The sequence below is a fragment of the Uloborus diversus genome, chromosome 7 (assembly GCF_026930045.1).
Source record: "Uloborus diversus isolate 005 chromosome 7, Udiv.v.3.1, whole genome shotgun sequence".
In the NCBI taxonomy this organism is placed as follows: Eukaryota; Metazoa; Arthropoda; class Arachnida; order Araneae; family Uloboridae; genus Uloborus; species Uloborus diversus.
In genome coordinates, this window is record NC_072737.1 from 162,476,237 (window position 1) to 162,548,325 (window position 72,089).

Consider the following 72,089-nt stretch of genomic DNA (forward strand, 5'->3'; position numbering starts at 1 on the left):
CAAACCTTCTCAGGACTTAAAGGAACAAACTGTGAAAATTTCAGCGAAATCGGCCGGGTAGTTCTTGAGTTTTGCGAGTTCAAACACACAGACGCTTTTTGGAGACTTCATTTTATACTATGTAGAAATGTAAATTATTTAAAAAAAAGGGCACGTGTTGAAAGTACATACATTCACATTTGAAATATATATCTTACGTTCATCTCTTTGCCCTAGAATATTGCCGCTTATCTGATAATGAAGATTTAAAGAAATTCAACTGATATTTTGAAAAAGAAAATAAATGTGCACCCCTAAAGAAGCTTTATACGAAAAACATGGTTTAATTAAAAAAGCAAAATATCTTACATAATTATCTATTACTAAAGACTGGCCTAGATCAAAAGAGAAGCATGAAGTTTGCTCAAGCAAATTGATTGTTATCGTAAAATCTTACGGGAAGAGGGATAAAAAGAAAAATTATTCTACATAGAACTTTCTCTCGTATTTTTCCTCTTAAATTTAAATAAGGAAGCACTTTTTCCCCAAAAATAAAGCTTAAGTCACAATAGAAGACGCCTTAATAAGTATTCTTTAGCAAGTAATGAGTTATGTATGACAGCACACATCAAGATATATTTGAGTACACCCAAACTTGTTTTTATACTTTTTTTTTTTTTTTTTTAAGGCCTTTAATGCCTTTTCTTTTTGTGAGGTATATTAAAATTTCAATCAGACTGGGATTCAAATGACGAAATTATTTTTTAAACGAGTGCGAGGTAGTATCTTCAAGCGACGACATGGGCATCCCGATAGGAAGTTACTGTGAATTCCCAAAAAATTCCTTATTCGGAAAATTTTGTCCGACTACTCGGCAAAAATTATCATCACTTGGTTTTCGATTAAATTTTAGGATTACAATTTTGTAAATTTTTTGGCTATTTTCTATGTGAGACTTTTTTTATGCGATCACTCTCCACCGCAAAAAAAAAAAAAAAAAAAAAAAAAAACTGTGTTGCGAAATTTTTTTTTTAAAGCTACTCGTGAAGTTTCGAAGAATTTTTTTACGCGACCGCTATCCAACGCGTAAAAACAGGTTTGGGTGTATTCGAAAAAATAAATTTCTTATCAAAATATTTATTTCTATTGATTAAACTGCTTATTGCGTACTCTGGTTTGAAAACCACTCCGAGGGCTCCGCTATGGCTAAAGCACCTCGGTCCAAGGGCGCCCATATAGGGGGGGGGGGGGGGCAAGTGGGGGTTCAAGCCCCCCCCCCCCCTTTTAAATTAGAACTTCCTTGCTTTTAGTACTTTTTTCTTTGCAGAAATGTAAAAACATTTCTACTACACCAATTAATGAATAAGTTATTAAAAATGTCAAATTTTAATTACTCGAATATGTATTGAAATCGGTTTTTATAAGGAAAATATCATGCTAAACCATGGGGAAAATATCTGATCCCCCCCCCTTAAAATTCTTTCATTTGGGCACCCTCGGATTGAGACAAAGGACCCTCGGAGAGCAATGTCTGGTTTTGAAATGTGTGGTATGTTTCAAGTACCCGGTAACCACTCGAACCAAAGAATTCCTTTTGATACATGAAGGCGAAAACTCTTTGGATAACTTTATTTCATATTTCAGCACTTCGGTGGTAAGTTATGTTGTGATTCAAGTGCTTTGGTTGTATCTAACATCATGTAGAAAGATTTTATATATATAGTTTGAAATTAAACCAAATAGTTGTATAAAATTCTGAAATAGTTCTTGAAATTTTCGAAACATTAATTTTGCTATTTTTAGGAGGATTATACAGTCTGGATTAGAGCACGTGCCTAACTTACATCACGTTGAAACTAAAAACATTATTTACATGGTGTAAGTATCAACTTAAAATAAAAATTTATTCTTTGATAGATTATGTACCTGGAAATATGTTAACAAATATTCTGAAAGAGAAACTCTTTGGAAAGTAAAAAATGTAACTTTACTCTTTCTTTTAATTAACACGCTTTTATTAGCTTCACCTGTATGTATGTATGTATCTTGTAACGGAATCTTGCAGCTCAAATTTCGCCCACTTCCTGCGATCGGATTCTTTTGAAATTTGGCACGCGACCTCAGACCCGATGACAATGCAATATTCTATGATCAAATTAATTAATTAACTCCTTTAATTGTTAGTTTCCTACAATTTTAATCAATATTTTGGCATAAATCCAACAATGTGTAATAGGAAAAATTAAAAAAAAATACATTAAAAAATGCTCGCAAAAATTATTTAAAAATATCTACAAAACCATTAATTTTTCTGCATCAGACAAAATTTGTTCCAATGTTCCAAGGTAATTAGAAAATGAAATATAATTGTTTTTAACTAATTTCATGCCAAAATTTAGGTGAGCCTTCAATTGGAAATGCATTGCTAATGAGACCATTGTTGAACAAAACTTTTATTCAAATGCATCTGAAATTTTCAAAGTAATATAAATATGATTTCCGCAAACATACATCGATGACTCACAGTAGCTTCCCATCGGGGTGCCCTTGTCTTAACTTTAAGATATTACCTCGCGCTCGTTTTATAAATAATTTCGTCAATTAAGTCCCAATCTGATTCAAATTTTCATATACTGCACACACACACACACACACAAAAAAAACTTTGCCTGATAATTCTCCAACATAAGACTAAAAAACGGAAAAATAAAATAATAGTTTAAAAAACTAAAAAAACACGCTTTCGTAGCAAAATGAATTAAAAAGTGAAAAATAATCTTTGGATGATAGTAGTTGACCAATCACTTAATTTTACTGTAATACAAAAAAGCGTGGGGGGCTTCTTATCAGTTGTCTTGAATTTCTTCCATTTGTTGTCCAAGCAAAAATGTAAATAGACAGTATCCCACGCTTTTTTTTTTATTACATTAAAATTAAGTGATTGGTCAACTACTATCATCCAAAGATTATTTTTCACTTTTCAGTTCATTTTGCTACGAAAGCGAGTTTTTTTAGTTTTTTAAACTATTATTTTATTCTTCTACTGTTTAACATTTTGGTATCATTTTCCTAACAGGGTCACTTTTTCTAGCATGTAATATAAGTAAAAAAAAAAACATTAATATGAGTTCACTGAATTCAAGCTTTTTTCGGATATGCTAGCCAAGTAGATAAAGCAGTGGTTCCCCCAACCTTTTTGAGCCCACTGCAGCCCTCTAGAGGCTAACAGACACCAATCACCCCTCCCCCTTTCTTTTTTGAACAAACTTTAATTTTGATGAACATGATATTATTGAAAATATAAATACCTAATTTTAAATTGAAGTAAATAGCATATAATATATAAAGCAACTTTATCCAGTCACTTTTAAACTAAAAACAGTTATAAATAGAAGCTGCCTTTTTTACGTTTTTTTTGAGCAATCACGATTGCTTATTGTTCTCACTTGACTGTTTTTGGCGTTCCTATGATTTTATTTTCCCACCAGCACCCTCCGCAGCACCACCGTCGACCGGCTCCTCACGATGCTGCACCTCTAGCGAAAACCGTCTCCAGGTTGCGTCAATATCCTACACTTACACGCATACACGCACCTACACACACATACATATATACACCTACACACACATACATACACCTACACACACATACATACACCTACACGCATACACAAACACATACACACACAAACACACACACACACACACCTACACACTCACATACACACAACTACCCACACACTCATGCCTGCACAAAGACACAAACACATATGCCTACACACAACGTACATCCCCCCCCCCACACACACACTTACACACAACTACCGACACACTCTTGACTGCACACAGACACAAACACACATGCCTACACACATACACATACCTCCTACACACAAACACACATAACCCCTACACACAAACACACATACCCCCCACACACAAACACACACGCCTACATGTACACACACACTCGTGATTGCGAAAAATATAATTTGAATTCAAGATGACAAAATTCAAATTAATTCTTTTTTTTTTTTTCAATTTTTTAAACAAAATGAACTGATAATTAATTGAAGGGAAATACTGAACTAAAATCATTCACGTACTTTTCAAAACCAAAACTAAATTTTTAATGATATCATTATTCTAAACTAAGATTCTTTATGAACAAACACAAACAGTTGTAAACCAAAAGTCGTCTACTTAATACAAAGGTGCTTTGAGATTTTTTTTTTTTTTTCACTTTGCATGTGACCATGCTTAAGAAGCTGACTGAAAATTTACGATTGGGCGGCATAACCTTGTTTTTCCGAAAAAATCGAGACATGGTTATTATATACGCAAGGTATTTAGAAGTTGCTGGTAGGGGTCTGACGTCAGGCAACTTCTCCATTTTCAAGATATACGCGATTGAATATAACATGTAATGGTATATGTTAATGACGGTAAATCTTTGAGAATCAGACAAAACAAAAAATGCTCGGTTTAAGTATTAGAACTAAATTGGGACTTCGTTTAACAACATACATGGGTACCAGACTTAATACAGGAATGGAAAATCAATATGCTGTTTCTGAGAATGATCAATGACTTCCGGAAAATCACGTAAGCGATACACAGCTAACTACTGATACTTAGCCATTGAAATATACTATTATATATTTAATCGTTTACATCGCGAATATGGGAAAGTTGCAAAATAAATAAATAAATAAATAAATAAACCTCCACCGGTCTCCGCGCTCTCGACATACAGGTTGAGTCTAAACTCTCGGGTGAAACTTCAAGGGGTGTTAGGGGAGAGGAAAAGGAGCAAAAAACATAAGGAACATATGGTCGCAAACGCAATGCTGACGTGCTACATGCACACAAAGCCAGAAATTGATGGATGCAAAACAGGTCACATATTAATTACACAACGACCATTTCACATATCATGTCAGTTTTTAAGAAAGATTTAGAGCAGTTGTTAAAAGTTATGACCGATAGGATCATATCATCACATTTTGAACCGGCGACATTTTGGCCTGGCGACATTTTAGGCCGGCGACATTTTGGGCCGGTGATATTTTCAATCGGTGACATTTTGCATAGGCGACATTTTGGGCGTATATCGACAAGTACTGTCTGACCATCGATTACATGGAAAGGCTAATATCCGGTTTATAGCGGAAAAGGACGTATCTATTAGTTTATAGGGGTGTTAGTTGGTTTGTTACAGATGTGCACTTTTGCCTCTCTATTATTTAGCCTTTGTTTTGTAAAAATGAAAATTTGCTCTCAACAACATTTTTTTAATCTAAAGTATATTTAATCTATATTCTCGCGGCAAAAACTAATTGATTTATTTCTTCACAACAAAATTTTGAGCTTACCATTTTGCTTTTACGTTCCTGGACGAAATGAAAATATTTTGTTTTCATTTTGTTGTTTCCAGGGTAACTATTTTTGTTTTCCCTTATTTTATTTTAGAGAATGCAATAAATGAATATGGCACTAGTGACATTGTAAAGCTCGTGCATCAAAATCCCATCGTTATATTCCTTTCTCTCCTGCTAGATTCTTTCAGATGGAATAGTCTTTACTTGGCAGATTGCCGAATTACATACAATCCGTGGTCAAACAGTAGTAGCTCTAATTTACGCGTAGTAACAATGGCGCAGCGACCGATAAAAATTGACAAAATGGCTCGTTATTGCGACGGTGAGTTCTTTGTCATTGCGACGCAAGTATTACTGCTGCTGATAGCAAATTTCAACAACCTCACTAAACCTTTCCTAAAAACTAAATGTTGTGTAAAATCGTATTTGTGTAATAAATTTGCGACCTTTTTTTGCATCCATCAGTTTCTGACTTTGTGTGCATGAAGCACGTCAGTATTGCATTTGAGACCTTATGTTCCTTGTGATTCTTGATTTTTATCCTTCTCTCAAAAAACCCTTACAGTTTTGCAGACGAATTTAGACTCACCCTGTATAAGATAAACGTTTTATTTATTTATTTTTTTCTGGAGAAAAAAGTTCATACATTCTCCTTGTTAGAAATGTGCATCGGAAAAGTGAAAATTTTCATCTTGTTTAGTTTGAAGATACTGTTTGACTACGGATTGTATGTAATTCGGCAATCTGCCAAGTAAAGACGATTCCATCTAAATGAATCTAGCAGGGGAGAAGGGAAAATAACGATGGGATTTTGATGCACGAGCTTTATAATGTCACTAGTGCCTTATTCATTTATTGCATTCTCAAAAATAAAATAAAGGGAAACAAAAATAGTTACCATGGAAACAACAAAAAGAAAATGCAATATTTTCATTTCGTTCAGGAATGTAAAAGCAAAATGGTAAGCTCAAAACTGTGTTGTGAAATAAATAAATCAATTAATTTTTGCTATGAGAATATAGATCGAATATACTTTAGATTTAAAAAAATGTTGCTGTGAGCCAATTTTCATTTTTACAAAACTAAGGCTAACTAGTAGAGAGGCAAAAGTGCACATCTAAAAGAAACCAACTAACATCCCTATAAACTAATAGATACGTTCATTTCCGCCTATAAACCGGATATTAGATTTTCCATGTAATCGATGGTCAAACAGTATTAGTGTGAGTTTCTTTCTTGGACGAAAATTCTAAAATATTTATCTGGCGATCCCAGGCAGAAAAACAAGTCAACATAAAAGCCAATTAAAATCTCGAAATTGTAAACTATTTCTGAAATACAGTAGAAAGCATGAGTTTTCAACAAAAAACAATATAAAGATTTTTATCACAAAAATTTTTGTTAAAAACGGAAATTATTATTTTATTTAAATATTTAGGTTGTTGTACATACAGGGTGTTCCGTTTTAACCTGCAAAGCCTTTATTTTTGCAACCGTTAGTCCTAGATGTATACTTGCAATTACAAAAATGTTCAAAATCAGATGCAGAGTTAATATATTGAAAGCTTGAAGTAAAAATAAAAATGAGGCAAAAAATACAAAATTTAACTTTTTATACGTGCACCAGGTCCCCTAACTTATGCTTAGGGAAAAAATCTCCATTGAAAAATAATTCCAACGCAAAAAGTTCGAAATTAATACGACCAATATTCACCGGGCTTTGAAACACAGCGATTTGTGACTTACACCACTTTACACTCGCCGTCAATAACACCTTTTGGGGGGAAAATATAGTGGTTAACAAGTGTTTAAAATGATATGTGTGCATAGAGAGTGGTTTTTCAAATTGTTCAAGGTTTTTTTAGTGTGTCTCTTGTGAAAGAAAAAGTTTTTCTTTATTTTTTTATATGTTATAATTTTACTTCGTATTATCATCAAAATGAAAAGAATACCAAAAACAGAGATTTTAATAGAATTTTCTTTCTATGTTTTCAATTTGTTAGATGTTTTTAATCTTTGAGGTCATTGTAATAAAAATATTATCTGTTTTGCTCAATTAAAACAAGAAAAGAAAAAAAGAATAAGCGCAGGGAAACAAACAGCAACTTTTCACCTCTTTTGCAATGAAGTTGTTTACAAAAAGTGAAAAAATTCACTATAAATTTTAAACATTTGCTTTCATTTTTGAAACTCATAATAGCAGTTTTAAAGATCATAAATTGGTTTAGGTAATTCAATAATCACATTTTTACATAAACATTTTAGTGATTGGTTGGACGCATTAATGTTGTTGTAAGCGCTTCACTAATTTTTTCACTAAATTCATACATATATATTTTTTTAAATAGAGTGCCAGTAAATTGCAATATAAGGAATTTTTTTTGCTACACTTTAAGCATTAGACCTTTAGCTGTTAGATTTTAGCTGCGTACCTTGACAGGATTATTATTAAAAAATTGTTATTCAAAATTTTAAAAAAATTAAATAATGTCAATACTTACATTAAATGAATACACACATATAAGAGAAGTTATAAATAAAAGATTGAGGGGAAATAAACTATTATAATAATTCTTTTTACAATGTTAAATGATCAAATCTTAAAAAAATTGAAAATTGTCCAGAAATTAGTCTACTATTGTAAACACATTCCCGAAATTCGAATACAATTATCCTAATTTAGCCTCCAAGAATTGGGATAATACGAGATCAAGTGGAAATGTAATTCCACTGGGTCGTCACTGTGTTCTTCCCTATAGTTGAACTGTTTACAATAGGCTTGATTTCCGGTAAATTACAAACATACGGCTTAGCTCCTTCGGTGTAGTTAGTGTTTCACTCAAATAACATGCAATTTCAGATTAAATACTATTATTGAGCGAATAGTTGTTTAGAGGTATTGTATCCGATTAACGCTGTTGTTTTCGAAATGTGATGTTATTGGGGAATACGTTAACGTAAAATACATTTTGAATAGTTTTGTGGAGTGTGCTGACTACAATACGTCTTATTATTAATGGGAAAGCTGTAACTTCTATATACAAAAAAATTAGCCCGGGTACAAATGAGTACAAGTCATTGCCATCACTTGAAAGTTTTGTAACAGGCAAAAAAATCCGTCGTTCAGCTTTAAAAATTGTTTAATATTGTTTAACTATCAGATAGATTAATTTAATTAGGGAAAAATAAGCACTTAATGGTACAAAAAATATCCATCTTGAACAATAAAATCATATCAAATTAGGAACACTTTAATTTTGTGTGATGAAATGATGTCTGGAACTCAACTGATTTATTCAATTACAAACGGATACGTACGTTTGAACGTTATTACTCACGTGACGGAAGAGAGTTAGACATAAACAAATAACTAAGTATCAAGTTTTGGTTTATTGATTGCATTATCCCAATACCAAAGTTCAGAATTTTGAACATGACTTTTGTCCATTTAGCTTATACTAATCGAAACACTATGTGCCGTCTGATTATGCGGCATCTAGCGTGTCTATTTGGCTTAGGCATTCTCGGCAAAATTAAAACTCCAAGTGCAATTTTGCATCGTGAGAGCATAGTGATTATCCGGGGGGAACCTGAACGTCAAAACTCCCCGTGTCATTAATATTCGCGCTTTAACGGTGCCACAAGAAAGACGGGGTGCTATATCGCGAGTTGCACTATAGTCTATTCAGGATGAAGTGATACCGCATGTAAACATAGAAAGTTGCTGCATGATGCCTACATTTCACGCTTTCTTGAATTACGCATTGCATTGGCGTTCTGTTAGTGCACCATGCAGACACAGCGGTGTTGCCAGGTTTTTGTTGTTGTCTTGTGCCAGCCAGCCTGGAAATTTCGCGTGCGCTGCTTCATTTTTCTAACAGTACCGTAATTCTGTTTGAAGTACGTCATCCACAGTGCACAGATGCCAATAGGACCAGTTTATGGGGTGGACAACTATTTACATCACAACAGTACAGTCACACAAAGAAAGGAAAAGGACAGGATAGGAAAAGTACATCCATGCCCGAATCGGGATTCGAACCCAGGATCTCCCCATCCGTAGTCGGACCGATGCTTTGATTGCTTCCACTGCCACTTCTCACCGAATGCAATATAGGACTGTAATCCAGATCGTTCCGCACGTTTTGCAGAACCACACAGTCAGTGTTTGGCAATACTTCACTATTGCGTCTATCAATAGTTCGCAATGCTTCAGGTGACCAATGACTGTTCATCCAGCTTTGAGCGGGATATATCTGTTTTCAGGTAGCTTATCCCGTTGCCCCCTTACATCGCTGCGCTATGCTGACATGTACAATTCATAGGTAACGAGGTCATTAGTAACTTTTGGTAACGAGAAGGCCGATGACTTCGCAAAGGCATCCCGTAATTCTCCTCAGCCGTCCAACTCCCTAACCCTCGTTGACGCCAACGCTGTTGCTGGCCGAAGACTAATCTGTCAGCAAGCGAAAAGAAACTTGATTACGGATTTGAACTGTGACCAAGTCATATAGACTACTATACTGCCGTGTGCAGGTAAAGGGCAGTAACTACACATTTTTCATTTTTCATTTTTTTGCATTTTTGTCATCTACTGTACGATATCTTTATTGTACAAGTTCGCTTATTTGGTTTCCGCTGAAAAAAAGGCGCGAAAAAGACGTCTGATTCCAACATTTCCCTATTGTTAGTATTGAATCCGAAACGCGTTTCTTCAAAGATCTCGAAAACTCATTTCTGCAGATACTGCCGTTTACCTGCACACGGCAGTATAACCAAACGTAGGACAAATCACTTACAGGGGATCAGGATTTCTGCGGACGGACAGCGTAGTTACACCAACTTTTGTCCTCATTGCCCAGATGACATCCCACTGTCTCGTCAACACATCTTCAGCTATCAGCAATCCAGGCCAAACTTTTTAACATCGGCTTAGAAGACCCAGTAGACCTACTCTATACAGATAAGGCTGTCGAAGCCGCAAACGCTGTCTACGACAGCTTCGGAGTCATATAAATGCACATTATCATTGACACGACATCATCATCATGCTGACATGTCTCGTTTTCCAAAGTGCCACTGGAAAGATTTAGCTAAAAGAAAAAAAAAAGAAAAAATAATTTGAATTTTGACATCTTGAATTCAAATTTTGTTTTTCGCAATCACGAGTGTGTGTATGTAGGCGTGTGTGTTTGTGTGTGGGGAGTATGTGTGTTGTGTGTAGGGGTATGTGTATGTGTGTGTAGGCATGTGCGTTTGTGTCTGTGTTCTGGCAGAAGTGTGTGGGTAGTTGTGTGTATGTTTTGTGTGTATGTGTGGGTGTCTGTATGTATGCGTGTGTGTATGTGTTTGTATGTGTGTAGGTTTATGTGTGTGTATGTATGTATGTGTATGTGTGTGTATCTGTTTGTGTGTGTGTGTGTGTGTGTGTAATTGTGTATGTATGCACGAGTATGTAGGACATGGATGCAACCTGGAGACGGCTTTCGTTATAGGAGCAGCATCTTGAGGAGCCCGATGACGGTGATGGTGCGGAGGGTGGCGGTGGGAAAAATCAAAAGACGCCAAAAACAGTCAAATGAGAACAATAAGCAATCGTGATTGCTCAAAAAAAAAAGTTGGGCGAAACAGTTTGTTTTTGGAAAGGGAGAGGTGTGGGAGGGGGGTGTTTCGCCAAAATGCTTAGAAGCATTTTTATACCAGTTTGATTTCTGTGAATTTTCGCATTTTTATTCAATACATTTTTTGGTTGCCTGAGCAATGGGCATTGGTTGTTGTAATAATGATAACAGTCTGCGTGGCATTAAGGAATATCCGTGTACAATTTTGGATTTCTTGTTTTGCTTATCACGCTAGATTTTCTCAAATATTTCAACAACTTCATATCAGGAAAAATTTAATTCACACACATGTTCTGTTCTCTCATTTTCATAATTAACAAGTATATTACTCTCACAGTGCGCGATAGACGGGTTTGCCTTACCAAGTGTAATAAGTTCAACATTAGAAACGTAACCACCCTATTATGACTGGAAAGGGAGTTTAAAAATAAAAACAGATTTTATCGCAACCATAATTTGAATTCACGACAGTAAGAATTCAAATGAATGCCAGGGGTTGGATGTTATGTGCTGGATACTTTTTTCTCATAAAAAGGATTGTGTACAGTCGAGAAGGTCGTTTATAAATTATTCGAATCCGAGGCACATGAACGGCTGCAATATAAGCATAGAAAAATGAAATCAAAGGATGTGGACGCGGACATTATTCAACGTTCAAGTGAAAGCAATAAGCAATTCGTGATTGCTTTATAAAAAAAATCTGTTTTAAAGGTACAAGTTTTTCAGAAGAAATTGTAATAAGGCATACATTAAAAAGTATTTTTTTCGTTTTTCAGAGATTTAGATAGCAACAAAATTCGACACTTGCATTCTGGATCAGTGAAGATGAAGACTGAAATGCTGTAAGTATTCCCAAATAATTATATTTTTTTATTTACATTTTAGGTTAAAGAAATTTCTTTATTTAAAGAAACAAAATTGAAAATAACTCTTTGGCTGAACTATATACAGCATTTTATCTATTTCCTAATTAGTAATATTAATAAATTAGTTTACTACCAACATGTTTTGTTTTCTAAAGAAGATTTTCTTAGGGATTTTTAGAAAGAACAGCTTTCAAACAAGTAGAAAATTTGACTTATCTTTTCTCCGTTATGCAAATCGTGATTAAACGTTGGCAAAAACTAACAAACTCCTTCAGATTTGCTTTCGTGTCAACTTATCACTGTTAAGTATAGGAAGTTGAAACATTTTCCCCAATACAAAATAATTGCTTGGAAGTTTAAAAAATATCTTTAAAATACATCAAAAGTTGTTAAGTGTGCAAAAGCTCTGGAAAATAACTCTTTTACTGATTAAAAATAGCATTTGAATTAGTTCTAAACTCAAGTCATGGTTCATTTTTCATAAGATCTTCAAATGGATTATGAGAAAGAACAACTCTGAAACAAGTAGAAAGTTTGACGAATCGTCTTTCCGCCACGCGCACCGCGATCAAAGATTGGCAAAAACTAACAAAGTAGCTTTCAGAAATTGCTTCCGTGTTTAATGTCTCTGTCAGTACTTTATCTAAACTTTTAGATCGGGATGAAGCAGTGCATTTTTCAAATGAAACTTTTCTGTCTCCACCGTCTACAAAGTTATTTGTGGGCGGGTCTCCAACAATGGAAATCTTGTTATTACTTTAAAACTATAGTTAAGAAAACTCTCTGCTTTATTAATTAAGTTGTTATCATTGTTTGCCAATATTACAAATGTTACTTTAAGCGAATAAATAACATACATTAATGATTTTTTACTTCCTTTTACAAAAAAGGAAGTATTGTATTCGCGAAAAAATGTTCACCCAAATATCGGCCTTAATTTCCATTTTGCTCACCCCCAAATGAATGTTGAGTTTTTTTTCAACCTGACCACACGTGGATATGTGCCTAGGAACGTACAGATACCCGAAATATCCATTTTGACGATCCCCGAGTTAATTACAACGAGTTTTCTCGTGACGTCTGTATGTACGTATGTATGTGCGTATGTGTGTATGTTTGTGTGTATGTCGCATAACTCAAGAACGGAATGTCCTAGAAAGTTGAAATTTGGTACATGAACTTCTAGTGGGGTTTAGTTGTGCACCTTCCTTTTTGGTTGCATTCGTATGCTTCAAAGAGAGTGTTTTGCCCCTTTTTGGGGGGAAATCATTGCTAATTTCGATGTAAACTCACGTGGTGTTATAATTTGGCGGACACTTGGCGATATATCGCCAGTCTTTTGGTCGCCAAGTTTTGTCGCCAACTTGGTGGCAAATTTGGCGATGTTTTAAATTGTTTTCTTTTTAAATCTGGTTTCAATTTGGCCATTGTTGGTGATATTTAGAGAGTAAACAATTGAATCACATTAAAATTGCCAATAATGGGGAAATGACATTAAACTGGGGTAAAAGGAAGTCATGTGATGCACACATCAGCTCGTTTTTCTTGCCTCCTCTATCGTTTTGCAAATGTTTCAAATGGAGTCAAGTCTTGACTAAATCGAGAGGTGCTTTCCAAGTCCCAGCGTGTAAGTCAAAATTTCGTGTTGAGAAAAAGTATACGTAAAGTAATTTTTGATAAACGTACACTACCTGTAAAGTAAGAAGTAACAACGTCAAGAAGCACAAATTACAGATTACTGCAAGTCTGCAATTTGTGCCTTTTGACATTGTTATTTCTTACTTTAGTTTTCAGCACAATTATATTTATTTATCATACACTACCTGTATTATTTAAGATGTAAACGCCCCTCAATTTGTTTTAAACCATTCGTTAGTTGTGTTTTAACGTTTCTTACATAAAGAATTAAACTTTTATATAGTTCAACAAAAAGTTTTAAAATAATTTTTCATAAACGTACAATACCTGTAAAGTAAGACATAACAACGTCAAAAAGCACAAATTGCAGATTACTGCAAATCTTCAATTTGTGCTTTTTGACGTTGTTATTTCTTAATTTACTTTTCAGCACAAAGATATTTATTTATCATACACTACCTGTATTATTTAAGATGTAAACGCCCCTCAATTTGTTTTAAACCATTCGTTAACTATGTTTTAACTTTTTTTACTTAAATAATAAAACTTTTCTATAGTTCAACAAGAAGTTCCGTCCAGAACTAAGGAACCTTCTTTCCAGTACACCAATATCGAATTTCTAGTATGTGGTCAATAGTCTGAAAAATAAGCTAAAATCGCAAATTATTTCTAGCATTATTTTTTAATATTTTAAGCTGATTTCTGGAAATGAAATGTGTCTCGTTCATCTAAAGAAATAGATGCGAAACAATAATTAAACGAACAAATAAAGGAACAGCACCTTTCAAACAAAGCAGCTAATGCATATTTTTTCCAAAAAAAAAATCTTTAATCGCTTTCAAAAAGAAAAAAAAAAAGAATTAAAATTAATAAGCTTACACATCATATGAAAAATATAAAAATAATCGTTTGATTTTCCCCTGTTGCCGAAAAAAAGTTTAAAAAATATGAATGAATGTACTTTTAAAATAAATAAAAAGCAACAAAATGTCAACTTAAAGAAGTATTTATCATTATCAAAAAAAAAAAAAAAAGGAATCTTCTGCGCATATTATCATGAAGGACTCCAAATTTCTCCGCCAAACACTGAATACACAAATTATGTTCCTAAATGATAGCTTAAAATAGACCTTTTTTTTTGCACGCATTGTTCTTTTAAACGGCGGGAGAGGGGGGGGGGAGATTTGAAATAAAAAATATAGTCAAGAGGCGCATTGTTTTATAGATATTTTTTACGCTTTATCGCAAAAAAAAACCTATGACCATTTTCATGTTTCAAGCATTTTAAAACCTTTTCGCTTAAAACGATCAAATTTTGAAATATATTACTGTTTCATTGTGAATACAAAGCACAATTAAAAATATTCCGTTGGAGGCACGATTGTCGATGGCACTTTGCACAGGCTTGAGAGCAAAAAAGCTCTTCGACATCGCTACGTGTTGCCACAAGGTTTCCTACATGTAGATATCATAATTTAAAAAAAAATGGTTCTACAGTATTACATTGGGTTGTTCTTACTGGATTAAGTATATTGCTTTTCATAATCCAACTCTATTCCTCAGGATTCATGTCGTTGCCAATTCATGTTGGTATGGTACATTATAATAAACACGAAATGAATTAGCCCTGACATAGGGGCGGTAACTTACTATCAAATACGAAATGAGTGTTGTTACACTGCACTTGAAGTAGAGGGTAGTCTACTTAAAGTTACAGCTTTATTTTTAGTAACTGACTAGTAAAACGAAGAATCGAAGATATCGACAGATATCTAATGAAGTGTCTCAATTGGTGCATCGTTAAGTCCTAGAAAGCATTTTATGCCATTTTCTGCTATCTGCGTATACATTGTTTCCATAAAATACTTGCACAGCGTCTTACAAGTTCGGACATTTTCCAAACAATTTCATGACTGCTAATCTATTGCAGCCAGGAAAGGTAAGGTGAATATACGCTATTTGAATTTCAAAGGCGCATAGATTTTTTTTTTCGGTAAAATAAAATTACATTATTGTTATCGCATGCTTAATTTATAAAGAATATTGTCTTTTATTTGGTCCATACAGTCAATTCTCGATAAATGTTTCCTTTTTGCATTAATAAACTGAAAATAGTTAAAAATGTATACTTCCCTCGCTTCCCTTTTTTCAAATTTTTGTACAAGGACGTTCAGCGTTCTTTTTAAAATAATCAGAATTAATGTATTTCACTATAATCATACTCCTGAATAAACATCAAAACACATTTTATCAAAATGCATTCAAAAAATACGTCACATTTTTTACATTACAGAAGATTTGTGTCACCCTCATCTGGCACAGTTAAAAGACTGAAAATCAACATTAAAACTGCTGAAGGATCTCCTTAACCGCACATAATCCGCGTAATACAGACTAAAGTTAAAAGCTAGCTAATTGTTTCGGTAAAATCCAAATAATATTGCATCAATTCTTGTTATAAGTGTCACAAAGCGTGCTTGCTCCAGTCGTTGCAGTATTTCCCCTGGTATGAATACGTTCTTATATTTTATCGTTACATAAATGTAAGTTTTTACAATGAAATATTTATTGCGTACAGACATCATGGATTACGTTGAAGTTCTAGTAAAAAGATGGGGTGATGTTGTTTTGACAGGTTATGTTTGATTTTGTCACTTCTCTGACGTCACTTCTCTGGCGTTTTTTGTGCCAATGGGAATACATATTTTTCTAACGATTATAAAGCTTTATTATTATTATTATTTTTTATTCTAGTTGCTCCTTCCAACTCATATGTCATGACGGACATTAATAAGAATAAATCAGGGATCCGGATAAAAATTCTGAATTAGAAGAGAAAGAAAAGTGAAACTATATCAGATAAATAAGGAAAAGGGGAAAAAAATTAAGAGATTAACATAGATAACTCTGCCAATAGTGTCACTCCCCTGCCAATATTTTGAACCCTGGCAACCCTGGTGCCAATAAAACTGAAAAAAATCAAAAAATCTTTTGGTCTTCATCTTTACAAACTCAAACATAACGGCAACTAGAGAAATAATGAATATTAAATTAAACAGATGACTTTTTCATTGGGGACATAAAAAAATCATTTACCGTATATTCACACATGATGAAATGCAATGGATATTTTCAATGAGCTTCCTAATTTGCTTGATGAGTAAAGTTTCGACTCCATCTTACCTTTTCTTTGCTTGAGAAGACATATCTCCTTCTCGGAAGGAGTTCTAGCAGTTAGAATTACTAGGAAATAATATCCTCATCAACAATAACTATAACGGTAGAGTTAGTTTGTAGTGAGTGCTATTTCAACAATGAAAACATCAGCACTATATTTAGATTGCCTCACAGGTATATTCACTGCTTTAAAACGTTTTGTGAGAAAAAAAGTTAACCTATTTTAATTTTTTGTGTTATTGAGAAGTTTTTCTTGACTCAAGTCCTCATTACATTAAAAATAATATATGTTGAAGCTGCTTTGTAGCATCACCGAAATTGTTCCACGGCTTAAAAATTTTAATACGAGTCAACATAACGATCAAATACGATAACAGTGCTTTGACCAAAGGTTTTTATAACATAGGGGAGCGTGGCCAAAACTGGGTAGGCCTTCGTATGCCCCCCACACCCCCACGATTTGTAAGCGGCAAAGCATATCCATGTCGTGTTTACATGAGTTTTTATCAGTCCCAGCGAAGCAGCAGTGAAGCGTCATAACGCGACCACGTTTAAAATTAAGAAAACAAAAAAAAAAAAAAAAAAATGATACATTTCTTTTTTAAAATAATGAAGTTTTGTAACTTGTGTTTAGTCGAAGACTAGCTTATTTTTTTAATTGTCAATATTATTATGTTATTCTGACACCATCCACCTACGAACTATGATAGTCATTTCGTTTGTTTCTTTTATAAATTTAAGAATATAATTATTGAAAAAAAAAACGTGGCGTTTCGCAAAGCGGATATAGGATTTAATCATATATTTATTTATAATTTAGTGACTCGTGTGCTTACTTAGATTTTCTAATTCAATAGGATAAGCATAACTTTTAAAAAAGTTATTTTTTAGGATGGCAATTAATTTGTCGATTAATTTAATCAGGTATTTCTTTATGTTTTTTAAACAAATGTACTGGCTTTAAATTGGATAATTACAACTGTTTTATATTTTTTTATGTAATGGAAGGTAGCTAGTCAACTATTTTAATCATTTATAACTTCATAGTTGATTGTCAAATGTACCAAACCACAATAAGTTAAGCTTACCCGCTTTGGGTTCCCTGGTAGGGCAAAGCGGGTTTCTCAACTGTTTGAAAAAATTTATAATAAATAAATGTTAGGTTTGAAATAATATAAAAATCATATTTTACTTTGAAGTTCCAGAACCCTGCTAGGAAATAAAATGAAAACTGTTGCGATAAAAATCCAAAAACTACAATTTTCGAGCGTTTTTCGAAAGTTTACCCGCTTTGGGTCACCCTCCCCTATTTTATGTAATTCTCACGTATTAAGAAGAAGAAACCTTCCATCAACAATAGAATGGGCATTTTCAAAATCAGGATGTGTATTCAAGGAGTTAAAACTTCTAAACAAAGGTGATTTCTTTGTTTGTCTCATCGCGATTTCATCAAAAAGAGCCACGGTACATGGAGTTGGCTCAAAATTCTAGCTGTCACGAAGCTCATCCTCAGTTCTTTTCACTGAAATATTTTCTTGAGAGCACATGCAAGCAACGGTTTTCTTGTCTCCTAAAGCCTGGAGAGATACAGTGCCGCCATCTGTCAAAAAAATGGATAATACACATCTTTGGCTAACCAGCACGATCGTCCGATTCCGGCGTTTGTTACATATAATGATCTACGAAGCTAAAATTTGAATGTTGTTCGACCCGCACGATCGTGTAATCTGGGGCTTAAAGGGATACACAAATTCACTGGAACTACAAATATGGATACAAAGGCGCAATAACATCGTAGATTATTATTACGGGGCTATTCACAGCTTGGGGGGAATGAATTCTGCTAGTACGTGAATATTTCAAATCATGAAAATTTCCCCCGGTTTTTTTCTCATCATGGTTGCACCAATTTTTAGAGCAGTTTAATATTTTTGGATCTCCAGTAACTCCAGTTGAAATTTAAAATTTGTTCATATATAGCATTCAAATTTCTACTCTTGGAAAAAGATTGTGAATACCAAACCATTGAGATAATTTCCTTACGTCCACTTAGTCCCTATTCCCAAAGGGGAAGCAATCGAGATCTCTTTCTCTTGCTCTCTCTCTCTCTCTGTCTGTTACTGAAACATTACACCTCCGTATCATTCATTCCTAAAGATGTGTCAACCTTAAGAGAGAGATCATCCTCCACAACTTTTTCAATCGTATTTTGATGCATAAAACTTTAAAGAAAACCTATAAATTTGAGTTTAAGAGTTGGTAAGCAGACAATATAAGGGTTTTCTTTTCTAAAATGCCGCTGGAGAAAAATGTATTCTTTGAAGTTTTATGATGCTGGAAAACAACTCAGAACAGATTTTGGCGTTTCCATGTATGGAAGCAATTATAACTGCTAAAATACGTATCTTAAGAATTTAATTTTTATTATTCTACTCAGCATAAAAAAAACACCCACTTTTCTAGGAAAGCAAAGTTGAAATTTTTTCCCTTCTCTCCCACTCTAAGGAAGATGGGGGGGGGGGCATACAGAAGAAAATTGGGGACTGTTCGGGTATCATTTGGGAAGACATAACAAAGCTTCCTGTGAAAATAAACCTTGCGTCTTAGTTTTTCCCAAGTAACACCCCCCCCCCCCCCATCATAAAGGACTTTTCAAACGTGTTATTTCACTGCAGAACACGTTAAACGCATCCTTCGCTTTTTAAATCTTACTTTCCTTCAACAATTATGGTTTTGAAAAGCATCACTAGATGTCATTCAGAATTTTCTGGACGATGTCAATGTGCATGCATGCATATTATGCGTGCATGTACAATGCAAATTTGTATCTTGATTTTCGGCCAAATATTTTTTAAGGATTCCTGAGCGTCCACTTCGAGGATTCGTGAAGTGAAAAAGTAAATTTAAATTTTATCGTTTTTTGAAATTTTTCAGCACATTCTGTTAATTTTTAATTATAGAAGAATGGTGTGTCTTAGGGCTAACTTTTCCAATAAATAGGGTGAGAGACAATTTTCATTACCCCCTTCATCTGAACAGTCCATTTTTACTAGTTCAAATCTTGTTTTCCACAATATAGCACCATCATTTCCTCATTGTAACATTGACAAAATATACCCGAGATACATGCACTGTAAAAAATTTTGTCTAACCCTACTCCATAAAATCGGTGGCAACAAGCTGCCTCAACTGCCCTAGAGAAACTTAATGGTGTCAAGTTACTTGTGGAAGGTCACATCATAGTAATTTAAATATAACGTAACGTTTTACTAATTTCTATGTAAGGTTACACCAGAACTTTCAGAATGCTTTCAGAGAATCTGCCTGAAAGGTTTCACATTTGCAAAAATTAAGCTTTCATATCTTCTCTTTCGAACGGATACTCATTTTTAATGGCAAGTAGACTTATACTTCTTCATAACTATTCGATGGTTTAAATTATCCAGTGATATTAAATGAGCAAGAACGAATTTCTTTCGATACGTTTTAAATTGAAAGCACAAAAATAAATTAGCAGGTTACAATACTTGAAATTTGATCATAACAGTATAAAAACGAGCTGATGTGTGCATCACATGACTTCCTTTTACTCCAATTTAATGTCATTTCCCCATTACTGGCAATTTTAATGTGATTCAATAGTTTACTCTCTAAATATCACCAACAGTGGCCAAATTGAAACATATTTTTAAAAAAAGCCAAATTTTTCGCTAAGTTGGCGACAAAACTTGGCGACCAAAACACTGGCGATATATCGCCAAGTGCCCGCCCAATAATAACACCACTTTTTACATCGAAATTGACAATGATTTCCCCCTAAAAAGGGGAAAAAGACCCCTTTAGAAACACCCGGATGCAACCAAAGGGGGAGGTGCACAACTAGACCCACTAGGAGTCTACATACCAAATTTCAATTTTCTAGGACTAACCGTTCTTGAGTTATGCGACATACATACGCACATACGCACATACATACATACGTACATAAAGACGTCATGAGAAATTTCGCTGTAATTAAGTTGGGAATCGTAATTACGGATATTTCGCGAGTCCATACGTTCTTAGGCACTTATTCACGTGTGGTCGAGTCGAAAAAAAAACCTCAATATTCATTCGGGGGTGAGTAAAATGGAAATTAAGGTCGATTTTTGAGTGAAAACCTTTTCTCCAATTCAATACTTCCTTTTTTGTAAAAGAAAGTAAAAATCATCCTAGAAACCCCTTGTTTTTTGTCTTTACAGTTTTTGCTTTCAATCATTCATTTATTCAATATTTATCAAGTTTATGCTTTTCACAACCAATATACACTAACTATTAATAAATTTTAATAAAATCAAGACATTTTTTTGCACCGAGCGAGGAGAAACACCCTGGGTACCTGAGTGGTATCCGAACCCACAGCGCGAGTCTCACAGACAGGTCGCAAAGCAAGAGTTAAAGCAGGTGGGACTTAACACAAATCCTGAAAGGTTTCTCCAACAATTTCTGTCAAACTCCAGAAATCACTCCCATTAATACTGGTACCTTACACAAATTTGAATACGTTTAGACAAATGTGTCTTGATGATATCAGTATTTTGTAAAAATAAAAATGGAAAAATGTCACAAAAAGAAAATTCAGAGTTTTACTTGAAATGAAGTTGCTAGAACTTGAAGTGAATGAATTGTTAAAGCCTGATAATTACATAAAAAAAACATTGCGAAAAATAATAAACGCAATCAAATATATCTTTTGTATGTTGAGACATCGAGTGAGATGTAAATGGACAGTATAAAAGTTGTTTTTTCATAAGTGATTTAGAAAAACTTCCAATTTCAACTTTATATTAGTCATGTCGCTCTGCTTGCAGTATTTAGAGTTGGAGATAACATTCATTAGTATAAGAAATAAATATGTGCACTTCAGCTTTTTTGAAATAGAATTTTCATTGCAGAACCTTGAAGTCGTCAGAGTCAAAAACAAATTTAATAGGGGTTTTCAATCATGTTTTTGTTGGTTTTTACGTTTATTTTATTTATTTATTTATTATTTTTTTCTTTTTTGTTTATTTATTTATTTTATTTTTTTTGCGCCGATTACTCATTGTTTTCACCAGAAAATGCACGATCTTTTCATTAAATATTTAAAAATTGCTTCACACCTCCACAAAGCACAGCCTTATAGAACTTATCGGTCTTTTCATAAACACTCAATATCCTGACATTGGATCGCAAATTAAGCTGATGTAAATTTAAAGGAAACACAAGTTCTGAAGAAGAAAATTAGGTTATAAGAAGATTCATTTTTCTGAAGAATATTTTAAAAACATGGAAAAGAGATTGTTACGTTATACATAATCTTGTGGGAGGTTCATAAAAAGAGATTACAGCAGATCTTGCGTAAAGGAAACATAAACATGAATTTTAGCTAAATTTATGAAGTGTAACAAAAAACAAGGTAATTGATGACGGATTCAGGAAAAAATTGTGCAAAATTGAAGAGTTTAATAATAAAACCAGCTCAATTTATGTTCATAAATTTTACAGCAGAGAAAAAAAAAAAAAAAAAAACCGTTCCGCGCAGAGTGTTTTTCCGTAGAAAAAGCATTCAGTTTAGGACTTCATTTTTATTTTTGTTTTTAAATTAATACTATTATTCAATTATTTACGAGAAAGTGATTAGGATTAAGAGGAGTTGTAGTGTGAGTTGACCTTTCTTTCAGGGTTTTTGAGCAACCACGATTGTTTATTGCTTTCATTTGACTGTTTTGATGTGCTATCATTTTATTTTCCCGCCAGCACCGTCGACGGGCTCCTCACAATGCTACTCCTATAGGGAAAAACATCTAGAGGTTGCATCCACATATCCTGCACACACGTGCATATATACACAACTACACACACATAGACGCACGCAGACACACACACATACAATGTACACACACATACAATGTACACGCAGACACACACACATACATGTAAGCAAGAACTTGGGTTATTGAGAATGGCAACGATGGGGATTGGAATTACGATTTTTGTAAGACGTTGGATGTTTTTCGGAATTACCGGGTTTGAGAAAGAGATTTACGTTTGATGATTAAGTGATGTAACGTTTTTGATGTTTACGTTGTTATTGAATAAAAGCTTTTAAGTTTTACACTTCAGAAGTGGGATTCACACTAGTTACGGATTGTTCTGCAGTAGCTTATTTGAACAGTCAAAGAAATATAAAACCACAAATTGCCAGGTGGGCTGAGCAATTGAGCGAATTTGACTACGAAGTAAAACAAAGACCTGGATCTCAAATGCTGCATGTGGATGCCCTAAGTCGTGCTCCAATTGAAAACGCTGATGATGAAAATCAGTGTAGGCAAGACAAGGGAAACGATAATCAGTCGGAGCCTAAAGTGTTATACATTGCTACGGAAGAGGACAAAGTAGCCCTGATACAGTCACAAGATGAGGAACTGCAAGCTATTATTGAAATGTTGAAAAACCCTAAACTGAATAAGCAGAAGAATCTTGATGCCAAATTTGAACTAATCAACGGCATTTTATACCATGTGCCAGTTATAGATGGGAAGAAAAGAAAACAATTCGTAATGCCCAAGTCAATGCGAAAGTATCTTGCTGTACGATTTCATGATTTTACTGGACATTTTGGAGTAGATAAAGTTGTCTCTTTAATATCTCAAAAGTTTTGGTTTCCCCGGATGATCAGCTACATTAGACAACATATACGACAATGCGTAACATGTGCCTTTGCGAAAATTCCATCAGGAAAAGTTCAAGGAAAACTAAACCCTATCCCACCAGGAAAACGACCATTTGACATAATTCATTTAGATTTTCTGGGTCCTTTTGTTCTAAGTTCAAATCGCAATAACGAACTCTTGGTATTTGTTGATAACTTGACAAAATTTGTACGTTTACGTCCTTGTTCCAGCTGCTCATCTAAATGTGTTTTAAAACACTTTGAAGAATTTATAAATGATTTTGGAAGTCCTAATCGTGTGGTAACAGATCGTGCACAATGTTTCAAGTCAGATAGTTTTGAAGAGTTTTGTTCAAAGTATGGTATAAAACATACATTGAATTGCAGTCAAAGACCACAAGCAAACGGTCAAGTCGAGAGAATAAATCGTGTTCTTATCCCAATGATATCGTCAGCTGTTCGAAAGGATTCTCACAAAGATTGGGATAAAACGCTATCTGATGTTCAACGGTGTATAAATTGGACCCCAAGCAAATCGACAGGTAAACCACCCTTTGAACTGTTATACGGTTTTAAACCAGTGAAGCTTGGAGATTTTCCAAAAGAATTGTTGCCTGATTCCGATGAATACTCACGACCTGAATCACTCCGAGAAGAAGCCCGGGAAAACATTTTGAAAGCTCAGAAGAAAATGAAACATGGTTTTGACAAACGTCATTGCGAAGCTTATAAGTATTCAGTTGGCGATGTGGTTGTGATCAAACGAGCGCCAGAATGTACTGGAAGTAGCACTAAAACTCAAGTCAAGTACCGAGGTCCTTTTGCAATAATTAAAGTCCTACCATCAGATGTGTATCAAGTTGCGGACTTCCGAACACAAGGGCAAGGGCGCAAAAGGCGGCCACATACAACTACTGCACACGCTTCACAAATCAAACTATTTCACATTGTGAACGAAGAAGATAGCACACTAGACAATGTGACGTGCAGCTATTCAGATGATGAATTACAAGCTAGCGAACCGTTACAGTCGAGCGAACTCATCTCCCCGTTTCCCGAGACTGATGAGACTACACAGCATATGAACGACGAAGTATATACATTCCGTAAGCAAAGAGCCAAGAAGTTGCCTATTCACTTGCAAGACTATATACTCTAGGTCGTGGGCGACTAGATTGTAGGATGGCCGATTGTAAGCAAGAACTTGGGTTATTGAGAATGGCAACGATGGGGATTGGAATTACGATTTTTGTAAGACGTTGGATGTTTTTCGGAATTACCGGGTTTGAGAAAGAGATTTACGTTTGATGATTAAGTGATGTAACGTTTTTGATGTTTACGTTGTTATTGAATAAAAGCTTTTAAGTTTTACACATACACCTATACACACATACACGTATACACACATACACATACACCTATACACACATACACATACACACACACACGCATACATACAGACACCTACACATACACACACGCATACATACAGACACCTACACATACACACACACCTACACACAACTACCCACACACTCATGCCTGCACACAGACAAACACATATGCCTACACACACATACACATTCCCCCCCCCCCTACCACAAACACTCATACACACAACTACCCACACACTCATACCTGCACACAGACACAAATACACACGCCTACATACACACACACACTCGTGATGCGAAAAACATTTGAATTCCAGATGTCAAAATTCAAATTATTTTTTTTTTTTTCAAATCTAAGTTGAATTCAGGTAGTGGTATAATCCGACCGCGAACAAATGATCCTTGTTAATCATTTGAAACTAGTATGTTGTGGCCATCACGAAACTTTCTTCTATATTTTTCCTTTTTCTGATCCCTCCCCATGCTAGACGAGGAAGCAATATTCCTAACAGAAACAAAATTACACATGCAAAAACTTGACGACCATCCCAATGTCTGAATTATTGTAAAAACAAAACAAGGAGCGAAAATTGAAAGTTACTTTAAAAGCCTTACTTGAATTAATTACAAATATTTTATTTATTAACAAACATTAGTGGCAGCAGTTAAAAATTTTAAATCATTGAGATAATATTTCCGATCATTTCCATACAATTAAAATCACGAGAAATACGCAGACGACAATCTATTACGATTTATCTTTCTTATTGTTGTATTAATAAAACTATTTTTATTCGCCAAAAAAAAAAAAAAAAAATCAACACCTCTTGGAGCGATTGGAGTCAAAATTGAACCAAAGCCTGTTTACGTATGGATTCACATATATTCCAAATTTCAACCAGAACGTAGCATTACTTCTTGAGATAGGGCACTCACAATGGAAAAAAAGAACGGACGATTGCGCTACCCCCTTTTTAGCTGTTGACACCAAAATAAAATCAGCTCTTATACCCACTAAGGGCTACTTGTCAAAAAATTTTTGTTTGATTCCGTTCGTTATTTCTTGAGATACAGCAGTCACAATTAACGACAAAAAACGTTCTATAGCTCAACCCCCCTTTGAGTTATTGACACCAAAATTAAATCAGCACCTGCTCCTGTTAATGGCAACATATGGACCAAATTTTGTTTGATTCCGCCAGTTACTTCCTGAGGAATAGCAAGCACGCGTAACTCAAAAAACGTCTCATTGCTCCACCCCCCTTGGAGGAATTCGCGCCAAAAACTAATGGGCACAAGTTCACATACGGGCACATATGTGTACCAAATTTCGTTCGATTTCATGCGGTAGTTTTTGCTGTAGAGCGGCCACAAAAAACTGGTCACACACAGACGTGACACACATACATACACACACACATACATACACACACACATACATACATACACACACACACACAGACAGACAGATATTTTCCAAAAATAGTCGAAATGAACTCAGCACACCTCAAAACGTTCGAATCCGTCAAAATTCGAAATTCGAAAATTTGCACGAATCCAATACTTTCTTCTATATATTAGATATAGAAGAAAGTAAAAACGAGTCCATTCGTTAAAATATGTAGAGAATGACGAAAGGACACGTTCTCTATATTTTCGACTTTAGCAACATTTTGGCGATATGAAAAAAGAAATGTACTCCTAGTATATTTCCGTTATGTGATTATTTAGACGTGAAATGTTTAATTTGCTGCAATAACTGCATTGAGATGGAAAAAATTAAAAATGACAAGCTTTGCATTCCTTATTGCAACCCTACTCTCGCCATTTTTCAATTGAGATTAATTACAGGACGCGTTGTTGTTTTGATGTTTGCTGAAAGAAGTAAGACCAAGACCCACCCACTTACGTAAGATGCGACTTGTCCAATGAGACATCTGCCTTGGCTGCACAAAATTAAAATATTTTACCTCTTTGGCTAATGTCTGAACTTCAAACTTGACGTATTCAAGATCTAGAACCAATGATACACTTGAAAATCTGTTGTTCCACTTCTTCTCCATATTGCTCCTTTACGAAAATGGACGCTTCTAGAACAGAGCGGGACCAAGGGCCAACTCATCGCTGTCAGACTTTTCATAGAATCGTGTTTGCTGTGGTATTCGGTGAAAGCATGGATTAAACTGGTTTCGAAGTAAACCGGGATTTTGGCGCCGGTTTTCGACCGGATTAAGGTAGATTTCCTCAAAGTCGCGTTGAGGTTGCATAGTATCGATAGAGATATATCAAATTAAGGAATGGGGGGAAAGAAAAAAATTAATGATAAAAATCATTTGAAACTTGACGTGTTGAATTCAAATGATGTTTTCCACAATCACGAGTTGCGATAGGAAACTATAGTCGTTGTGTTTCTTGTTTCTACAAATGGAATGGAATGGAAATTGAGAACAAATTCGCACCAGTCATGTTATGAGTGGTGATTCCTTATATTAGAGATGAAATGACGCGCGTCCATTAAAAGAAAAAAAAAAGACGAGAATTGGGATGCGGTAATTATGATGTGATTATTCTGGGCAATTTACACTCGCGCACTTATCCTAAAGATTATATTTGCAGCGTACACCGGTATGATATTTTATTTCTTACGAGTTTTAAATGATAGGAATTAATAATCGGGAAATATTGTATTTAGACGAAGTTATTCATTTAACTTAATTGTTATAGGTGTTTTTTCCAGAAAAACATGATTTTGTGCAAAAAGCCCCCCTTTCCTCTCCCGTTTTATGTAAAATGTGCTTGAGTTAAGCCTTGGGGAGAAATGAATGAACGAAGAAACGAATGATTTGTAACCATAGCGACGAAATTGAGCCCTCTTAATGAACATCAAGAGCAATGAGATAGACTTATTTTCGTCGTCATGGTAAATTGAAAAATCAGACCAAAGTCAATTGCGATCAAGCGAGAGTAATAAGCAATTTGAGATTGCTGAAAAATAAAATAAATGAATAAAGCAATTTCGGAAAATTGTGAACTGGGCTAGTCTTTATCTTTACTAATAATAAAGCTGAAAGGCTCTCTGTCCGGATCTCTGTCTGTCAGGATCTCTGTGACGCGCATAGCGCCTAGACCGTTCGGCCGATTTTCATGAAATTTGGCACAAAGTTAGTTTGTAGCATGGTGGTGTGCACCTCGAAGCGATTTTTTGAAAATTCGATGTGGTTCTTTTTCTATTCAAATTTTAAGATCAAAATTATCATAAGATGGACGAGTAAATTACGAAATTATCATAACGTGGAACCGTAACATGGGCACAAGCCAATTGGCGAGAAAATTCACCATACATTATTTGTAAACATTCAGGCGAACCAAACCTTTTAATTTTATGTAATTTATTTAAAATAAAGCGCCCCCAACTTCTTATTTACAATGAAAACTTTTTGTATTTTGAAATACGTATGTCAAGTTAAAAGTATTTTCTTTAAAAAGGACAGCTTATCCAAAGATAAATAATTCTTGCAATATTTTTGCAACGAAAACTCTTTCTTATTAGAAACGATAAAGTAAGATTATAATATGTTTTAAGAGTAAAATGGATTTTTTAATTTAAATGTTTCTAAATTGTGAGTCGCTGTGCGGATTATATTATTCATACTTAATTCCACCATTCTAGTGAACTTGGTATACATATTAATACTGAATAAAGATTATTTTTAATTAATGAATTTAAAAAATTTAGTTAGTACTTATGTACTTATCTCTCGAGCTTGAAATTTTTTGCTTACGGGATAAATCTTTAATACTAATAGAGATTTTTCTTTTGACAAGCTGTGCAAAAATGTTCTTAAAAAATACAATGGAGAATGGATTTTTTAATTATCTTAATTATCTTAATTGAATTCTTAGCATCATTACTGATTAAATTCTAAGATTTTATTTAAAAAACACGGATTTCAAGATGAGTGCAAGTATTTATGTATAAAGCAAACATAACAGTAAAAACAAAAATAAAACCGACTGAACCTTAAATTGTAGAAATTCTGAACTCTTATTTTGATAATTATTTTTTTTTAACTCAGAAACAAGAACATTTTCTAATTTAAGAAATTATAAAAATTAAGGTGGTACCATAAAGGTATTTGGAGTAATTTGACTATCAGACACATAAAATAAAAAGTCTCTTTATGTTTTTCAATGTTTATGCATTCAAGCGTAAAGTCATACTATTTCTAATTAATTTTTTCCCAAATTATCAGATGAAAATGTTTTCTCCTATATTTAAAATGATAAAAAATAAGGAAACAAAGCAATTTAAGAAAGAGAAAAGAAGAAATTCAATTTAAATTTGTTAAAATAAAGTTTCAAATTTTCATTTTTAAATTACCAAATTCATCATGGTGGTAAACTCTAGTATGAGAAAAATATGAGGTAAATTCTGGGATTTCGGTGTATTTTTATTTCCTCCAGTGTTGGCTAAATAATTTATGTTTGAAATTTTTTTACGTCGTGAAATTTTGGTTCGTAGTGCAAAGTATTAGTATTAACTCAAAATTTTGAAGTAATTTCTATTTTTTAATGCTTTTATTACGCTTGCTCTGTCTTACGGTTGGTTGGTGGCCATCACGAAACACTCCTCTATGTATTTCTTACGAACTCTTGGCTCTTACGTATAAAATTGAGGCTGTAACTAAGTTTTGATGTTTACATAGACAAAATCAAGAGCAGAAATTAAAAACCATTGAAAGTCCGGTGTCATTTAATTACAAGCATGGAATCTGTACGTTCTGAAGTCTAAATATAGCAGTCACACATAACGGAGAAATAGGAGCACCAACTTTTATGAGGGTTTATATGTGTACTGAATTTTGTTCGATTTCAGGCAGTAGTTTTTGGGTTACAGCTGTCACTAAAACCGGTAAACTTACAAACACACAACAGACAAACCGAGATTCTCCGAAAAGTTGATAATGGAATCAACTCTTTCCAAACCGTGTAAATCTTCCGAAGTTCGGAACTTTTCAAGAGTCCAATCCTTTTTTGCTTTCTCCTATATCTAATATATAGAAGAAAGTATTGGATTCGTGCAAATTTTCAAATTTCGAATTTTGACGGATTCGAACGTTTTGAGGTGTGCTGAGTCCATTTCGACCATTTTTGGAAAATGTATATGCGTGTGTGTGTGTCACACCAGTTTTTTGTGGCCACTCTACAGCAAAATCTACCGCATGAAATCGAACGAAATTTGGTATATATATATATATATATATATATATATATATATATATATATATATATATATATATATATATATATATATGTGCCCCTATGTGAACTTGTGCCCATTGGTTTTTAGCGCGAATTCCTTCAAGGGAGGTGGAGCAATGGGACGTTTTTTGAGTTATGCGTGCCTGCTATTCCTCAGGAAGTAACCGGAGGAATCAAACAATTTTTGGTCCATACGTTACCCTTGACAGGTACAGGTGCTGATTCAATTTTGGTGTCAATAGCTCAAACGGGGATGGAGCAATAGAACGTTTTTTGTCGTCAATTGTGACTGCTATATCTCAAGAAATAATAAACGTAATCAAACAAAAATTTATCGACAAGTAGCCCTTAGAAGGTATACGAAATGATTGTATTTTGATGTCAGCAGCTGAATAAGGGGTGCCGCAATCGAACGTTCTTTTTTTTTTCATTGTGTGTGCTATATCTCCAGAATTAATGCTACGTTCTGGATGAAATTTGGAAAAAATATGAAACCATATGTAAACAGGCCTTGGTTCAATTTTGGCGCCAATCGCTCCATGAAGGACTGATTTTTTTTATTTGTGTGAATAGCAATAGCTTTATTGCAACAATAAGAAAGAAAAATCGTAATAGGCTGTCGTCTTCGTATATATCGTGATTTTAATTGCATGGAAATGATCGGAAACATTATCTCAAGTATTTAAATTTTTTAACTGTTGCCATATTGTGTTTGTTAACAAATAAATATGTTTAATTATATCAAGCAAGGTTTTTAAAATAATTTTCAGTTTTCATTCTTTGCTTTGGAGATAAATCAGGAATTGGGATGGTCGTCAAGTTTTGGCATGTGTAATTTTGTTTTTGTTGGGAATATTGCTTCTTCGTTAAGCATGGGGAGGGATCAGAATTATAAGAAAGATATAGAAGAAAGTTTCGTGATAGCTAAAACATACTAATTTTTATCTATATTAGATGTAGAAGAAAGAAAGCCGCCCACACACCTTTCTAGTGGTCAGAGTCGTGTGACTGTGATAGGGAGGTCCCGGGTTCGATCCGCGGCTCGGGCATGGATGTATTTTCTCACTCCTGTCCTTGTCCTTTCTTTGTGTGAATGTGGTGTTATGCTGTGAACGGTTGTCTACCGTGTAAACGGGTCCTTATGGCATGTGTGTACTGTGGAAGACGGTACAGTTGGAAAAGTAAAACAGCGCACCCCCCCCCGCCCCCCCAAATTGCCAACCTGAGTGGCACATGACAACAACAACAACAGAAGAAAGAAAAAATGAATGAAAGCAATAGTAAAGTTTGTTGCTTTTAAAGTTACAAAATTAATTTCCTGGTTGATATAAAGTAAGCATTGAATTGTTGATAATGGACTTTTCAAATTTGATACACTTTGAAAATAATCCAGAGTTTCGAAGATTTCCCAGATTTAAGTAATCGGTTTTAAAACCTGTCTTCCAAATTTACACTATTTTCATATATGCGTAAAAAAAATGTTGCGGATTTTGTATGCATATGCAAACCTGCTGAATTCAAACGTTTTTTTTTTTTTTTGGCAACCTAAGATTCGCTAGTTTTTATGGAAGTATTGCAAGCTCTTGACATTTTCTTCATCTATGAAAGTAAATCAATGTGAAATGTTGTATTTCCTCTTTATTTTGAATTTATTTTAAACAGTTTAGAAGCATTGACCAATGTAACCCTGCAGTCAATGTTAACGTTATCCTGTACAAGTTCTGTAAAATTTTAAGTCCTTACTAAATGCTTTCGTTACTTAATTATATTAAAACCATTAATGAAAAATTTGCAGCAAAATATTTCTCATTAAATATTATTGCGAAATTTAAATGTTATAAAAATTATGTCGGTAGTTTAAAAACCAAATTTTTTTTTTACAGAAATTTGGACTTTAATCTTATCAGAACCATTGAAGGAAGAGCGTTTGAAGGGTCAGAGATTGCAAAATTGTAAGTATTACATTTTCCTGTAAAACTGTTGAAAATATTATGCCTGTTATTTCAAAACCGAAGTCGTATAATTGTTGGTGTATCTACTACAGTATGTTCAAATGGCATTTGAATACAATAACTACTTTTCGGGTTCATGGGCAGTAGTTAAATCAAATTGTTTCATAAATTCGTCGAAAACCAACTTTCATGTTTTGAAAGACAAAAAAAAAATATCTGAGAAATACTCTACGTTCTCTTTCATGTTTACATTAAATTAAGAATACTTGGAAGATTTGACTCGGTTTCATTTAATACTCACTTACATCAAACAAGTGCAGGTTTTCCCCTATATTAGGGTAGCCTGATCAGTGAATGAACATCAACTACTGAATTAATAGTTTTCTTTTAGCAAAACTTGGTTTCGAAATTCTTTTTATCGATGACGTGGCAACAGTAGTTTCCTTCTACTTGATTCCAAAAGGAAAATGTTGCATTCGTTTAACGTTTATGGGAAGGGTTCATTTTCTGGTTTGGTGCACTTTGTTTCATTCCCCCCTCCTCTCCCCCGGTTCAAAATAAATAAATAAATGAATAAAAAAGTTTACAAATAGTCCCACGATTTTTTAAAAAATATCTATGGGTCTTCGTTATTTTTTTTAAATGTATACAGTGCCGGCAAAAAAATCTTTACATTTGGTTGGCAATTTAAATTTCACATGCAACTTCTTTTTATGATTTTACTTGCATGTTCCCTAGTGATGTGGCCGAATACCGAGTAATCGGCCAGATTGTGGCCGAAAATTCGGTAATCGGCAATTCACACGGGAGCATGCCTAGTAAAATCATGATAAGAAAAAGTTATATAAAATTTTTAATTGCCAACCAAATGTAAAGATTTTTTTACCGGCCCTGTACAACTTATGTAGAATTTATTTTTATATTTTCGGGAAAGTATCTCTTATACCCACGGAAATATAAGCATTTCTTCCAAAAATACGATTTTTTTTAAAGGTTTTTGGCTCATAACACGCGGTGTTTTCCGACAAACGTTACTAAACTTTCAGAATATTTGACAGCATACAAGAGAAACATAATAATAATAATATTTGAAGTAAAAATATTGAAAATTTGATGAAATATGAACGTTCAAAGCAATTTAATTTTCACTGCGCATGCGCGAAAGATAGCAATTTATATCCTTTATATCCAAAGCCCAGATACATTCTACACCTCGTGATAAAATTCCATCTCGATATCTTAAAAATTCAAAAAGTTATAAGCGATCTAATGAGCCGAATTTCAATAATTTTTTCGTAGGTGACGTCTCGTGAGGGATCGTTCGCAAATAATCTGTTTTTATCATGAATAACTCTGCAACGATAGCAGGAAAGTGTTGCCAGTTTGTGAACAACCCCTTACAACTCGTCGCCTATTCAAGAATTATTGAAATTCGGCTCATTAGATCGCTGATAACTTTTTGGATTTTTAAGATATCGAGCTGGAATTTCATCACGAGGTGTAGGATCTATATGGACTTTGGATTATAAAGGTTATAAATTGATATTTTTCACGCACGCGCAGTAAAGTTTCAACTGCTTTAAACGTTCATATTTCAACAAAATTTTAAAATTTTAATTTCAAATTTTAATACTACGTTTTCTTGTATGCTGTCAAATATTCTGAAAGTTTAGTAACAGTTGGCGGAAAACTGCGCGCCATGAGCCGAAAACCTTAAAATAATGTTTTCATTTTCGTAAGAAATGCTTATATCTCCGTGGGTATAAGAGATACTTTCACAAAAATATAATATTAAATTCTAGATAATTTGTACAGAGCTGGAAAAAAAAACACGTTTGCTTAGCAATTAAAAACTTTACATAACTCTTTCTTGTCATGATTTTACTTGGCATGCTCCCTTGTGAATTGGCCGAATACCAAATATTCGGCCACAATCTGGCCGAATATTCGGTATTTGGCTAAATAACTAGAGAGCATGCCAAATAAAATCATGACAAGAAATTTGCATGTGAAGTTTTTAATTGCCTTCTAAATGTAAAGACTTTTTTTGCCGGCACTGTAGAAATTACACCTATCTCAATGCCGGCTACCCTACCTCTTGATTTTATTGAAACTAAAATAAAGTAAATAATGGAGTTTTAAAAACTCGGAGATTTAACCTTCAATATTTTTTTCCGTTTTTCAAAAACGGTTGTGGTAAATTAGGACTTATCAACAACATCAGTCGTTAGATTAAACCGTTCAATGATCCAGAAGCTAGTAGTAACAATTTAATACTGTTTATAGACTATCTTTTTTTTTTTTCGGAAAGTAACAAATTTAGTTTTCATGGGCTACGTATTTTTTCTGGAAACCGGATCTAAGTCAGTTTCTGCCATAAATAAGTTTATTTAGCTTTCGGAATTTTTCAGATCGTCGTGAGGCCATATGATTTTTTTTTTAATATGCTGTCAGCTGAAGATTTAAAAAAAAAAAAAAGAAAAAAAAAAAGAAAAGAAAAAGAAACATTAATTTGAAATTTGACATCTTGAATTCAAATTATGCTTTTCGCAATCACGAGTGTGTGTATGTAGGCGTGTGTGTTTGTGTGTGGGGGTATGTGTGTTTGTGTGTACGGGGTATGTGCATGTGTGTGTAGGCATGTGTGTTTGTCTCTGTGCTGGCATAAGTGTGTGGGTAGTTGTGTGTATGAATGTGTGTGTGGGGGGTATGTGTATGTGTGTGTAGGCATATGTGTTCTGTGTGCAGGCATGAATGTGTGGGTAGTTGTGTATATGTGTGTGTGTATGTTTTGTGTGTGTGTGTGTGCGTGCGTGTGTGTGCGTGCGTGTGTATGTCGTTGTGTATGTATGCGCGTGTGTGTAGGACATGGACGCAACCTGGAGACGGCTTTCGCTATAGGAGCAGCATCGTGAGGACCCGGTCGACGGTGATGGTGCGGAGGGTGGCGGTGGGAAAATAAAATGATAGGACGCCAAAAACAGTCAAATGAAAGCAACAAGCAATCGTGATTGCTCAAAAATACTGAACTTAGGATTGAAGAATTGAAAGTTTCAACAATATCATTTCTCTTTACAGATTTTATTGCAATATAATTTCTGAAATGTTCTTTTTAGTCTTTGTTGGAAAGCAAGATTTTGATAGTATTTTCTTAGTCCTTTGGAATATCATATAATATTCTTCCAAATGGCACTTGCAGAATAGTTTAGTAAGAATGTCTAGGGCTTCATTTCTTTCTTTCTTTAAAATATCCACAGTCATCTTTTTCTAATGCTTTTCTATTTTTGATTACTTTTATTGCCGTGGTAGCTATTGCAATATTTTCTGTTCAATATCACTGGTATAACGTTATTTGTATTCAATTCGCTAGGTAAATCATTTTTTTTTCGAAGATCTATAGAACTTTGACGAAAAATTTTCTGTTTCCTTTAGAACTTTACATTTGTTCGGATTGATTTTTTCCACTTTTCGTCTTGAAAACTGATTTTTCTGTCTACCTAGCATCAAATTTCCTTCTTCAAAATTTTACTTTATTCTACGACTTGCTGGATCCTATTGCAATCAAATTTCCTGGCGTCTACAACAATTTTTAATCTTTAGAGTGTTGCATAGCTCAAAAACCTTTTCAAGAATATTTTCCTTGTTACATTCCCCCGCTCCATTTCTCTAAAGGCTGTCGAGTTTGTTCTGAAATTTTCTTGATAGGTTAATTCTTAAGCAATATGCTCTGCAAGTCATACTCTAGGATAAAAGTGTCGCATATAAGGCACCTTTTGTTTTTTAACCCCCGACAAACAATGGAAGAGGGTTATAAGTTTGACGTGTCTGTGTATCTGTGAATCTGTGTGTCTGTCTGTGGCACTCTAGCACCTAAACGGATGGACTGATTTTGAAAAAAAAAATTGTTCGAAAGGAGACTTCATCGAGAGTGTTCTTAGCTAGGTTGCATCTTTGGATGACATTAATTAATAAAGATATTAATTAAAAACCTTTAAAAGGTTTTTCGCGATTTTTGCAGTGAAAACATAGTTGAAAATTAAAAAATTTAATACCAAAATAAAGAAAAAAAAAATTCCACGTCTGATAGAATCTGTTTGGATTTTTTATGTTTCACAGAATTCGAATTAGTATAACAATTTTTTAAGCAGATTTTAATAACGGCTTAGCCTTTTTTTTTTACGCGATTGAGAACTGGATTCATTGTTGGACGACAAGGAAATTAAAAGCAATGACTTAAAATTTTTATCTCTTGCCAGTTTGTATTTAACAGCAAATAAAGTACTTGACATTGATTTTCAATATTATAAGGCTTTTAAAATTATTTTCAACTTTCCCTCTTGATTTTACAGTTACGACTCAGTTGGGAGTTTTTAAAATTTTTAATTTTATCGTTATATTACTTGAAACTTATGTGAAAAGGAAAATACAATTGAATGCGGCGAGTAATAATATTCAGGGTTCTAGGGGAAGAATCATATTAGTAGTTTGAACACACGGAAAACAAATATTTGGACTATAATTTTAATTTTGAATAAAAATCCACAAAAGTTTTTTTTCAACCGCACTTCATAGAGTACCACAAAAGTAACATTATAAAACGAGTGTTTGGGTTTCACTAGTTAACTACTTGTAGTTCAAACAAATAATATTATTTTTTCGATTAGCAACAGCGAACCTATACGAGCCTAATTGAGACAATTTTGACTGCAAACCTACTGACCACTGCCGGATTGTTTGAAGGTTAGCTTGCGAAATGAACACACACAGTGTCGTTTCCATCGTCACTTAAAATTATACATTCTTCCTTATCCAAAAAAAGAAAAAATAAATAAATAATTTGTATCGCACCGTATTAGGTATTTTGATCGATGTTGTGGCCTACTACATTTTACGCACTTTTCCAATCTAATTATACTTTTAAACGATTAAACATCCAGTACCTCCACAACTCAGACCATTTTTTCTGGTCACAGTACAAAACGTGATCTCAAATCAGGTATGCCAAATTAGGAAGAAGCAGGAACCTGGTGACGTGATCGGTAAGGAGTGGGATTCGTAAACGTAGGATCCTGGGTGCGATTCCAGCCGGTCGAAGATCCCCCGTGTTCATTAATGATTAAGGTGACTGGATCATGCTAAATATGTCCTGGTCACAAAGTCCTCGAAGAGAATCAATACCTCTGGGGGTGCTAGACCAAGGATTGCTCTGTTTCTGATCTGGATTTAAAAAATCAGGTCTGCCTTCAAGGCCCTATCCAACCGGTAAAAGCACAAACAGTGATAGATACGGAGAGCCTTGGAGTGTGATATGGTATATCTGTACCTCAGAGCCACACTGACGTAAGTCCAAAAATTGCGATTTTCAGTTTATTAGTGCAGTGTATGTGGAATCCAATTCCCAATCAAGCCATGTAAAAGTAATTCTAAAAAAAAAAATATTTGAATTTTGACATCTGGAATTCAAACTATGTTTTTCGCAATCACGAGTGTGTGTGTGTGTGTGTGTGTATGCGCGTGTGTGTTTGTGTAGACGCATGTGTGTGGGTGCGTGTGTATGTGAATGTATGTATGCATGTGTGTGCGTGTTGTGTATGCAGTGCTGCTCGTGTACGCGCGTGTGCGTGTAAGCGTTCGTGTGTGTGTGTAGGCGTTCGTGTGTGTGTGTATGTAGGCATGTGTGTTTGTGTCTGTGTGCAGTCATGAGTGTGTGTATGTGTGTAAGAGTGTGTGTAGGTGTGTGTGTGTGTGTGTGTAGGTGTGTGAGTTTGTAGGTGTGTGTATGTATGCGTGTGTGTGTGTAGGATATGGACGCAACCTGGAGACGGTTTTCGCAAGAGGAGCAGCATCGTGAGGAGCCGGTCGACGGCGATGCTGCAGAGGGTGCTGACGAGAAAATAAAATCAGCGTAACGCCAAAAACAGTCAAATGAGAACAATAAGCAATCGTGATTGCTCAAAAAAAAAAAAAAAATCGATTGAAATGGGGGGGTTTCCTTCAGTCAAAAGTACTACTTTTAGTCATGGGAAAACGTTTAGAAACTATGTATTGCTCCATGCAAACTAGACGTAATCAATTTTTATCATCTTTAGAGATATCCGAATATTTCTTCTTCAATTTTTTAAATAACGTTGGAGTAATTTTTGTGCACTTTTCGACATTTCCGAACAGTTTAAATTTTGCTCTTTCATTTCAATTTGTTTCTTGCGTTCTCTTCCTTTTATTTTGCTCGAATTTTCTCTTTAAGTGCGATTGCTAGAATGACAGGTTTTAAACTATTTAGGAGCGGAGTGCTTGCACTTTCGATTTCCGGCTTTAGATGGCCGTCTTTTTTCTAAAAAACGTACCCCTTTTACAATGTCAATTGTCTTAGACTCATCTAATTCAATGAGATTTCTCACGTTTGAAGACTGCTGTGCATTCTCACTATCACAGACTAAATTTATTGTTGAAGTGCTGGGTTTGGTAACAGTTTCATATTTATTGTTTTTACTATCATTTTGGTCATTAATGCACTCATCTCTAACGGATAAAAGACCGGGGCAAAAAGTGATACTGTCACAACGTGCCTCTTTGACTTTGTCACAACTAAGGCCTCTATATATACGAGTCGACGCATCAGCTTAAGATTAGCCGTTTTGGATCGAAGCGCGTGTTTGAGTGGTTGTCTTTCCTGGTGAGTTATCGCGTTTGGTGATTGTTCACTGTGAACAATTATTAGCGGCACGTGAGTTGTTTATTAAATAAATTATTATTTTCGGCAAATTTGGTGAAATCCGAAACTTTTCTGTGGTAACCCTAGCATTGCAACAATGAAAAATCCGATCCCAAATGGCTAAACTTAAACTGATGCGTCGGCCTATCTATATAGCGGCTCTAGTCACAACTAGCCCCGTGTTACGCCATTTTGAACTTTACCCTAAAGAGTTTCCGAAATATTATCATGATCAGCAAATGATATGCCTAGAACAACAGCTCGAAACTAGGTATTTAAATAATGTTAGGAAAGTTTTCACACCTCAGTATCCTTAGTGGCAATGAAAATTCCAACGCAGGTCACAAAATTTACTTTTGCTGTTAAAAACACAATACATATTTTTTTCCTTGAAAACAGTCCAGCGCTTTACTTCTAAACTTACGCAAGGCACTGAGACCATCAATTTGTTTACTCACATGATGCGACAGGCGTTGAAACCATAGACTAATAATAAGAGTAGACCGAGCTATGGCAACCCTTTTGCTGCTCATAAACCAAACCATGTGACTGGTGGATATCCTAGCAACAGCGGGCGTTAATCGTAGCAGACGATCAACGCCAGTGCGAAATAAAATAAATAGAATTGATGGAACACGGAAGAATGATCTTTTATGGAGTCCGATTTGTAAATTTGTTATTCTAAGTTGTAAATATTTTGTTAATATAGTGAGTTTTTCGTTTAGATAGTATTGTGCATTTTCTTTAGTCAATTTCAATAACTTTCTAAGCAATAAAAGATGCAAGCTACCAAGAAGAATCAGCAAACGGTAAGATTTTTACCTACAGTTTCAATTTAAGATACCGATTAGTACATTTTTGCGTTAACGCAAAACGTTTACGCCATTTCGTTCACGCCAACGCTGACAGCTCCAAATGAACTAAAACTTACCGAAAACTGATCAAAAACTATTACTAATGTCAAAATAATGCATAACTAAAAGAAAAACAGTTCAATCTCTGCACCTGGAAGTTTTTTTTAATGAAAACACATTGTCTTAAAATACATGTCGAGTGCCAAACTATAGATAATGCTGCCATCTAGCAACCATGCTGCCAAAGTCTTCGCCAAGCCCTTCCACTAGTCACATGATACATCTATGAACCAATTTTCTTTATCAGCAAGAATGAGAAAGCTCGGTCTACTCTTATTATTAGTCTATGGTTGAAACTTATTGGTTCAGCCGGGAGGCTCGATGGCACTTCTTGCCCCTGGCACAGCTAATCCCAGTCATCCCTAGATACATAAGAACAACGTATTTGGTGATAAAACTTGCATTAAAGTAATATTCTTTTATTTTTGGCAGTACATTTACATGCATACCTTCAAAATAATGGTGGATTTTTTTTCCCCGTCGGGCTAAATGAAAAATAAAATATTTTTCTAATGGGATATTTTCTATGTGTCAATTAAAAATGTGTTTGTTCAAATGAATGAGTAAATTAAAAAAAAAAAGAAAAGAAATTAATTTGAATTTTGACATCTTGAATTCAAATTATGTTTTTCGCAATCACGAGTGTGTGTATGTAGGCGTGTGTGTTTGTGTGTGGGGGTATGTGTTTGTGTGTAGGGGTTATGTGTATGTGTATGTAGGCATGTGTGTTTGTGTCTGTGTGCTGGCATAAGTGTGTGGGTAGTTGTGTGTATGAGTATGTGTGTGGGGGGGTATGTGTTTGTGTCTGTATGCAGGCATGAATGTGTGGGTAGTTGCGTGTGTGTAGGACATGGATGCAACATGGAGACGGCTTTCTCTATAGGAGCAGCATCGTGAGGACCCGATCGACGGTGATAGTGCGGAGGGTGGCGGTGGGAAAATAAAATGATAGGACATCAAAACAGTCAAGTGAGAACACTAAGCAATCGTGATTGCTCAATAAATGAATATTTGATAATGAAATAATGAACGAATAAACTAAATAATAGCTAAGAAAGAAATATGAGTGAATAAAATATTGAATGGATAAGAAAATAAGTGAATGAATGAATAAAAACAAGTGGATTAATTAATAAATGAATATGTAAGTGGTTTAATAAATGGTTGAAAAATTTAACGAAGTGAACTATTTCATTTTGCCCCATCTACTTGCCCTGCATATGCATGACTAATTGTACAAAACATTTCAAATGTGATTAAACTCAATATTAAATAAATACTAAATACTGCATCAAATATTAGTATGTCTCAATTAGTGTTTCAAATGCTATTTGACAAGAACTTTATCATTTAATAATAACAAAAAAAGATTTTTGACTTAATATTACAATGCGAATATCAAATTTTGAAAATGTTCTGTATTATAACATGTTTTGATCCTCAGACGTAGTCCTTTCCTGACTAGAATAAACAAACGTGTGTTACTACATAGTCAAAATATTACCAGATATAAGGAGCTAAAAACTGAGTACAGTCGAGTCCCGACTTACGCGAGAGATGCGTTCCAAGACCCTTCGCGTAAGTTGAAATTTCGCGTTATGGAAAAGGTTATGTGTAAAAACTTTTATAAACATACCCATACGATTAAAGACTTGTAAACACCTCCTCAAACTGTTAAAACCCATTTCTTATAACTATACATTACTGTTTCTTAAATAAAAAAATGAATTTTTATTTATTGTAATTTTTTTTAAAAAACGTTTAATTTAACATAAAAAACTGCTACGATGCACAAAATCAATGATCAATTGGGAGAGAAAGACGTAAAAAAAACCACTACGGGGGTAAGTACATTATGTAGTAAGAAAAACAAATGCACTATAGTTGTGCCAAAGAACATATACTGTACAGTAGGTCCAGTAATGATATTTGTAACTTAAAAAATTACAGATGGTGATGATTTATGCTGCGTGATCAAACCGTTATTCTTATATAATTTTAAGTACACAATACAGTTGCTTCACTAGTTCTTTTGTAACGTTTCCATCTATGGTAACACCCCTCTTCCTGATTTCTTAAGCAATGGAAGAGCAGCTTCCATTTTCACAATTTTTGCATTTTGCTAAGAAACTATTCGGTGAACTTTTACGGATTTCCTTTTCTTGCTTTTTAATCCTAGAAATGGAAAATTCACTCATACCTAATTGTCGTGCTACCTTTCACGCATTTTATACTTGTTCAAGCACATAATCTTTAGCTTTTCTTTAATTATCAGAAACTTTCTCTTTTTCCTTATATCTTCACAAACTTTAAATGAAACAGCGCTTTTAGGTGTCATTATATTTCATCAACTTTTTCCCATATAGAATGAAAAAAATAAATCGAAAATGACGATTAGTTATTTGTATAAGTGGTGTTTAAACTAGTACGCGGTGTGGGAACTTCCACTCTCAGTAATGCCAAAGGGATGAAGGTCCATTCACGAAAAAACCGCGATTCCCTTCGGAAAATTTTCGTGTTGCGGTTGAAGAATTCGCGTTAGGAATAAAATTCTTTACCGGGGAAAAAAATCGCGTTATAGCCATTTCGCGTAAGTCGGATCGCGTTGTAGCGGGAGTCGACTGTAAATATTTTACCTCTTCACTTTGCCCTACATTCCCGTACCGCCTACATGTTTTTAGCGAAACCTAACTTTCAAATAAAAGTATTTTATCTGATAGTCGAGATAAAAATAGAGTTGTTTCTTTATGCTTTTTATATGATCCCGAAGAGCTTTTACTTACGCTATTCACAGACGAAGCACTTTTCTTGATGTTTCAACTCGATTACTGGGTGTGTTTCTTTTCTTGAGTAAATGTAGCTATATTGAAGTAACGTGCAGAAGAATCGCAGTCAATATTTTATATTTCTTGAAAATATTATTTTTTAAATAAAAAAGAGGTGATAAATTTTTACAACAGAAATGTAATGATCAGAAATTACCCGGGTCACTCTTACACAAGGACTAACATTTTAAAAAATGGTGAGGAAAAAAAATCATATTAGTTTTTGATATATGCATGAATAAGGGAATGTGAGGCAAAGTGAAATAGTTAAGATGATGAGTTTTTTCAAAGTCAAAAAAATTGGAAATTTGTTTTGAAAATTACAGTTAATAAAGAAAGAACATTGTTTTTTTTTCTTTTTTTTTTTTTTTATAAAACTTGCATTGAAATAGCATTTTTTATTTTTGGCAGTAAATTTTCACTTGGAAAAAAAAGGGAAAAATTATCCCCCTTTTTTTATGGGGCAAAGTGAAAAATAAAATATCTTTGTAATGAAATATTTTCTGTTCGATTATTGTTACTTAGACTCGATAAATAGAAGGTTGAAGGAATAAATGAAAAGATACTGAAAAACATAAAGCCACTAATTTAATAAATTAATTAATGCATGTCGACAAATAAATGCGTGAGTAAAAGAGTGAATAAATGAGAAAGTAAATAAACAACTAATTTAAGGTATGTTAATAAATTAATAAATAATGCACAGGATATTTAATAAATGATTGAATAATTAAACAAAATTAACTGATTCACTTCGTGTCATCCACTTTGATCGCATGTACTTGTGTAACTGTGCGAAATATTTAAAATGCAAATAATCTTAATATTAATTTATTAAATGCTGCACCGAATATTAGAAGGTCTCACTTAATATTTCAAATGTTAATTTAAAGAACTTTATCATTAAATTATACCGAAAATAATGTTCGACTTGCAACAAAATATTACAATATAAGTATCAATTTTTGAAAATTGCTTGTCAATTATTATTGCTTGTCAATATCATATTTTATAATTTTCTGAGACAATTTTTTCTTGTCTGGAATCGACTACATGTATTACTACATAGTTAAAAAATTATTAGATAGGTGGCCCTAAAAGCAGAGCAAATACTTCGCCATTTCATTTTGCCCCACATTCCCCTACTTAAATATTCCCATTTTTATGCAAATACCTAAAACTTATCAACTGTGAAACTCACGTTTGTATTTGAGAAACATATATTTCTATGTTTTCTGCAAAACCTAACTCGCTGATAAAAGTATTTTCTCCGATGCTGAAGATAAAAACAGAGTTGTTTCTTTATTCCCTTTATGTGAATTCGGAGAGCTTTTGCTACGAAATTCAAAGAGGAAGTACTTTTCTTGATGTTTCAATTCAATTAATGTATGTGTTCCTTTTCTTGCAGGAGCTTAAAAGGGAACACGCAGCTCCATTCAATTCATGAGGATGCTTTCTCAGGGCTAAAGAATGTGAGGACTCTGTTAGTAAATTTTGTTATTTTACACCTATAAGTCATGCATGCAAATGTTTGATCAAAAGGCAATTGCATTTGAATGTAATTATTATTTAAGTGGCTCTACATTTTTTATTATCGCTGATCTATAAGGTCAGCGATCTTAAAGGGATTAAAAAATGCATGTTTTCAGTTTAAATTCATAATGCATAGTAAAAATATATTTATTTTTTATGATTATTATTTATGTGTTTAGTCATTTATTTGTTTTAAAGTTTGTTTCACTTCTTATATGTTTTGTTCTGTATTACTTCCTTTTACAGAAAAAGGAAGTATTGTATTCGCGGAAAAATTTTCACCCAAAAATCGGCCTTAATTTCCATTTTGCTCACCCCCGAATGAATGTTGAGTTTTTTTTTCAACCCGACCACACGTGGATATGTGTCTAGGAGCATACAGACACCCGAAATATCCATTTTAACGATCCCCGAGTTAATTCCAACGAGTTTTCTCGTTACGTCTGTATGTACGTATGTATGTACGTATGTGCGTATGTATGTCGCATAACTCAATAACGGAATGTCCTAGAAAGTTGAAATTTGGTACGTAGACTCCTAGTGGGGTCTAGTTATGCACCTTTTTTTTGGTTGCATTCGGATGCTCCAAAGGGGGTCTTTTGCCCCTTTTTGGGGGGAAACCATTGTTAATTTCGATGTAAACTCAAGTGGTGTTATGATTTGGTGGACACTTAGCGATATATCGCCAGTCTTTTGGTCGCCAAGTTTTGTCGCCAACTTGGCGACAAATTTGGCGATTTTATTTATTTATTTATTTATTTATTTTAATCTGGTTTAAATTTAGCCACTGTTGGCGATATTTAGAGAGTAAATTATTGAATCATATTAAAACTGCCAATAATGAGAAAATGACATTAAATTGGAATAAAAGGAAGTCATGTGATGCACTTATCAGCTCGTTACTTTCTTCTATATCTAATATATAGAAGAAAGTATTGGATTCGTGCAAATTTTCGAATTTCGAATTTTGACGGATTCGTACGTTTTGAGGTGCGCTGAGTCCATTTCGACCATTTTTGGAAAATGTCTGTCTGTCTGTGTGTGTGTGTGTGTGTGTGTGTGTATGTGTGTGTGTGTATGTATGTATGTGTGTGTGTGTGTATGTATGTGTGTCACGTCTGTGTGTGACCAGTTTTTTGTGGCCGCTCTACAGCAAAAACTACCGCATGAAATCGAACGAAATTTGGTACACATATGTGCCCCTATGTGAACTTGTGCCCATTGGTTTTTGGCGCGAATTCCTCCAAGGGGGGTGGAGCAATGGGACGTTTTTTGAGTTACGCGTGCTTGCTATTCCTCAGGAAGTAACTGGCGGAATCAAACAAAATTTGGTCCATATGTTGCCATTAACAGGAACAGGTGCTGATTCAATTTTGGTGTCAATAACTCAAACGGGGGTTGAGCTATAGAACGTTTTTTGTCGTCAATTGTGACTGCTGTATCTCAAGAAATAATGAACGGAATGAAAGAAAAATTTATCGGCAAGTAGCCCTTAGTGGGTATAAGAACTGATTTTATTTTTGTGTCAACAGCTAAAAAGGGGGTAGCGCAATCGCCCGGTCTTTTTTTCCATTGTGAGTGCCCTATCTCAAGAAGTAATGATACGTTCTGGTTGAAATTTGGAATATATGTGAATCCATATGTAAACAGGCTCTGGTTTAATTTTGACGCCGATCGCTCCAAGAGGTGTTGATTTTTTTTTTTTTTTGCGAATAAAAATATTTTTATTAATGCAACAATAAGAAAGATAAATCGTAATAGATTGTCGTCTGCGTTTTTCTCGTGATTTTAATTGTATGGAAATGATCGGAAATATTATCTCAATGATTTAAAATCTTTAACTGTTGCCATCTTATGTTTGTTAACAAATAAAATATTTGTAATTAATTTAAGCAAGGCTTTTAAAATAACTTTCAATTTTCGCTCTTTTCTTTGCTTTTGCAATAATTCAGACATTGGGATGGTCGTCAAGTTTTTGCATGTGTAATTTTGTTTTTGTTAGGAATATTGCTTCCTCGTCAAGCAAGGGGAGGGATCAGGAAAAGGAAAAATAAAGAAGAAAGTTTCGTGATGGCCACAACATACTAGTTTTTGTATTAGCATCTCAACTATGTATCGATTAATGTATCGCAATTTTTTTTAATCGCATTTATCGCTGTTGATTTGTTTCTAAAACATACAAGCAATACTCTACTTAATGAGAAATAAGTCCAATAAACGAATTTCGTTATTTATTTATTTTTGAAGTGTTTAATATTACTTCGTACAAAACAATTCAATAAACAGTGTAACTTCGATTAAATGGTACCCGATTTCACGATTTTTTCAATTTAATGATACCTTTCAGTTGCCCGGATTTGACGGCATTGAATGTCTGTGTTACTCGATTTAATGACGATAAATTTTTGTAGTCCCTATACAATCGTTATATCGGGGTTTATTAATTTGCACTGCCTTCGACAGAAACTAGTTGTTACGTTTGAATTCTTTTGAACTGTTTGTAAATTTTATGATTGAAACTTTGAACTAATTTTGGGAAGCTTTTGGATTTTGGAGAAAACTTTTAATAAATTGAAAAGCAGTCAATTTTAATATTTATTTCAATAATATTCAAATGTGATAACTAAATTGGGAAAAAAGTTTGGATTTATAATTGCGGCGACTGCTTTGGGATGGAGGGTGTATTATTATACAGAATAATGTATTGTGATTGACGTTTAACTTGAAATATTTCTTTTGTCGCTAAAACGCATAGTTAAAAGCTGGAGTGGGCAGGTAAAGAGCAGTAACTGCAACTTTTTGCTTTTAAATTTTTTGTGGTTTTATCATCTACTGTACATTAGTTTTATTGTACAAGCTTGCTTAGTTGGTTTACGCTGAAAAAAACTTCTAATTCCAACATTTCTCTATTGTTAGCATTGAATCCAAAACGTGTTTCTTAAAGAATCTCGAAAACTCATTTCGGCAGATACTGTCCCTTACCTGCCCACGAAGGAATCACGGGACGCGGGAGCGTTCCGGCCGCCAGGAAAACCAAACGTCAGCAGCCAGCAAAAGCAAAAAGCAAGCGGGAAGCTTTTTGCTCATCAAGCAACCACTTCACTTTGAAAAGCTTCCCGCCAAACAGGATAAACAATTTAAAGGGTCTATCCAAATTTATGAGGAGTTGAAGGTAGGAGGAGGTTCTAATGGAAGTAGGTGTGATGAAAGAGGAGAAGAGGGAGGATGATAGTTTGACAGATACTTGGTAGGCAAACTAGATATCATAACTTTTTAAGGTTGAGGGTTTTTGGATTTAGGATGCATGCGTTCTTTTTTGTGCGGAAAAGTTAAAGGTTTTCTTGGCGGGAAAATGTTTACAACAGGGTTGTTTTTGACGAGATACAGATTTACATCTTAAAGTTTAGTTTTTGTTTTCTTTTATAATGCAAGATAAATAAGATAACTTCATTTTACAGAGACCTGTCTGAAACGAGCATCAACTACCTGCCAGTGAAAGGTTTAGAAGAACTTGATGTGCTGAAGCTCACCGAGGTATATCCTCTGAAAGTGTTCCCTTCGGTATACCACTTCAAGTACATCAAAGAAGCCTATCTGACGTATCCCTACCACTGTTGTGCATTCAAGTTCCCAGCGACTCATGATCCGGAGGAATTTTCAAAGTACATCGACTTCAAGAAAAACATGGAGAATCTGTACTGCAGGCAAAATCCGAGCACAACGCCCACAACTTGGTTGGCTTTGGATGCAGAAAAAAACGTCAGGCGAAAAAGACGGCTCCATCAAATATTGGAGAATTCCTTTGAGCCACCTATTGATAAAATCAGGAAGTATGCTCCATTAGTGAATTCCAGAGCTTATTATTCGACGAAGGGAGAGAACCACGTGGGGACAGTTCAGTTTCCAAGACGAGGGGCTCGAGGCAGCCTGAGCTTTGTGAAAGAGCGTCATAAGAAACATAAAGGTCATGTCAAACTTTTAAGAGGCGCAAGAATGGTAAAGAGGAATGATTTTCATTTTCGTGAACGAGGAGTTCCTGTAAGCAGAGACAGCCAATCTATTGCGGAAGATAGGCAAGACTGGGTTCGCAGAACGGCGGAGTGGGGAAGCATTCCCAAGTCAGAAATTAACATTCACCAGGTAATTTATTTATATATTTGATTACTGAAATACTTACTGATCCGACGTTGGCCCGTTATCTAAATCACTACCACATTTCTCACTGACACTTGAACAATTAAATTCTTTATATAGGAAGTAAAAGAAAACATAGCATCACCCCCACTTCAAAATTTAAAAAATAAAATAATAATTTGAATTTTGACCTCTTGAATTCAAATTATGTTTTTCGTAATCACGAGTGTGTGTGTGTATGTAGGCATGTGTATTTATGTGTGTGTGGGGGGAGGTATGTGTGTTTGTGTGTAGGGGTATGTGTATGTGTGTGAAGGCATGTGTGTTTATGTCTGTGTGCAGGCATGAATGTGTGGGTAGTTGTGCGTATGTTTTTGTATGTGTATGTGTAGGTGTCTGTATGTATGCGTGTGTGTATGTGTTTGTGTGTATGTATGCGTGTGTGTATATGTTTTTGTGTATGAATGCGTGTGTGTATGTGTTTGTGTGTATGTATGTGTGTGTATGTGTTTGTGTGTGTGTATGTGTGTGTGTATGTGTGCGTTTGTGTGTGTAGTTATGTATGTATGCGCGTGTGTGTACGACATGGACGCAACCTGGAGACGGCTTTCGCAATATTAGCAGCATTGTGAGGAGCCGATCGACGGTGATGGTGCGGAGGGTGGCGGTGTGAAAATAAAATGATAGGACTCCAAAAACAGTCAACTGAGAACAATAAGCAATCGTGATTGCTCAACCCCCCCCCCTCATTGATTTCATGAAGCAGTGAGAAGCAAAGGGATTTAAGTGCCAAAACTAAAAGTTTAGAGGTAAGCAGTAAAAATGGCAGGATGACCTCTCCTTTGTTTTAGGGCAAAAGATGAAACTAGTAGCCCTGGTAGGTGTTGCTGTACAGCACGACTTAGAAGAAATTTTCAATGGTAGCTTGCCTACGACTTAAATTTTATACGCTTTTTATGTTCTCAAAACTTAGAAACGTTCACTTTATGCCTTTGCTTGCACTGTCTCTCATCATAAATAATTTTCCTTATTAGTAGTGTGACATTAGCACTACTGATAGTCAACTTGATCAGAGCTTTTGAAAATGAATTAGCTAGAAACAAATATTTCAAGTATTCTAAATCCTCAAAGTTTCGATAAAAATCTCATCTTGCATAGCTTTTTACGAGTTTCAACGTTGCATAAATTTCAAATCGGTAAGGAATATCCTTCGTCTAGAAAATAACATTTTTTAAAACAATTTTATGATTCTAAATTTATATTTAGAGAGCTTTAGAAAATTTTTAACATTAGAATATTCAATGCATAATTTCCTGGACTTCGAATTGCCTTTTTACTGAATTAAGAAAAGATCCGACACAAACTCTGAATTTGTATGCAGAATCTTCAAACAAACAAATTCACGTAGTCTAATATAGATAACATATTAGCTTTCCCCGTAACAATTAAAATGGTTAAACGAAATAAAGAACATCATAAAGAAAAGCAAATTTCTGAAAATTTAAGTGGTTACGTTTTTTTGTTGAAATAGAAAAGATAAAAATGTGCAAAATATAAAAAATAAAAAAACAACTATGTATATAAGCTTGAAATTTTATTTATAGAAATAAAGAGAAATGTGATTACATTTCATTTATTTTATGCTGTGTGAAAATCTATAAAAATACCATGTGATAAAAAATAGATATGCTTTTTGAGGATACAGAATGATTTAAAGCAAATATTTATCTGCCTTGATTGTAAAAGCTTATGTAGTTATGGTCCTATAAGAACCTGTGTATTAATGTTGCAAATCATTTCTTACTCCTCTAGAAAATAGTCTTACTCCTCTAGAGTCAATAATATCGCTTAATATTTGCCTTCGGCGACCGACTTTCTTCCATCTTTATATCTTCGGTTGCAATTTTATCAGTTTTTGTGCACTTAAGCTTCACATAAGTATTTAAAAAAGCTAATAGTCATTAAATAAATGAAATAATGTACTGACATTATAGGTTTATGACCTTGTGGTGCCGCACTAAGTTGATATGGAATATGTCATTAAAACCATTTAATATTTAAAAAAAAGGAAAAAAACAGCTGTTTGCAAGTAGTACATTTATTTCATGAAAGTACATTATCTTATCCAGTGTGTAGAGGAAAATACATACATACATATATATATATATATTGGTGACATTATTTTGTGTTTGTAATTTTAAAAACTGGTTGTGTATTAAATATTAGCTAATTTTTATGCAGGATCATTATTGTTAGCAATTTTCGTTGATTTCTTTTACACTAAGAACACTTTTTTTACAACATAAATTTTATTACGTGTCTCGGAGTAACCTTATAAGAGCTTTTTGACGTTGTTATTTCTTATTTTAATTTTTCAGCACAAGGTATTTATTTAACTTATAAGTTGTTTTGAATGCATAAGAAATGATGACAAAGGTAGAAGATATTTTCTTTCTTTTAATTAGTGTTTTTACTACTTATTGAACTATAAAAAAAAAAGTAGTCCCAAATAAGTAGTATCAAAGTTCGTAAATATTTTACAGTTTTTGTAAATCGCAAGACATGGTAAACTTAACAAAAAAGAAAAAAAAAATTAATTTGAATTTCGACATCTTGAATTCAAATTATGTTTTTCGCAATCACGAGTGTGTGTGCGTGTGTGTATCTAGGCGTGTGTGTTTGTGTGTGTGTATGTGCAGGCATGAGTGTGTGGGTAGTTGTGTGTGTATTGTGTAGGTGTGTGTATGTGTTTGTGTGTGAGTAGATGCGTGTATGTGTGTGTGTGTAGGTGCGTGTATGTATGCGTGTAAGTGTAGGATATTGACGCAACCTGGACACGGTTTTCGCTAGAGGAGCAGCATCGGGAGGAGTCGGCCGACGGTGGTGCTGCTGACGGAGGCGGGGGGGGGGGAATAAAATTATAGGACATAAAACATTCAAGTGAGAACAATAAGCAATCGTGGTTTCTCAAAAAAAAAAAAAAAAAAAAAGACAGCTGCTTTGAGTACTTTTAGGCAGTTGTATTAAGAAACTTTGAATTTATATTGATTTCCATAAACTTTCATTGATTTCCCACCATATTTAAGTCTATTTGAGCAAAATTGATACATCTTACAAATTGCATTATCAGCAAAGAAAATGATAAATTCTTGATTTATAGCATTGTATGTTATAAACCATGGAAATTATCACCTTTTTATATCGCGATTTTATTTTTGCACATTAATGAAACATGTGCTTTAAAGTAAAACAAATGAAATTCATAAAACGACGTGAAATTCTTGTCAAACTAGAAGTCATCCCTGTCGCAGACAAAAGGGTTTTCATCCTAAAAACAAACAATAAATAAATAAATAAATAAATAAATAATAAAATAAAATGAATAAATAAATAAATAAAATAAAATAAAATACTATCTTTCAAACTTTTGAGAAAGTTATACTAATTTTTACAATTGTATAGAAACCATTATTTAAGTTATCTGTGAAATATCAAATTATAGAAAGATGGCCTATTTTGCAAGGTAATGTGCAAGACAATATTTCGGATGACATCGATACCCTAAATTTTTTTTTAGAAATTAAAAAAAAAACATAACGTTTTCAACTACCGTTACAGATACTTTTTCAGTAGCGTTGAAAACGTAATATATGACAAAGCTGTATCCAGACTAGAAATCTTCATGGAAGCCCAGTTCCCTAGAAATTTTCTAGTAAACGAGCAGTTTTTCCTTTTTTTTTTTATTTTTTTTTTACACAGTAAACCTTGGTCTACAAGCTGTGATTTCAGGTGGGCCAAAAAAATTGCAACAATTTGCATAACTGATAACAAATTGAATTTAGTGAGTTAAGAACGAAACTTTCTTTAAATATTTTATTTTATTTTTATTTATCTTTTTATTTATTTATTTTTTTCAAATTTTCTTAAACTTTTTGCTTAAAAACTATTACTTAGCTAGTAATTTATTCTAACATGTAACTTTTTTCAGGATATTTTACTCAATAGCTCAGACGCAGAAGAATTCTTTGGTAACCAAATAACAACGAAGAAAAGAAAACCCAAAGTGCAAAAGAATTTTCCAGAAAATCCCTTCATGGAAGGCGTGTTCCACGGAACAACTGTTGCAGTCATATCGGAATTCGAGTTACAAGCTTTTTGTGGCCAGCTTGCTAAGAATTATCGCGATGTCGAGTGCTACCCCACCCCAGATGCATTCAATCCTTGTGAAGACGTTATGGGCAACATGATGCTCAGGGCTTTCGTGTGGGTGGTTGTCGGGACCTCTATTTTGGGCAATGTGGCCGTTATGGTGGTCCTCATGAGTACTGGTGCTTGCAAAAGTGTGTCTAAGTTCCTGATGTGCAACTTGGCTTTTGCTGACTTTTGCATGGGAGTTTACTTGCTGTTGATTGCTGCGATGGATTTGCACAGCATGGGGACCTATTTCAACTACGCAATAGACTGGCAGCATGGTAAGTATCAAAGAGTGTTTTAAGTGCATGTTTTGAAAGAAGTAACCTTTGTAAAACACTGCAGTGGAACCCCGATTTTACGTTCCCCGAATCTGCGTTTTTTTATTTTTTTAGCATGTAACGTTTTTTTTTTTTTCATTGGGTCCCATAATCAGATTTGCTGCTACAGTGCTGGTAACCAAAATTGCATTATCCTCGCATTTTCACAACAATGGGATTATGTGAGAAGTTTTGGTCGATCGATTAACGATGAATGTATGTGAAATTCTGCAAAACTTATGAAATAAACATTTAACAGCAGGAATCCGATAACTGTTTACGTAGATCAGGGCTGTTTTCTGGCCAAGGCAAACTGCTGAACCCATGCTCATTTTTCCATTTCTGAATCTGCGTGAGTTAAGAGAAAAATAATTACTCAACCCCATGTCAATTTAAGTATAATGGCAGGATAAAGGTTTTTAAAATGTTACTCACCAGTTTTGCCCTATGGCACGGAGCAGAATCAGTCTGGAAAATGACGTTTGGAACTGAAGTAAAATGATCCCGGATAGTAGGAAGCAATTTGTCCTCCAAAATGCCAATATACACCTGAGCGTTTACTGCTCCTTGCACAAAGTGAAGCCCACCAACTCCTTGATCAGAAATCTATCCCCAAATCATCTGGGGTACTTGATGCTTGACTATGTGTTGAATGCAGTTGGGATGATATTCCTCTCCTTTGCAGCGAGGGTGATGCAATTTTTTTTACCACCACTGTATGTACTTCCTGCATTTTACGTTTTCACTGTATTTTACGTTTTTAAAACCTAGTCCCTTGAGAAACGTAAAGTGAGGATTTCACTACATTTTAATTAGAAACAACCCTGCTAGTACAACATGCCACGGCAAAGTTACAGGGACACCATAATGCTCACAGTCCCTAAGTTGGAGAAGTGTGACGTCTCACATGAGTCATGCTATGAAACAAAGTGCAATACATTTGTGACTGGTCAATTTGAAACGTTGTGGAGACGTCACTGCTACATTATTTTGTGAAGTCGCCATAAACTGAACGCAACGATACCGGAATAGACTTGCTAAGTGCTACACCTAGAGTTGTAGTTCAGGAGAGGGGAATGAGAGGGGTAACTGTAAAAATAACGTAAATGTAATGTAAATTGGTTTTAAACCACCTTTCTTTTTTGTACGTTTCCTCAAACCCCAAGGTGAGTTACTGAGCACATTATTTTCCAGCTACATAACTGGATAAACCTGTCGTGAGAATTCAACTTTGATTGAAGAAAAACCTAGTACTAACTAGGGAAATTCCTAGTTGTACGGACACAAAGAGGCCGAAAACTTGATACTCCATAACCCGATCGAATAAAAAAAATAAATAAATAAATAAAAAAACACGATAAAAACCTGTTGTGCACATTTGTGATATTACTATTAGTATACGAGATGCTAAACAGTTTTACATACACAAGAGAACTGCGAACAAATCACCTCACCTCCAGACGCACACAAGAAAGATTAACGTCACAAAGAAAGGAAAATGTCACCCAAATCATCGGTGGGAATCGAGCCCACTACCTCCTTTTCTGCACTCAGATACGTTTTAGAGTAAGCGCTTTCCTCCGTTTGGTTACGGAGACTTTCGCATTTCCAAAAACCCGATTTTTTAGCGTCACATCGGGTCAAGCTTTTGTGACTCAACTGCACAACTCGTCTCGGTAAAAATTACAATTCAAAGTTTTGTTTGAATGTGTTGTAGTTTATGTTTACATTTGTATGAAAAAATTTTGTGTTAACTTTTCAAATTGCTTTTTGAAATCGATAGAGATTATTTTAAAAACCATCGTTTTCCTAGAAAATAAACCATTTCTAAAATGCTGCATACAAAGTTTAAACAAAAAGTGGACACTAAAAACAAAAATCACTTATTGAAAAAAAAAAAAAAAGAATTGCTGTCATATGCAACATACAATTTGCTTTAAGTAGTTTATATTAGTATTGGTTTCAAAGAAACTCGTAAGAATTTGGTTTCATTCATTTAGTTATGTATTTCCACTAAAGCATTTTCTTTTTATGTCAAAATTCCCATACTATTGTAAAACCTTCAATATCTATAAAATGTTTTCGATTTCTTGTAAAAGGTCGCTTGCATATTGAACGCGGAACACTTGAATCAATAGATTGAGCTTTTCCATTCCCTCAAGTTTCGATACAGTCTTTTTTGAAATACGAAATATATATCACTGAAATTTTAAATAATCTAATATTGGAATATGTAGTGTGCACAGGAATTGCATAACTAATGCGTATTTCTTTCATCTTACTAGTTTAATGTATTCTCTCTGAGAGTACTATAATAAGATACTAGTAAACTGTAATCGAAAAAAGAATAATTATGGGAAGTTTGAAATATTTTACAAATGAGAATAGAAAAAGAAAGAAAACAGATTGTTTTCTGTCCAACGTTTTATTTTAGTTACACACGAAACCATCAATACTTTTTTGTGGATTAAAAATATTCTTTTTAGTTACAATTTACATATTTATGAGCTATATTGAGAACAAGAGATTAAAACAAAATGGTACTCCTTCCGTTAAAAAAGAGTTGTTACATTTGACTACTTTTGTACTGATTTTTGATATTGATGATTTTTTTTTGAGGGTTTTTTTTTTTTTTGATGCTTCAGAGTTAAGCTTTCAATGGGAAATATGTACTTACCCAGCATTCTCACCTTAAATCAGTACTAAAGCAGTTTAAACATTTCAGAACTCTTACATTCATAAGCGACGCCCCTATTTTTGTTAGGATTCGAACACCAGTATACCAGAACAATCAGTTTATTTTGTAATGAATTCACGGTTCATCAATTTAACAGATAGTTCTGTGCGATCACAAGTGGATAGACCTTTAAAAACGGGGCGTGGCTTAGTGGTTATTGAAATTGATTTGGTTCTGATTTTAGGAACGAATTCTGGATAGGTAAATAGTGTTAACTAATATTATAGCTCGTTGAAATATCTGAAAAATGTATAAATAAAATCCTAAAATCGTCAACTTCTACATTTGGTACAAAATGGCTCAAATTCAACTAATTTGGGACGAAATTTTCGAAGTACTGTAAACTCAAGATTTTTTGTGGAATTGGGTGGCACAAGTACCGTGGATAAACCGAACAAAGGCTAAAATGAGGGACAAATAAGGTAAAAGTTGTCTTAGCTGTATAAATGCATAATACAGTCAATTCGTCAATTCGCGATAGCGATAACTCGATAACTCAAACATATAACCCGAAGTTTTTCAACGATGACTTTAAACTTATTTTGAAAGAACGAATATATATATATATATATATATATATATATATATATATATATATATATATATATATATATATATATATATATATATATATACATATATATATATATATATATATATATATATATATATACTTATTTAAGTGACAATGAGAGAAAAATTAATTCACCTTCACATGTAATATCCTGAACATTACACCTCTAAAGCGAGGAGAACACCTGTTCAGCCAATGCGCGATAAAGGAGTTACACATGCGGAAATTAGTATAAAACTTGTTTTCTTTTATTGTACCGTACTGTTTATACTTAGACATTGGACTACGATTTTGCTTTTAAGCTGTCAAGTTGCCAAGTCAAGTTATTGTACCTTTATTCAAAGGCTGACCGTTCCCGTTCATTTTTTAGTTCAATCATTTGCTGATAAGTTCCCGGGAAAGAGAGAGATCGAGTTTTCTTTAGATGCCTAAGCAAAAGCTAAAAACCTTGGATTTAGAAAGTAAAGTAAATCTCATTTATAACATTGAAAGGAATCCAACAATCAAAAAGAAAGATAATTCATTGAAATATGGCTCCAAATACAATGTCAACGATATTAAAAGGGAAACTTCGAAGGCGGTACAAAAATATGAATCCGAATTTGAAACAAATGAAGATGTGCACCTTTCCTGAAGTAGAATCAGCTCTATTCAAGTGGTTCCAGCAGTATTGAATTCAAGACCATGTATGGAGAAAGCAACGAATTTTGCTATATTGTTGAACATAGAAAATTTCCACGCCAGTGGTGGATGGCTGAAGAAGTTCAAGACCAGACACAACTTTGTCTTCAGAACTCGTCACGGAAAAATGTAATTTTGGTCTGTAATTTTGGTTGTACATATAAGTACATATTAATTAAAATATTCGATGGTTTTAAATATCAAAATGTCGAAAACCAAAACTAGCAATAAGTCGATTCTCCGATAAGTCGATATTTTTCATCGGTCCCTTTAGATTCGAGTTATCGAGAATTGACCGTACTTTTTTCAAACAGTGACAACAAATATAGTGTAGTGCAAAAGTGTTTGAATTTTTGCACAACAGAACTTAACATCAATAAAAAAGTGTATATACGATAAAGAAAGAAAAAAAAAGAATAAAACAAAAACAACTGAGTTTAAATTTACAAATATTTGACGAAAAACAGCGATTGGTAACAGCATTTTACTGTGAAAATACATGATCCTGATTGTTGATTGACTCGCGCGCGGATAATTGGGAAATTATAGGACGGAGGGAGCAATAAATATTGCTGAAAATTTTTATATCATGTGTACAGTAATATTTTCTCTGCCAATAATAGACCTTATTGAACATCAGCAACATTTCCTTTGCAAATATTACAGTTTTTTACACAGATGCAATAGAAAGTCAAAATTTATCTACTTTTCTTATGAAGTATTCCATATGTTTATGTGAAGGATTGCCACTTTCCTGTATTAAATTTCTTTGATTTTCATGATCGTTTTTACATACTCTTACGAAAAAGGAACTTCTTTACTGTTCTTCAAGGAGTAAATTTCTATCATAATATTTCTGTATCTTGTGGAAAATAGTTTAAACTGCGTAGCAATAAGATTGTTATTTATATATTTTTTGAGTAGGAGTTTTTGAAAAAATTTTGTTACCAAAAGAACTTTAATCATTGATTGTGACATGCTATCATATGTGAGAAAGTAAATTTAAACAGGCTTTATCGAAGCATCAAAACAACAATGATTCATCACAACATGGAAAAATATCTCGAAATTCAACTACAAAATTTTAACAGAAAAAAAAATAAATTTTTATTCTGTAGGATATTTTACTGCTAAAATTACAACTTCACAGATAAAACCCCTTCTTTTCTGATACAAGTATTTCATTCTTACATAATACCTTCATTTCAGCTCTACGCTTCCAATTACACTTGTAAATTGAATATTTAAATTGTTGAATTTCTTGCAATGCCTCTCTTTTTCTAACTTCTCTTTGACAAGTTTGTTTGGAAAAACATTTTTTTTTTCACATTCTGGTTGATTTGATTGAGAATAACATCAAGTGAATGTTGTTTTTGTATCAAATATTGCATCAAACTTGTTATGTACCGTTTGATGCAATAGTTCATATAATGTGTTTTCTTGTCCGAATTTCGTTTCTTCATCGAATTTTTTTCACCCCTGGGAAGAGAAACGTCTTATTTGCTTCAGTGTATAAGTCATTGATGTTTTAAAGTTGAAGAGTGTCGAGACGTGCATTTGTGAATCATAATGAGGTCGAGAAAAATCGTGACGTTACAGGTTATTTCCTGAAACTAAAAACGTTCTACTATTTTAGAATTCATCCAAAAAAAAGTCCTTCCAAAATTATCTTTCTTTTTATGATAAATCTTTATTTCTGAATGAATGTCAGCATTTTTACCTGCCAAAATATAACTCTTATTTATCAGCATTTAGTTACGTTTATTTGTAGGACGTGGTGGCCTGATCAGTAAGGCATCGGAATTGTAGTCGGAGGGTCCCGGGTTCGATCTTACCTGGATCGTAGATCCACCATTTTCATTAATGGTGACTGGGGGACGGTAAATATGCTCGTGACTACTCGATGCCTCTGGGGGCGCTTAGCCAGAAGGTGGTTTCACTCTAAATTATCGAAATGTTGACAAAAGGTGCTGCCATCTATCGTGGGCTGTCTGAGTCAAATCAGACTTACACCTAAATTGGTGCCCAATAAACGGAAACCTTAAATCGGGCTAGGGTATCCGAGTGGTATAAGTAACAACAACAACATACTTATTTACATAAGTTTATGCTAAATGAATTTTGGAATTCAACTTGTATCTGATGCAGTATTGATTAAACAATAGTTTCCAGTTTTTTGATAATAACATGGAGTTCTTTTTCAGGTATAGGCTGCAAAATTGCGGGATTTTTGACAGTGTTAGCAACTGAGCTTTCCATCTATACACTAACCGTAATCTCGATTGAACGCTGGTACGCCATAACCTACGCAATCAACCTCAGCAAGCGCCTGAAGCTAAGGCGTGCTGCTAAAATAATGTCAGCAGGCTGGCTATTTGCACTAACAATGGCTTCTTTACCTCTCATCAACGTGAACGGGTACTCTAGAACAAGCATATGTTTGCCCATGAAAAGCGAAACTACAAGCGACATAATTTACCTGTTGATTCTCTTGGGCACCAATTCTCTGACATTTATCTTCATTTTCTTCTGCTATGGTAACATGTACATATCAGTCATACGACACCAAAGTCGTGCTACGGCCAATGACATGGCCGTTGCCAAGCGAATGGCCATGTTGGTCATCACCGATTTTCTTTGTTGGGCACCAGTTGCTTTTTTCGCCACGACAGCTGTTGCCGGATATCCGCTCATTGACGTCACAAAGTCGAAGATTCTGTTGGTGTTCTTTTATCCTCTCAACTCGTGCGCCAACCCTTTCCTCTACGCCATTTTCACCACCCAATATCGCCGTGATTTTTTAATCTTGCTCAAGCGCTGCGAGGGTTTCCTTGAACGGACGTCTAAAAACGATAAAAATTCCTCGTGCAATGTCCCTCCTCTACAGTTCTCAAGCGACATAAAATATTGGAAGAACTCCTGTTCGTCTCATCTGTCCACCGATAATTCGATGAAGGTGCTGAGGCCCAGCGACCTGAGCAGTCAACAGGATGTCTTCTCTACTTCAGGTTGGGAGGACCCGGAAGCTGAAGACGTCATCCAGCTTTGGTCCTGCATGAAAGATTCCTCGTCCAGTGATGACAGTGGACAGTGCTGCAAAAACTACAGCAGTAGTTCTCACAGCACAACAACGCATAGAGGCTCGCCGCACCCAGTGAAAAATAGGTTTGTGCATGTGGATAGGACAAATATTCTTGATGTTTGTGATATTCGTTCCACTTCGATGTAAATGTGTATGAAGTGATGTGTGGCAAAATTTGTGCCAAATCCTTCAAAACTGCTACAGAGCTTTTCATATGACGTACATCTAAAAAACTTGCTTCCGAAAATTCGGAGCTGTATTGCTCACTATGGTTTTCTTTCTTTTTTTTTATCATTGTCAATTAAGTATTAAGTGGTTACACTAGATCCTCATTGTAGTGTGATTTTAATGTGCAAAATAAATAGATTAGCTAAGTAAACGAGGTTCCGCCGTCAAAAGAGCAATATCTTTTAAAACTTAGATAACACGTAGTCTTATAAATAGCCACTTTAAATTATTTATTATTGAAAAAACCACTATAGCAGCTAGGGGTGATGAATTTAACATTATTGCCAATACAAATAGTACAGTTTACATACATTATTTTTTGGTTAATCTGCACTCCCTTGGAATGTTTTTATCAGCGGGGTCGAAAAACTTTAAAACTGTTTGAGGGGGAGAAGAGATTATAACCGAGAACTTGCCGAAGTGAGGAAAGATAACTTTTTTTTTTTTTTTGCACACTTTTTTTTTTCCTTTTTCATTTTTGTCAATTTTTCAAAGTGTGATTTACAAAAGAATACTACTTGCGCCATCTTTTGAATAAGGCTTTATAAAATAACAAAAGGTACGTTATATACTTTCATTTTTTAAATTATGATCTCAATATAAGGATGCTATTTTTTCTTTAAATAGTAATGTAACTGTAAACGTAGGATATGTGGAATACCCCAGAGGGATATGGCGAACCCCTTTAAATGTTGCGGCGTCCCCCAAAAAGAGAATCCTCCAAATGAGATCAAAATACCTGTAAAATTACTCCCTTAAATTTGCATTACGCTACCTGCGCCATGAATCCCCTCCCCCCAGACCCGTAAAAAACGTACTTAATTATTTTGCCTTCATTTTTTCCTTTTTAAAAATAGTACAAATTGAGAATTATTTGAGTATGAGCTTTAGCAACTGGAAAACTAGTAAACTTTTTTAGTGCAGCATTGGAAAAAAAAAATTTCCAAACTTTTCCTTAAAAGGATTTAAAAACCCAATTTTTGTTCTTCAGTTGCTAGTAATTTGTGTTCTCTGTAATAAATACTTATTGATTATTACTATGACCTTGCATAAGTAAAATCTGTATCAATATTATTTTACGAAATTCTTTTTACACTTTCAGATTTACAGAAGAATGTTTCCTTCTGGAGACTTAGTTAAAACTAACTCAGTTTTTTAAATCAATACTTAATCTTGAAGTCTGCCCTTTTCTCTTTACGATTATATTGAATTTATTCTCTCCGTGTTTTATTCTGCTAGTAAATCCCGTTAATTAATCGTATTAATAAATTTTCATTTAATAAAAAAGAGGAACATAATATTTTTAATCTTTTTTCTAGTCATGACGAGAGAAAATCTTTAATCGTAACGATATGGTTTATTAGTTCATTAAAGTATATTCATGTTTCTTTTCCTGCTAATCTTAGTATATAAAAGCACTCAAAAACCGCTTAAGGATTTTCTCATTACTAAAAAAACTCATTCATAGTACAAAATATTAAGCTACTATTTTTAATTTACAACTTTTTAGGTAGTTTGTGTAGGTCTAGGATAATATGTAGTGAATCAAGTTTTAAAACTATTTTTTTTTTCGACGTACACACAATTTATCTTTCCTGAATAAATTAATGCAGTTTACTCTTCCTGATTTTTTTTTTAATTTTTAAATTTATTTTCTTCTTCTTTCTGTCCATTTACCTATAATTTTCAGTTCATTTGAAGGTAAATGATGAACTACCTTCAAGTAGAAATAAAAATAGTTTCGTTCCCAGCATTCTTTTTCTGTTAAGTGGTATGATATGTTCAAACAGGAATAAGTATGTGAGCATTGGAAAACTAAATTCGTTGAAATCTTCTCTGAAATAGATGATTACTTTGAAGTACAAATTGAAAATTTTGGTGAAATAAGTGACACAGTTCAGAAGAAGAAATAAATATGTTGCAATGTCATAGCGTCGTTATCTGCAATTTCTGTTATTCAGAGACATATACCATTATATTTGACATTTTAACTTATATATCTTGGTATTTTCGCGTAGCTATTGCAAAAAAAAAAAAAAGAAAAAGAAAGAAAGAAAAACTATATTATAAGTAAACTACAAATAATAATAGCTTTGAAAATTTTTTTGAAAAAGTTGATGCATAAGACTTCTTTTTAGTGTTGGTTTTAGATTTTTTTGTTAGCTTGTTCTTTTCTGTGCACTATGAAGCTTATCTTGCACGGAGTATTAAATATCTTTAAAGTTGGATATATTTTGTGAATGTTTTTTGCGTAAAAAATACATGTTAGTTGTATTTTGAGAAATATGAGCTTAAGCACGTCTATGGTATAGTCATGTAGTAGTCATGTGTCCAATATACTTGAAAGAAAACTTACAGAATTAATAAATATTTAGCAACGTTATACATAGAATTGAATGAAAATAATCTTTTAAATTAGAACACTTTACGAAAAATATGCTAAAGTAGTGGAAACAGTGCAATGTCAATAAGGTTGACCAGTTTCAAGAGCGATTGCTTTCTTTCTCAGTGCTTAGATGAAAAGAGAAAAACTATAGTTTATATAGTGTATTGCTTATACTTAAGGCTGCTCTTCAGTGAGGGAAAACTTTGAAGTTAGGGTGTAAATGACTTTCTTCCTTGAACGATGGGCGTGAACCTGAATCAAGTGATTGACACTTCAACAGCCAATGGAGTGGACGGTAATCGATGTAAGGCAGGAACACGTGACCTGTCACAGCTGTCATTGTTCTGGAGGGAAAGAAACCCCTAAATGACCCCCGTCGTGAAGAGCAATCAAGGAAATTAGCTGGCGGCCGAAACCCCACTTGAACAGTACCGATGCGAAGGTTGAACAGAACAGAAAATAAAGTCAGTACCAAAGGGTCTGCCGTAATTTTTGAAACAAAGTTTTTTTTTTTTTGGATATGCGTTCCCAGATTTTATATTCATGAAAAATTTATGAATGAAAAGAAAATTTATCATAAATTGAACAGGAAAAACGATTGTCTTATTTTTTTTTTTTTAAACGATGTTTTCAATTGCCACGTCCGAATCTTATTTCGTTCATAAAGCTAATTAGTTTCTTGTCTGATGTTTAATTAAAGAATGCAATTTTTTGCGTTAGGATATGATATATATATATATATATATATATATATATATATATATATATATATATATATATATATATATATATATATATATATATATATATATATATATATATATATATATATATAACAAGAGGTATAAGCTTAGTGTAAACCTGTGGTGTAGTCCCGGAAAAAAAGGGTGAGGGGTGAGGAGGGAAGATTACATATCGGTTATCGGATATTTACAGTCAAGAGGTGGAACGATGCTGATTTTATTTTTAATTATTGTGAGAACGGCAGAAATGTCGTAATCAGAAAACAATTTCATATTAGGATATGGTTACATTTCAAAGAGGGGGGGGGGGATCCCGCTATTTTTAGTATATATGTATATATATATATGGTCGAAAAAGGAATACTTCTGCAATTCGATGGAGGATATGCAACGCTGAACTGACATTTTTGTTAATTAATCAATTACTGTTTTAGATATTTATTTATATTTTTCTGGTGATTCATCATGCGCAGGGCTGCATTTGTTTACTATCAGTAAACAAATCATCCCGCAAAAACATAGATAATCAGCATGGTGACTAGAGCAGCATACACAAGACTAAATGATTAATATACTTCTTAAAATTGAAATTCTTTTTCAAAAATAATAATAATAATAATAATAATAATAATAATAATAATAATATTTTACGCATTAGACGAAAAGTGCAACAGGCTATAATAATAAGTAGTTGGTAAGTCTTTTATTGAAGTGTATTTTCGAAGCAGCAGTTATATGATGTTTGAGAACATTTGAAAATACATTTCGTGGGTGGAATTACACGAGCAACAGGGAATTACTTGCAATAATGTACTTAAATTAAAAATACAAGCTGCAGTTTACTTGCAGTACACTTGGAACAATGTACTTCGACTTATTCAAATGCAAAATGTTAGGAGGAATAGAATAACTTTTTAAAACTTTTGATTTTTTTTTCTTCTCAGGTCTTTTTTTTTCCTAACGGTTTTCAATTTTTGGTTACATTAGTTATGCATTGCTTTCTGCGATTCAAAATAGTAATAATAACAATAAACATAATCAGAAATGCTTTCCTTTCTGCGGATACTATGGTGAGAAAAGCAACGGCTAAAAGCATAATTTTCAGAAAATTCATTCATGCTCGCATTTCGAAATTAAATGAAACCTCTTTATTACCACACAATGTTGACAGCTTCGTGCAAACGAAGTCCTAAACTTGATAGCTGCACTCAATCAAGCTTTCATTGATGCAAACTATTGCAATCAATCAAACAATCGTAACAATTACGTGGAATATTCCCTATTTACGTCAATTGTTTGCTTGTAAGAATGTGAACAATGTCTTACATACGTAATTTATATTCAGAAAAAAATATCAGAATTGAAAATATAATTCCACATTTGCAAATCACACACATTAGTATACTATCCTTTAAATTTTAAAAATATTTCAATTTAATTTTTCTCTTTTTGTATAAAAGTATTCATGAAGCATAATTTATAAATTGTTGAGTGTACTAACATTTATTGCTCTAATTTTTCTAATTTTTCTTTTTTTTTTTTTTGATCTCTTCTCGACTTCCCGGAGAAATTTTAAACTGTTAGCAAAATTAGGGTAACTCAAATAACTCCAGAACGTGGAAGAGAAATCTGTCAGGCCCAATAAAAACTTTTTGAATGATGTAAAAGGCAGAAACACATGTATCTATCTCTATTGATAAAGATGTTCTTAATAACCCCGAAACAAGTGTAATTTAATTTGCACGTTTTTACATTAAAATAGTGTAATTTCTATGTCAATAAATGTTAACATTTAAAATCAACAAAAGTTGAGAGATGTGCGCAAAGTTGCGTGAGACTAATACCAATCATTCGCCCTCGAATACCTTATTGCTTGACCAAGACCAAAATATATTCTTTTTTTGAGCGACCACAGTTGGTTATTGTTTTCACTTGTCCGTAGTTGATGTTCTTTCGACTTTAATTTTCTATTCTTTTAATGCAAACTCGTCTGTTCCACGTGTCTTCGCGAGCATGTCCCTCCTCCTGGGCGGTGAAGTTCATGTCCCCGCCATCAATTTTACTTATTCCCGACCCTCTCGATTTTGCACAATACTTTTCAGACAAAAACAGCATTCAGTCAACAACGTCCAGCATCCAGCCCCTGGAATTCATTTGAATGTAGACGTCTTGTATTCAAATCATGACTTTTACAAATATAATTCTGATAGGAACCATTTGTAGAAATAAGAAACCCAACGAGTAGGGTTCTACCACAATTCGTGATTGTGAAAAACATAATTTAAATTCAAGACGTCAAAATTCAAATGAAAGCTATGGGCTGGATGCTAAATGTTTCTTTCTTTTCTGTTTGGTATTAATTTTTTTTTTTTTGAATTTTTTCCCCCCATTTATGAATAATATTAAATAATGATAATGTTTCAATGAAGCTTTAACACCATTTTAAATCGGGTGTTCCAAAATAGCTTCAATTTTTAAATGTGTAAATTGTAAATAAAATATGCACTTCAAAAAGCATGAGCTTTGTGCAAGAAATAGATAAAAGTCAAAAACAACGTCTTAAAAGCACAAGTAAAAGATGTAAATTATAAGTGTAGAAAATGCATTGCTTGATTGAAAACTTGTGGCTATGTATTTGTTTTTTTATCCAGGATATTAAAAAACTTTGACCTTTGACACTTTGAATTAAAATTCAACTAGAAATTTGGTTTTTCGTACTAATATTCAAGCCGTATATATCGTATTTATGGTTCAGTTCCCTTCTTGTTGTTTACCTTTTTATAGCGAAATTGAGGCTATATACGAAATTGTTATTCGGTTCCTTAGACTTCACTATGAACAGACGCGACTGCACAGTGCATACACACAAATATATATTGATAAAGATCGGCTAAAATTGAAAAACCTTAGGTTTCGGGGAAATGTTTTAGACGTCAGACAAATTATTTGTCTGAGCTTATGAAAATTTCAGTGTAACACGACTACCGAAAGATTCTTAGAACATGGTGTATTCATCCAGTTAAAAACAAAATGGTCAGTGTTCTCCCCCTTCCCCCATCAGTTCTCTAATTATCTGTAAATTTAAACCAGTGGTTCCCAATCTTTTGCACGTTGCGACCCTTTTTTGACTAAGTAAAGGACCTGTGATCACGTAGCCTACATGTCAGTAAAGTATCGCAAGGTGTGGACCTAACCTGGCAACATTGTGAAAGCTACGTTAGATCCTACATTACAAAACTGCTATGTTAGATTCGATCCACCCCCAACTATACTGTGGTAGGAATAATGTTTCGACCGAAGAAGAAACGCTACACGACCCCATTTGGGGTCACGACCCTGGGAACCCAACCCTGCTTTAAAACAATTTTTTTATACTCATTCATGCTTTAAAGAAATGCAGGTATGTATCATTTTTCTCCTTAGAAAGTCTTCAAAAGAAAAATTCAGTGAAATCCTGTTACAACGTATATCAGTATAACGAAGTACCCGTTTCAACCAAATAAGTTTTCAGTCCCGATTTTGAAGTTCATTGTTACTGGATTTCACTGTATTATGAATTACATGATCAATGTGTACATACCTTGTAAAGAATTTTTTACGAGTTTGGCTCGAGAAATTATTTTCAAAAATGTTTGTTGAGCTGTGGAAAGCATTTTATGCGTTTACATTTGTAGTAACATAGTATAATATAGACAAAAATAGAATCCAAATATCTAGTAAGTATCTAGAATACGGTTTTGGACTCGGATTTTTTTTTTTTTTTTTTTTTTTTTTTTAAAGAAATGGTCGCTTTATTTCGAACAAAGTCTCAAAAGAGTGCTGGAAATATTTTGCCAGATTTTTTATGGAGCAAAATATCAAACAGTACCTACCACCTCTTTCAACGAAATTCATTTTTTCTCGAATTTTAAACAATCAAAGAATGGATATTTCAAAAAAGGAAAAAGTACACGACACAGATAGAGGCTTGAAAAATACTCGGAAAAAAATTTACATGAAAACTTCAAAGGAATTTGTAAAATCTTCATCCAACTTTCCCCGCAGGTTAACATTGGATCCGTAGGCTTTCAGACTCTCAGTGAAAAGCATCCTTAAATTTGCTTATAAAGTAGCATTAATATACATATTTATCTTTCTTTGGATGCACCAGCTCCATTGTTTATGCCTTCTTGATGTTGTGAAAAGTAATGGGGGTAGTGCATCCCCAGAAATAGAAATATTCATTAATGCTATATTATAAGCATACTTAAGATAATTTTAATCTTAATTATATCCGTGAATGAATTTGAATAACACGAAAAGGTTCTTCACTGAAGGTCTGCGATGCAACTTTACGCAAAATGCGATACTTCCTTTTTTTTAAATTTACAACGTGAAATTTTTTTTTTCGGATATAGGGTTTATAGGTGTGAGTCCTATACTCTGGTTTCATGCCAAAAAATAAGGGAAAAAATTGTAAAACAAACCCCTAGAAAAAAGGATGGATTTTGATGATTTTAAAAATATAATAAGTGGTAATACCCCCCATGTGTTAACCAATTTCCTTCATATGTTCTTGCGTACAAACGTAGCACCTCTCTAGCCCCTCAGAAAAGTATTAATGTATAATATAACGATAACTTCCCCTCCAAATAAAAATAATGGCTATGAAACTCAAAAACTGAAAAAAATTGCGGGCGACATTTCCAAAAAAGCGGGACGTGCGAATGGGAAAAGGTGGTCATATTTGGATTCAGGAGGTCATTTAGCACAAGAATTCACAAGAATTATCTCCAGAAGCACTCTTTAAAAACTATATCCTTTCTAAACACAAATCAAATCGTGAAGATGTTTCCAAGCATGTGGATTCACTTTCAAAAGCACTCATTCATTCCTTCATTGAAAAATGCCTCCGGAAAAGAGGGGAGTAGTAAATGGAAACGGTCGTTTGCGCTAATGATCGTAAATCTTATACACCTCACCCGGTTTTTCCCCTCAAGAAAGGAGGGACCAGTGAAGGGCGTGGCTTAGTAGAGAAATTGAGCTTTTTCGAAAATATTTCAGATGGTTGGAACTCCGATATTTTTTTAGAAATGGTCGCATCATTTCAAACTTAGTCTCAAAAGAGAGCTGGAAATATTTTGCGTGTTGGGGCGTTCTTAAAATTTCGATAGCACGATTTGCAGCTTTTTTACAGAGCGAAAGGTCCAACAGTACCTCGTTTTCGAAGAAATTCATTTTTTCTCGAATTTTAAAAAATCGAAGAATGGACGTATCAAAAAAGTAAAAACTAATATACACAGACATAGGCTTGAAAAATACTCAGAAAAAAAATTGACCCGAAAACTTCAAAGGAATATTGTAAAATAACCTTTAACTTTCCCCGTAGGTTAGCATTGGATCCGAAGCTTTCAGACTCTCAGTGAAGAGCACCCTTAAGAGACAGCACCAAAACCAATCGGGCTTCATCATTTCCCGAACCTCAATTGGTTGAAGAAAAATTGAAACATTCTAATTTGGGACTATTTAGTAAAATCGGAGAAATGAGAAGAAATGTAATGGACTATATGATTTAGATTTTTGTTCACATCACCCCCCCCCCCAAAAAAAAACGGAAAATTCTCGAAAATGGGCATTGCAAATAATTTGTGACCTGTATCCCAGCTATGTTTAGTTTTTTTTTCTGAAAATTCTTAAGTTTTAAAACCTATCTTGTTTGTCCAATACAAAGCGTGTCCCCGTTAAACCTGCAATTTCGCAACCGTTAGTCCTAGGTGCATACTTAAAGTTGCAAAAATGGTCAAAATATGGTGAAGAGCTTGAAGCAAAAAAGAAACTTAGTGAAAAAAATAATAAATCTTACTTTTCATTCGGAATATATGGGCGGACTGGATGCCGTTTCCAAACGTGGTTCGGGCAATTATTGTAACTTGATTGATTTTGCAGTCGTCATTTAAGTATTTAAGCTTCTCACATACAATAATCTTCTGTTAGGCACTGACAAAGCAGGAGATTGGCCATGAAACCGGTCGTGTATTGTACATTTTCTCTGCACCAAATGATCTACTAATATTTTTCAAAAATATTATCTCGAACAAAACGAAATGAGAACTCAGACAATTGAGAATTGAAGAGTTTGTATAAATATAAAAACAATGTTTTGTTTCAAATTAATCTGGTTCTTAAATGTTAAGCTATGTTGTTCATATGATTGCCTTTCCCTTATTTAGAACTCTAAATGTTGACTACATCAGATCAAAGCTTCTGTAGTAACATTGAATAGTTTTTTTAGTATAACATTTGCATAAATATATTTTCATTTGACAGGGGTACCAAATTTAGACTTTGTTCAATTTATTTTTAAAGTTCTGTTCACAATCAACGAAATACAAGACTCTTCAAAAAAAAAAAAAAAAACGTAGATGTAAGAAAACCAAGTATAATTTTATGCACATAAACCCTATTTTATTACGCAATAAAAAATAGGAAATATATCTTATTTTTTCTGGGTTGAGTAAACCCTTTCCCTCATATCCAAGTTTATTTTCACTCCAAGCATATTTTATCTAGAATTCTCCGTGTAAGATTCATATGACATCAACTTAGCTATTAATAGAGTTTCAGCTCAAAAATGTATTTTATACAAGTTTTTTCACGCTGAAAGATAATGATTGTTATGACTTCCCAAAAGTTGTAGATGTGCAGTGTTTAAATCGTATATAACTTGACTGTCTTATAGATTTTAACATTTTTTCTTATTTTTCCTTGAAAGTCTTTGTTTACAAAATCTTCCGCATGTATTTTCATCTAAAATTCTAATGTAGTTACTTTCAGCTCATGAGGCTTGTAAACGTCTCCTCGAAATTGCCAAGGTTATAACATATGTAACAGTTGTTCAAAAGTAATCAATGAATAAAAAATGCATTAATATTTAAAATGTAATGTAAATTTTTAAATAAAGGAATTCATTAAGTCAATAAAGTTCATTGTTACATTAAAAGAAAAAAAGTCCACCAAAAACTAATGAGCCAGCAAATAGATTGTTTCGATGTGTCAGAAGGCTTATGTAGCTGCTGGATCTGTTTTAGCCTAGATGTATGTTTGACTTTTCTCTATATTGTATTTTTATTTGAAATATATTTCCTAAGACTATTTTTGAATAACTGTTAGATCTGTTTTAGACTTGCAAATTCAGCCAGACATTCACAAAACCTAAAAGTCGAGAATTATTGCATGACAATTTTGGGAATAAATGAAAATATAAATAAATTATGAATTCTTAGAATGCAGTTTTAATGTGCAGCATGTTGTCGCATGTTTACATATAATCGTATTGTCACAAGATTCTCATATATGTAATAGCCAATGATCGAGTAATCCGCGAGTTTCAACAGTGAAACTAGCGCCACGGCATGATAATTTGATAGTATGTTTTGTTAATGTTAAACATGTAGGGAAATGCTTTATTTTGACGAGGCTGAACTCGATCCGGTAACTTAACAGTTTTGCTAGTAAGACTGTGTCATTTCAGGGGAATAAAGAAACGAAAAAATGTTCAACAAGGTTGTGTTCAAATAGCGACCGGTAGCTCACCGGTCGGTTGATCACATGACAAGTAATGACGTCATCTCCAATGCTTTAACATTGGCTGATGTCATTAGCTGTCACGTGATCACGACCGGTCGCCATCGGTTGAGCTCGTCGAACACAAGCTATGAACGCTACCTACTAGAGTTTAGGGTTCATCCACTGGAGTTAGGGTTACAATGTCAACTATCAAAATATTACCAAACGGGCAATGTCTTCGTTCAAATGTAAAAGCAATTTTCCCCGTAATACCTTGACGGGAGACTTTCTAGTATGAAAATAAACTCAAAACGTTACAGCTAAATTTTTAAAAAAGTAATCTTCTCCCTTGGAAATCTGTCCTGATTGAGGAGCAACATTGTTTTAAAAGTTTCCTTTCGAAACAATTCGAAATTTGTTCAAGGGATGAAAACCATTGCGATGAATGTTGACTGAAAGAAATTGCTTTTTATGTTTACATCAGTCATTTATTGATTTATCGCTCTTCTCGAAAATGAAGATATCGGTGAGTTCACGAGCTGAAATTTTCGATAAAATGAAGGAATCGGTGATTTTGTGAACTGAAAATTTTGTGAATTTTTCATGAACGAAAAAACAATTAAGTCGTTTCCATAATTTTAAAAGTATTTTTTTCAGAAAGAGCATGCTTAAAAACATAGGATCTGACCATTTTTTAAATAATTTCTATAAGTTTATTATTTAAAAAAAAAAATTACTTAAATCGGTGCGCTTTCATTGTTTAAGCTTCTACCGATGACATCACAAATGATGAAATGCCATTTCGTGTTGCCATTCACAGAGCAGAATATTTATTTCGCATCTTTACTTACGTGTATTGGCAACTATAGGGTTCATAGCAAGCTTAGAGCTTAGTTTTAATTCGCTTCTTGATTATCATAATGTGGAAACGCGATAGAAAGATGCGCCAAAGAGCATCATTTGTGACGTCCTCAAAACCACGCCTTGTTTGAAAAATCGGACATTTTAAGAAATTAATTAAAAAATAACTATTAGGAAAGAAAGTATTTTCTGGGTCCGTGTTATTTTTTTCGCGTATTCTATAAATTTTACTGACTAAAAGTAATACTTTTGACTGAAGAAACAACCCCATTGTAAAAGCATATTTCAAGAAGCTTAAATTTTCGCGCTTACGGTCTGCTCGCGAAAATAAGTTCTTTTACAGTATTTGATGTACAAATTTTTCATGGTGCTATTTGAATGTAGTCCAAATGTAGAAGTAGGATGCGAAACAAGTTGTATTTTGTCAGTAGTATGTAGTATCAAACAATATGGAAAACTGTGTTCCATTGAAAATATATAAATTATTGTTGTTACTGTTTGTGTATGAATTCTATTCAGGTATAATAATTGTTCATTGAAGTATGCCATGGCTATACTGATAATCTCCAATACATTTTTACAAGAACTCTTGTGTCTCAAATTTAATACCGATTGCAAGTATTGCACATGAAAAAAAAAGTTAGGAAAAATACAATATT

General features: G+C 33.9%; 1 protein-coding gene across 1 annotated transcript; it reads left to right on the plus strand.

The window, feature by feature from the left end:
- The first annotated feature begins 9,567 nt into the window (after positions 1-9,567).
- Positions 9,568-59,814, plus strand: LOC129226970 (lutropin-choriogonadotropic hormone receptor-like). The gene is made up of 7 exons (XM_054861598.1): positions 9,568-9,626; positions 11,758-11,823; positions 31,896-31,964; positions 43,824-43,898; positions 47,407-48,088; positions 52,071-52,554; positions 58,790-59,814. The coding sequence occupies exons 1-7, from the start codon at positions 9,568-9,570 to the stop codon at positions 59,812-59,814; spliced, it is 2,460 nt and encodes an 819-aa protein (XP_054717573.1).
- The last annotated feature ends 12,275 nt before the right edge of the window (positions 59,815-72,089 follow it).

Bases quoted from the DNA above. Each gene is read 5' to 3' on its own strand.
- LOC129226970 (XM_054861598.1), top strand. From the start codon at position 9,568: ATGCTTCAGGTGACCAATGACTGTTCATCCAGCTTTGAGCGGGATATA. The intron at 48,089-52,070 runs GTAATTTATTTA...AACTTTTTTCAG, and splicing joins CAGAAATTAACATTCACCAG to GATATTTTACTCAATAGCTC. The intron at 52,555-58,789 runs GTAAGTATCAAA...GTTCTTTTTCAG, and splicing joins CGCAATAGACTGGCAGCATG to GTATAGGCTGCAAAATTGCG.